Raw genomic sequence first — 72089 nt, 5'->3', positions numbered from 1 at the left:
GGTCACATAAATGCGCATCCAAGTTTAGGAAAGTAATATTATTAAAAAAAAAACGCGCCTAAAGATACTAACACGTTTGCAATTTATGAGGGCCATGAAATTTACTAAATGACACACCTCGAATTCTAAGGATTAAACGACACTTTGGCTGAAAACGAGGGCCAAGATTTCGTTATTTTTTAATTAGTATGGCGCGCCTCGAGCCAAACTATGATATTCATGATTTGCTCCTTGCCTAAGCAATACGTGATTCGTTTAAGCAAATATGGTGCAAGATGTTTCATGCAATAATCTTTATTTGGTCAGAATAAATAGACGGATTCGGACCAACATCTAAACAAAATCGGCACACTGTATATAGTATTGCATAAAATACTTACCCAATCTTAATAAAGCGGCTTGAGAATAAGGGCTTTTTTTTAGTGGAAAAAAAAGCTTTTATTGGGATTAAACTAAGTTATATGTCAAAAAAAAAATAAAAGAAAAATTAATATACAAAATCTTCTAGTAGTTGGTACGTCTTATTTTTGACCCAAAAATAGAAAGAAATGAGACTAGGCTTTTAATCGCCTCTATACAACTTCAATCCTTTCTTTCTTCTTAGTTTTGCTAATCCCCTTTTCACATGAGAACAGATTCTTGTGGTTGCCATGAAAATATATCGGTTTACAATGGTGAGAAGTGAGTTTTGTCTACTGAAATTCATGCTATCAACATTTAAACACTTCTAGAAAATATTAAATCTCATGTACTAGTCAAAAAAAATATATAAGAAAAAGTCATTCTTTTCACCTTGGATGCGGTACTTCAATGCAACAAACAAGCAATATTAGACCAAATGAAATTAAAAGAGGGAGATCCATGGATAGCATGATAAATCCATTAACAAGAAAATGAAATGAAACCATAAACCACAACTTAACTTCACTACAACAATCATACCATCATGAAAATATTCATTCATTTCCAAACCCATAAGATTTAAGCAGAATAACTTGATTGAACAAAACTCTAAAATAACGAGTTCATAGAATAACTACAGCGTCCAACAGTCACAATAAGGAAGAAAGTAGTTACACAAAAACTATGTGATTTAACTTTTAATTACAAACCTCCCTTTTGGGTACAATACATTAATTGAAAACTCAAAAGTACACAGTGATAGTATATTAAAAGAAGAAAGGGTGTAGACTAGCTTTCTCATTCTTAATTCATGACTCAAGTTTACACCTCAAATGATATCCATATGATCAAGATATACCTGGAAAGAGGAAAACAAAGAGGGGAGTGAGATTTAGCAGACTCAGCAGCAGCAAGAATCAGTGTTCAGCAAGCACAAATGAACCCAGGAATGACTAAAGAGGACCAACTTAAAACTCACAATTTAGAACCAATAGTATATCAATGGAACACAATCAACAAAACCACACCAAGCAGGGTCCAATTGCTTGAATGCAAACTAAATTTAGCTCTTCAAATTGATGAAAACAGTTCAAGAAGAATGAATTAAGAGAGATCAGACAATCAAACTTAAACCAACAATACAGTTTTCTACACTTTTATATCATTTCTTCTGGATTCTCAACTTCCTCACTCAGGTTTTCAAAATGTCCAAGGTTGTCCCTCTCTATTGCTCTCCGTCAGATTGTTAAGCTCCCTTGACCTCTCTATTTTTCAGGTTTTTTTTCTTCTTACAATTTCGGATTCTCCTCCCTTTTATTCTGATTTCCAGCTCTCTAAAGTGGGCATTCCATTAGTGCATTTGCCACTAACAACTTATCTTTTCAGTTTTTAATTATTCCACTACCCTAGTGCCTTCTTATTTTACTAGTAATGCCCATTTCAATCCTCTAAAATCAACCAGTGCCTTTCTCGTTACAAGTGTCCACTCCCTTATTAATTAATTAGTTAGTGCAACTTCCATTACCAATCTCCTTTTCCATTTTTTAATTGTCTACTTGCTGAATTAGTGACACACTATCCTAGTGTTGTTATTAAAAATCAGTTGATGAATAGCAAACCATTATGTCCAGCTATAACTAATTCGAGCAAACATATGGGCAAATAGCTAAATGAACAACTTCAAATCCGCGGAGAACAACTACGAAAAAAAAAATCTATAACTGCAGCTTCTTAACTACGTTCAATCCACCAGCATTTGTGCAGTAAGGGTGTAAACTGTCCAGAAAACATATTCTAGGAAAAGACATAAAATCACTCCAACATTTCCTATAACAAGTATTTGGCCAACAACTTAGTTTGAATATCATTGGAATACCAATGGCGCAAGTCTTATCTTTACGGTATCTTACTTGATTTTCCTGAATCAATTAGAACATGAAGATTGCAATTCTACCTTTGCACTATAAGGTAAACGTCCATATTTACAACATGACAGTAAAGTAAGAAGAGGACATTTTCCTTTATAGAGCAACCAAAACCCATGTATTGGCTATACAGATTCAAACTTATGCACAAATCAAACCATATCAACTCAATCATCAAAACCATGTATATGAAATTAAAAGAGATGGGAAAGAATTGAACCTAGTGTTGCCAATTAATGAGAATTTTCAACTTCACAACTTCTGGACGCCAAAATGGCTACAACAAGTGACACAACTGAAATTTGAACCATTGATGCAAAACGGACCTCAAACCGGAAACAACGATTCTGCGAAATGTGACTCCGAGCTTCGACAGCGACTCAAAAACAGCGAATTCAACTCTGACTCAAACAAACTCCATCTCGCCACTAGTGAATGCACAAGCTAGTCTCGCGGCAAGGTTAAAGCAACGTAAAGAATCCATAAAGTAAAGAGAAATGCTAACCCTGCCCCTGTTTCGGTCCGTTTCCTCTATGTGGATTAGAGATGAGAAAATTAGTTCATCTTTTCGCTCTTGTTCTCTCCTTATGTTTACGTGTGTGTGTGCGTGATTTTCAGGCTGAACACGCCGCGAATTTGGTGGCTGTTTGGCGATGGGGCTGGTTGGAGTCGTCTGGTTTGTGGTTGGAGATGGAGGAGGGAGCTGTGGCACCGCTGGTTGAGGTCGTTTGTTGGGTGGGGAAACGAAGAAGACGGGGTTGGGAGGCGTGGAGAGGACGATGGTCTGGGAGGTGTTATTTGGGGGTGGTGGCTCTAATTAGGGTTGAAGAAGATGGGGAAATGAAAAATGAAATGGAGTGGGGGTCGTTTGTCTAGGGGTAGTGGACCGGGTCGGGTTGACCGGTGGGTTGGGGCTGATTTGGGCTTGGGGTGAACTGGGTTGTAATTGGCCCAAATAGGGTCTTTTAATTAAGAAGACTAATTTTTTCTTCTTCTTTTTTTCTTTTCATTTTCTCTTCAATAAAAATGCAAACCTAATTTTAACCTTGATCAAATTATCCTAGAATACTAATCTAAATAATAACTATCACACATAATCAAATACCAATAAACTTACACAATTTTGATATTAAACACTAAAATGCGAAGTACGTTATTTTTGTGATTTTTCATATTTGTAAAACTTACCTAATTAATCATAATTGTACAATTAAATCCAAAATGCAACATATTTTTCATTCTTCATTTATTTAAACACATAAATATGTACGGACATAGGCAAATAATGACATAAAATAAAAATAAAAATTCAACAAAAACGCATACAATAAAACCGACAATGTTTATTATTTTTTTTTGATTTCTTTGGGAGTAGTTCGTATGGGGCAAAAATCACGTGCTCACACTACTATGTTGTGAAAGTGAAGCTACATTGTCTTCTGAACTAGTCCTAACAGCACTAGGTTCCAATAGGTATAAGCCTTCTCTTGCTTCACCAAAAACTTGAGGTCTCTTCATTAAAGGGGCCTGCAACAGACATTACTAGAAGTAAGTGAGATTATACAATGAAACTGCATGCAAAACCTATTAACAGATAACAGATTATATCTGAAACTAGGTACATGTAGGACATTCTCTAAGACAAAATTAGGAAGGACTGTGATTCTTCCTGTATGAATGACTACTACCTTGAAAGAATTGGGAAGATTTATATGTAAGGGAACATGCAGTGGAGTTAATGATATGAAAGCATTTGAATCAAAACACATATGTTCTGAGGCTCCTGAGTTAATAATCCAAGTGCTGGAATTAAAAACAGAAAAACAAGAACCAGTGTATTTGATAATAGTACCAGCAACTGCATTTGCATTAACTTATAAAGATGAGATTCCTGAATCTGCAACCTTAACCTGCTTAATTAGCTGAACTAACTGTGAAAATTGTTCTTTTGAAAGATGCCGATTCATTGCCTCATTATAACTGTTGTTAGTTTCATCTCCTTGTTCTCCTGAAAGCACCCCATTGCTCCTGACTTGGAACTGATTTCCTTTAGCATTGGTAAATTCAAAATCATCCGGGAAACTTATGATTCTATAACAGTCCCCTACAGAGTGTCCTATCTTCTTACAGTAGGTGCAAGAAACATTAGGATTAAATTTGGTCTTCTTTCCTATGGAAGTTGTGTTTCTTTGGGGTATGTTTCCTGTTTTTTGCAAGTTACTTGTTATTCTTTGAGATTGTGGAAAGTTGCTCTGTGCTTGTTTTCCAGATTTTTGTGAATAGTTCCCATGTCCTGAAAAATTATTCTGGTTGGCAACCATGAAGGATGAATAATCAGTAGAAATTAGAGGGTTTGCATAAACCTCTCTCTGATTCTCATCCTAAAGTAAAAGAGAATATGCATGTTTGGTGTTTAGTAATGGATTCATCATTAGAATGTTTCCTCTTGCTTGACTGTAAACATCATTCAATCCCATAAGGAATTGAATTACCCTTTCATCTTCCAAGGACTTCTCCAATTTCTGTTTACCATCACAAACACAAGTGCATATGCATTTTACATCACAGTTTTAGTGAATCTAGTTCATCCCATAAACGTTTTAGTTTGGTGAAATATCCTGCTATGTCACTCGTGGCTTGCACTAATCCAGACAACTTCTTGCGTAGGTGATACAATTTGGCTCCATTCGACTGCCCAAACCTGTGCTCCAAACTTATCCAAAGATCTTTGGCAGACTTTGGATAAATGACACTATCTCCAATATCCTTTGATAGTGAGTTTAATAACCAAGAGATTACCATATCATTGGTTCTACTCCATTGCTGGTAGTCTTTTGAAGTGGGAACAGGAGCAGAACATGTTCCATTAATGAATCCCAGTTTATTCTTTGCTGAGAGAGCAATGAGGTTAGATCTCCTCTAACCTTGGTATCCTCTTCCATCAAAAACCGAATTGACTAGAGTTATACCAGGTGCATCTGAAGAATGAAGAAAATAGGGGTGATTTGGATCAACATTGATACCATTTGTAGGAGCAGATTGAACAACAGGTGTATCTTCAGTATCATGCATAGTGAGATGTGATCTTTAGAGACAGAAAATTGAAGAAAAAGAGGTTGCTTTAGCTGGGATCGAGCTGCTGCTCTGATACCATGAAGGAATAAAAAAACGAGAGATTAGAAGAATTTTCTGTGTGCATTAATTTCTGTACAAGGCAGTGTATTTATACAATACTTAGCTATGTAAAAAAAAAATAGAATCCTATACAGCTGTCTAAAATCTATTTGGTATGAAATAACAAACTAACTAAATTTTATTCTTTCCTATCTTATCTACACGTTTCACAAATTTGGAATCCAATGTGCTATAGCTGTCCAACTTATAATCTGAAGGGTCCTTATTTAATCCATCAGAAATTCATTCAAGGGCTGAGATCAAGCCACGTGTCAAAGCCAAATGTGTAAATACATCTTTTGACTTAGATAACTCTGAAGAGTTCCTTTGTCTTGTCTGAAACCCTCTTCGAATTTCCTTCTTCACCTAAACTCTGTATTTCTTCTCTTGAAGCAATTAAATCATGGGGTTTCTTCTCAACAAAATTTGAGTAACCTTTTCCTTAAAAAATAGTATAAAAATTTATTGACTTTAGTAACGTTAGCAAAAACAAATTGCTGATGTAAGTGGTGATGTATGACGTAAAAATGAGTAAATCCTGAATCTAATTATTTCAAAACATTAAATTTTGATCATATCTCGATTTTAAAACCATTTAATTAGTCAGCCTTGTTTTACAATTGTTGAGCTATAAAAACTAGTTGAAGTATAGAAGTTGTTACAAAGAAATCTAAAATGAGTTCCATTATCATGATTATTAAAACCTTTTTTATTTTACTGATTGCGTTGTGTAACGCTAATGTTCGTCAAATTATAGCTAATGATAATGGTTTACAATACGAGTTTCATATCATTGATGCTCTTCCAGATAATAAAATACCGTTATGGTTTCATTGCGCATCTAAAGATGACGAACTTGGATATCATAAACCTAAAGTGGGCGATGATTTTCATTGGCGATTTCGTATAAATGCTATTGAAAGTACTCTCTTCTTCTGTCATTTCTGGTGGGGTAAAAAACAAAGAGCGTTTGAAGTTTTTAATAGGCATTTGGTTAAATATTGTTCAGGTGATTTTCCTACTCATTTTTGTTACTGGAAAGTACAAGCAGATGGTTTTTACCTTGGTGAAACACTAAGTCAACTACAGAAATGGTATGATTGGTCGTATTAATATTCGAATGTGTAAGAGTATAATATCAATATTGATGTCTTTTTTTTTAAAAAAAAATTAGGTGTTAGTTTATGTTTGACGTAATGGCTTCCTGACCACTTAAACTTGTATCAGTTTGTAAAGCCGATACATGAACTTATATTTTTCCCATTTGAACACTTCAAATTGACGGAATGAATACTAATAAACACTTTCTGCTGAGCGTGTTCGTCAATCGCGCTGACATGAATGTCATGTCACATGTTTGGTCTTTATTATATGACATGTGGATTTGTAGGTCCTATATTATTAAAAAAAATGACGTTACAAATTAGTAACATTATCATCTTCAAAACATAAAAAAAAAGGATCAAAAATTTTACCTCCAATAAGCCATTAGTAGCCAAAGCTTGCAAAGCTATCTCTGCTTCACTCAACTGAAGGCCAGCCTTGCTGGCAACATCCCCAACATCCATTAACATTTTTTCACACAGATCTGGATAAATTGCATTCTGGAGAGAGTGATTACCGAATGAAAGAGTCAGAGGAAGAAGAAGAATCAGTGAAGTTAGGAGTAGAGGTGTAAATTCCTTCGCTGCTGCCGTGGACAACAAATGCATTGCCTTTGCTCGCGAATTTCTCACCATTGTAGTCATTCACCGAAGCTTCTGTGAAATGGAGCAAATCCAACCACTAGGATTACTCCTGAAGCTCCAGCTGACTTCAACCACTGCATTTAACCCTACCAGAAAATAAAAAAATTTACAGGATGGGGATGACAGTTTGCTTGGGAAGATGAGAGAGGTGGGAGGAGAGGGGAAAAGAGCAGGGAAGAGAGAAATATTTTTTTTCTTTTCCTTTTTCTTTCTTATTTATATTATATTCTATTTTAAATATTTTTTTAATAGAAATAAAACTATTCACGCGCTTTGGCAGCGTGATTTGCACACAATTTAGCCATGTCAGCTGTGCCACTTCCATATAGGCTTGGTCAATGGTCAAATGTGTTTATTAATATTCACTCCGTCAAGTTGAAGTGTTCAAATGAGAAAAATAAAAGTTCATATATCGGCTTTACAAACCGATACAAGTTTAAGTGGTCAGGAAACCATTACGCCTTTATGTTTAGATCAAACGCTTATTATCATACCACACCTGATTGGGGGGCAAGTGCACATATAGCCATTTTCAGAGATGTTATTTAGAGATTAGTCAGTATTTATTTTGTCCTGAAATTTTAAACTAAAAATCTTAACTTCATAACATTTTTGTCCTAAAAATTTGAAGTGAAAAACTAAAATTCAGGACGCACTGACTAATTTCTAAATACAGCCCGATAAAGTGGCTACTTGATATCATTTCTACCCTGATTGGGTCCTCCCAAGATAAAGTCCGTCCTTTATGAAGATTTTCTAATAGTAAAGAAAAAGAAATATTTACAAATTGCATCAGTTTAATGGTAGTTTTAACAATAAATGAAGTAAAAGAAGATAAACAAAATGGGGGTTAAAGATTTATAGTCTGTTGAAATTTTTTGTGTTATATAGAAGTTTGATATATATATTTAACGTTTTAAAATTAAAATATCGATATCTAATTTAATCGAACAAAAAATGAAGAGAAAAGGAGATTGATGATGAATCACTTTTTGGTTACAAAAATAAATGATATGTAGTAACTCTAGTGCAATAAAGTAAAAAATGAATGATATAAAAGCTTTTTCTCAACTAATGATCTTATCTCAAATTTTAAAAAGGCAAAAACCATTTTAATATGATATTCGTATGCTCATTTTAATATTTATTTGAGGGTCTATTTTGTTTTTCTAATTGCATGGCGAAGTTTGACTTTTATTTTTTTTGTCGTAGAGCAATTAAGATAAATATCATGAAATGAAAATATGTTCAAAAAATTATTCCTTTAATAAAAATAAATAAGGGGGAGTGTTATAAATATATTATATTATGGATGTTCATTTAGTACTCCGTTGTAAATAATCTTCCTGAAGAAGCTTATCCATATGGGACTCCACCGTAAATATGTTTATCTATTTAGTACTCTATTGGAAATAAGCTTCCTGAAGAAGCTTATCACTTCGGTACCCGGTTATGGATAAACATTACCCTAGGTAGAAGATTATCCATACCGGGTATAATAAGCTTATCCATTCAGTACTCCGTTATGGATAAATATTGCTCTCAGTAGAAGATTATCCATATCTGGTACATTAGCAGCTTACACAATAGCTTGTAGCAGCTTACACAACAGCTTGTAGTGGCAGCTTACACAACAGCTTGTAGTAGCAGCTTACACAGCTACTTCCTTTCTTCTATAAATAGAAGAGATTTCAGTTCATTATGTACATCAGTTTGAGTTCGAATAATATATCAGTTTCTCTCTATACTTGTCTTTACTTTACAGTCTTTATTTTATAACACGTTATCAGCACGAGACTCTGACATCTCGAGCAAATACTTTGAAAGTATTAGAGGTAAGAACTTTCTTTTCCTAAATAATGTTAAATCTTTCTAAACTTGAATTTGTAGCCCTGGATATATCGGGCAAAAGCTACATGTCTTGGGTGTTTGATGCTGAAATTCATCTTGATGCGATGGGTCTGGCAGACACCATCAAGGATAAATATCAGACATCAAACCAAGTCCGTGCCAAAGCAATGATATTCCTACGCCATTACCTTGATGAGGGCCTGAAAATGGAATATCTCACTATTAAAGATCCAGTCATACTGTGGAATAATTTGAAAGATAGATATGACCACCTGAAGATGGTCGTTCTTCCACATGCACATTATGATTGGACTCATCTAAGGCTACAAGATTTTAAATCTATCAGTGAGTATAATTCTGCTATGTTCAGAATTATTTCCCAATTAAAATTATGTGGTGATAATATTACTGATCATGATATGTTGGAGAAAACTTTCACCACTTTTCATGCCTCGAATATGCTCCTGCAGCAGCAATATCGAGAGATGAGATTTAAAAAGTATTCTGAACTTATCTCACGTCTTCTTATAGCAGAGCAACATAATGGGCTATTAATGAAAAATCATGAAAGCCGACCTATTGGTTCTTGTCCATTCCCTGAAGTGAATGAGACGAACTTCCACCAAGCTAAACGTGGAAGAGGTCGTGGCCCCAGTCGTGGTCATGGCCGTGGTCGGGGAAGAAACCCCAATCATGGTAATAATAATGCACCAAAGAATCCTCCTCACCACCAGCAGTGGAAAAGAAAGGAACAAAAGCATGAAGCGGTGCAAACGCCAAATGCAGAAAATGCATGTTATAGATGTGGAGGAAAAGGGCACTGGTCACGTACTTGTCGTACGCCAAAGCACCTGGTTGAGCTTTATCAAGCCTCCCTGAAGAAGACAGAGAAAAATGCTGAAACAAATTTTATTTTTGAAGATAATTTAGACTTCATGCATTTGGATGTAGCTGATTACTTTGCACTCCCAGAAGGAGAAATAAGTCATGTAATCGGTAGTGAATCTGTAGAAATGTAAATATTTTAATTTTTGTTATTTGTAATAGATAGTATGGTTATGTAATTGTTGTACATAAATAAAAGTTATGCTTTGATAATGATGTTTACTATAATATATTTTATTTATGTTATTTTGAAGAATATGGATAACCCTCAAATTATGTTTGGATCAAAGACAAATCATGAAGATATGTGTGTTATTGATAGTGGAACAACTCATGCCATATTCAACGATCAGAAATACTTTTCTTATTTGCATAAGGAAAAAGCAAATGTTTCGACAATTTCTGGTAATATAAGTTTGATTGAAGGCTCCGGAAGAGCCATAATATTTCTGTCTAAGGGAACAAAACTTATTATAGACAATGCATTGTTCTCCTCCAAGTCCCGAAGAAACTTGTTGAGTTTTATAGATATCCGTCGAAATGGGTATCATGTAGAGACAATAGATGAAATGAACAGGGAATATCTTTGTATTACAAAGAATATTTCTGGCCAGAAATGCATTGTAGAAAAGTTACCAACTTTATCTTCTGACTTATACTATTCAAAAATTAGTACAATTGAAGCACACTCTATCGTAAACCAGAAGTTTACGGATTCAAATACTTTTGTGCTTTGGCATGGCCGTTTGGGCCATCCCGGATCAATAATGATGAGACGAATTACTGAAAATTTGAGTGGGCATCCATTAAAAAACTTGAAGATTCTTACAAATGACGAATTTTCTTGTGATGCTTGTTATTAAGGAAAAATGATCACTAGACCATCACCAATGAAGGTTGTTATTGAATCCCCTGCCATTTTAGAGCGTATACATGAGGATATATGTGGACCTATTCACCCACCAAATGGGTTGTTTAGATATTTTATGGTCCTAATAGATGCATCTTCAAGATGGTCTCATGTGTGCCTACTATCATCTCGCAACCTGGCGTTTGCAAAGCTATTAGCCCAAATAATTTGATTAAGAGCACAATTCCCAAATTATCCTATAAAGGCTATTCGCCTTGATAATGCTGGGGAATTCTCATATCAAGCTTTTGATGATTATTGTCTATCTGTTGGGATAAAAGTTGAACATCCTGTAGCTTATGTTCATACTCAAAATGGCCTTGCAGAGTCATTTATTAAATGCCTGCAATTGATAGCAAGACCACTACTTATGAAAATAAAATTGCCCACTACTGCTTGGGGCCATGCTATCTTGCATGCAACATCACTTATCCGTCTCAGACCGACACATTATAATAAATATTCTCCGTCACAATTAGTTTTTGGTCATGAACCAAATATTGCCCATCTACGAATTTTTGGATGTGTTGTATATGTGCCAGTAGCACCACCACAACGTAGTAAGATGAGACCACAAAGAAGGATGAGAATATATGTTGGGTTTGAATCACCCTCTATTATTCCCTATCTTGAACCATTAATAGGAGATTTATTTACTGCTCGATTTGCAAATTGTCGGTTTGATGAAACAAATTTTCCACAATTAGGGGGAGAGAAAAAGGAAATCAAAAGAGAAATTGTGTGGAAAATTTCATTATTATATCACTTTGATCCCCGTACCCCTATATGTAATCAGGAGGTCCAGAAGATCATCCATTTACAGAATATAGCAAATCAAATGCCAGACGCATTTATTGATGTGAAAAGGATAACTAAGTCACATATCCCAGCAGAGAATGTGCCTATCCGAATTGATGTCCCAGTAGGACCATCTACTAGCATGAGATATAGTGAACCTAAAGCACGCCTGAAGCGTGGTATGCCTTTGGGTTCTAAGGATCGAAATCCTCGAAAAAGAAAATCGACAAAATGATCAAAACGATAATATGAAGGGATCTCCTGAAGAGACCCACAATTTGATTCGTTCTGAGATTCCTGAAGAAATTAATGAACCCGAAGCTAATGTGAGTGAGGAACTTTTAATAAGTTCGATCGGTAATGGGATTAATTTAAATCGATCTGAAATAGTGGTGGATAATATTTTTGCATATAATGTTGCACTTAATATTATGCAAGATAGTGAGGATCTTGAACCTCGATCTGTCGAAGAATGTCGACAAAGATCTGATTGGCCAAAATAGCAAGAGGCAATTCAATCGGAATTGAAGTCACTTGCTAAAAGAGAGGTCTTTGGATCAGTAGTCCAAACACCTGCTGGTATAAAACCAATTGGTCATAAATGGGTTTTTATGCGAAAAAGGAATGATAAAAATGAAGTTGAAAGATACAAAGCTCGCCTTGTTGCACAAGGATTCTCACAACGAACTGGAGTCGATTTTGATGAAACATATTTACCTGTTATGAATTCTATAACATTTCGATATCTCATCAGTTTAGCACTACATGAAAAGCTTAAAATACATCTAATGGATGTAGTTATAGCTTATCTGTACAGTTCACTTGATAATGAAATTTATATGAAAATCCCTGAAGGATTTAAAATGCCTGAAGCAAAATCTCAGGAAATGTATTCAATCAGATTACAAAGATCTTTGTACGGTTTAAAGCAATTTGGGCGCATGTGGTATAATCGCCTTAGTGAATATTTGCTGAAAGAAGGTTACATAAATGATGTTATTTGTCCATGTATTTTTATAAAGAAAATGGCATCAGAATTTGTTATACTTGCTGTTTATGTTGATGACATAAATCTTGTTGGAACTCCAGAAGAGCTCCAAAAGGCAATTGAATACCTTAAGAAAGAATTTGAGATGAAAGATCTTGGAAAGACAAAACTTTGTCTTGGTCTGCAAATTAAATATTTAGCAGATGGGATCTTTATCCATCAGTCTGCCTATACAGAAAGGGTCTTAAAACGCTTTTACATGGAAAAAGCGCACCCATTGAGTACACCAATGGTTGTTCGATCACTTGAAGTGAATAAGGATTTGTTCCGACCTCCAGAAGAGGATGAGGAACTCCTTGGTCCCGAAATACCCTATCTCAGTGCAATTGGTGCACTAATGTATCTTGCTAATGCTACAAGGCCTGACATAACATTTTCTGTTAATTTACTAGCAAGATATAGTTCTTCTCCTACACGGAGACATTGGAACGGGATTAAGCATATATTGCGATATTTAAAGGGAACTCTTGATATGGGTTTGTTTTATGCTAACAAAGATAGTGCAGACCTTGTTGGTTATGCAGATGCAGGTTATTTATCTGATCCCCATAAAGCTCGATCTCAAACCGGCTACGTATTTACATATGGAGGTACTATCATATCATGGCGCTCCACAAAGCAATCTATTGTTGCTACTTCTTCAAATCATGCTGAGATAATAGCTATTCATGAAGCAAGTAGGGAATGCGTATGGTTGAGATCAATAATTCATTTTATTCGAGAAAAATGTGGTTTGGAATGTGAGAAAAGACCCACAATTTTATACGAAGACAATGCTGCATGCATAACTCAATTGAAGGGAGGATTTATAAAAGGAGATAGAAAGAAGCACATTTCACCAAAATTATTCTACACACACGATCTTCAGAAAAGTTGAGACATTGATGTGCAACAAATCCGTTCAAGTAATAATCCAGTAGATTTATTCACTAAATCATTACCAACTTCAACATTTGAGAAGATGGTATACAAGATTGGAATGTGGAGACTCAAATATTTGAAACAAGGTTTTCATCAGGGGGAGTAAAATACGCGATGCACTCTTTTTCCCTTACTAAGGTTTTTTCCCATGGGATTTTCCTTATAAAGTTTTTAATGAGGCACCTAGCAATGCGTCTTACTAAATATGTGTACTCTTTTTCCTTCACTGGTATTTTTTCCCACGTGGTTTTTCCTAGTAAGGTTTTAATGAGGCACATTATCTTTTAATGAACATCCAAGGGGGAGTGTTATAAATATATTATATTATGGATGTACATTTAGTACTCCATTGTAAATAATCTTCCTGAAGAAGCTTATCCATATGGGACTCCACCGTAAATATATTTATCTATTTAGTACTCTATTGGAAATAAGCTTCCTGAAGAAGCTTATCACTTCGGTATCCGGTTATGGATAAACATTACCCTAGGTAGAAGATTATCCATACCAGGTATAATAAGCTTATCCATTCAGTACTCCGTTATGTATAAATATTGCTCTCAGTAGAAGATTATCCATATCTGGTACAGTAGCAACTTACACAACAGCTTGTAGCAGCTTACACAGCAGCTTGTAGTAGCAACTTACACAGCAACTTGTAGTAGCAGCTTACTTTCTTCTATAAATAGAAGAGATTTCAGTTCATTATGTACATCAGTTTGAGTTCGAATAATATATCAGTTTCTCTCTATACTTGTCTTTACTTTACGGTCTTTATTTTATAACATTAACTACATAGAACCTCAAAGTCAGTCTCCACTTATCCAAGTGTTAATCTATTTTCAGAGTACAAATTTGCCTGCTCTTAATCCCTAATCGTCCCTTAATCAAGCTTACTAATCCACTGTTATTGTCTAATGGAGGTTAGTGAAGTTCAGATTTTTTTGTTTTGTATTTTATATTTTATATTATTGTGGTGTCTTGGCCAGCTTGTTCACCGTGTGTGTATGTCCTGCTCCACATGTATCTGATAATTAGATGGGTTTAATCCTTGAGATTTAACCTAAACACATTGTATAGTCGAAATTATAAGTTCTTAATTTAATATTAGATAAAGTTTTAGTTGTTCTTTTCCACACAAAGATATATGCGAGGTGAATTCAGGAAATAAATTTTGTGGATTCGGGATGTCACTGAACCCACTAAGTTACTTGATTCAGAATTTAGTATTTGTATATAATGCCAAAATTATTGAATTCGACTAAACGCACACCTTATGCATCCGCTCATGTCGATTCTTACGCCAATTTGGTTCATTATTTGATTTGGTTCAATTTTTTTTATTTAATTTTTCTACATCTTATTTAAAATCAAATACACTTGTATTTAGATTTTGAATGGAGTAACATTTAACTTTTCCTTCCTCATATTAGTGCAATGAACAAGAGAAAGGAAATACAACTTATTAATTCCAAATACCAAATAAACTTTCTTATAGCATCTTTATTACATAATCATAACAATTCTGATTACAAAATCTCAATCAACTGTTACATTAATGAATTGTATAATCCAACATTAAATCCTAAGCATCTTAGTCAAATGCACTTAGTGAGAGATCTAAAAACAAGAAATCACAAAACTTATATAAATATGGAAATTAGTAGGTAAAACTGGTGTTTAATTTTCTCTTTGCTTCTTATCAGATCCCATTCCAAGAGTATTCTTCACACCATCAATTGCACCTTGAGCCATGTGTATCATTTGCTCTCCAGTCTGACGAAAATCAAAAAAATAAATAATAAAATAAACTAATGAGAAACCTACTATTACACACTAAATATGTTAAAAATATTTATATACATTTAAAATGTACGGAATTTTTTGCACTATCAGTATACTTTAATTTGTTATAGTAAGGTGACCTGCTTTATTTTACAAGTTACTAATCCCAATTTTATGAATATTGATCTTCTATAAGGATTAATTAAAGTTATACACAGTGACAATATAGAAGCTTTCGCACCATCTTTGTAATTTAACATGTTAAAACAAGTTATTTGCCATTTATTCTAGGTTAACACTCAACAACAACAACAACAACAATAACGACCCAGTATAATCCCACAAGTGGAGTTTGGGGAGGGTAATATGTACGCAGACCTTACTCCTACCCCGAAGGATAGAGAGGTTGTTTCCAGGAGACCCTCGGCTCAAAAAAAGTAACAGGAGCCGATATATTAGTACCATAAAAATGCATAATAAAATAACAGCAATATAAGAGATATGAAATACAGAATACGAAATACGAAATAGATGGCTGGTATAGTAAAACTAGCAGGTAAAGCCCTGCATCAATAGACGACCAATGACATTCTTAGTCTAACTCCTAACTGGCTAGTCTCACTCTATTGTACTGTAGAAATATTCACAAGTTTCCCCTAACCTACAACCTTAATGCTCGACCTCCATAATTCCCTGTCAAGGGCCATGTCCTCAGTAATCCTATGTCGCGCCATGTCCTGTCTGATCACCTCTCCCCAATACTTCTTAGGTCGCTCTCTACCTCTCCGCGTGCCCATTACAGCCAGTCGCTCACACCTCCTCACCGGTGCATCAGTGCTCCTCCTCTGAATGTGCCCGAACCATCTGAGTCTTACTTCCCGCATCTTGTCGGGGGGCCACGCACACCTTCTCTCGAATATCTTCATTCCTAATCTTATCCATCCTTGTATGCCCGCACATCCACCTCAACATCCTCATCTCTGCTACTTTCATTTTTTGGATGTGTGAATTCTTTACCGGCCAACACTCAGTGCTTGTTAAATAAAGTTACATGCATCCTATAGCATCCGTTCGTTCTTTTTTTCCCAGATAGATGATCAGAACTTCAGCTAAGTTTGAATCCTACTAAGATGTCCACTAGAAATCAGAAATTATTAAAGTGCAATTACCTTTAAAATGACCTAATTGGTATATAAAAATTAAAACTCTTTTAAAAAATAAGCAAACAATTGAATATAAAAACAAACAGAGTTACCTGCTGAAGAAATCCAGAATTTTGGTCCTTGTTTTGTTCAGCTGTCTCACTAGCTCTTTGTGTAGCATTTTCAGCTTTGTCTACAGCAGAATTTGCTATACTCTTGCCTGAATCTACCCACTGCTCTGTGTTGGCCTTTTAATAGGTGAAAATAAATAAATACATTTTTTATCTCTAAAAATAAAAATAAATAAATAACTGAATATCAACAATTAATTGTATTTTGAATAAAGGGAGTACAAAAAATTTGTCCCATGACTTTGATCTAGTGATAAGAGCAGGGCAGCCTGGTGCACAAGGTATTTTGCGTTCACGCAGGATTTGCGAAAGGGTCGCACCCCAAGAGGTGTAATATAGACAATCTACCTTAATGCAAGCATTAATGCCTGCTTCACAATTCGAACCCGTGATTTATAGGTCACATGAAGACAACTTTACCGTTGCTCTATGGCTCCCCTTCGATCTAGTGGTAAGAGCACGACACGTAATGTGTGGGTTGGACGCACATTTTGGGTTCGGATCTAGTTGCAGACAAAAACCTGATGTTTAAATGGAGAAAGATCAAGGAACAAATTCATTATCCATCGAGTTTCGAACCCACCGACGCTAAGTGATTTTTCCTTCAAAACAAGAAGAAAAAAGAGAGAGAGTACAATTCTTTTTTACCTGAGCTTGGCCATGGGATTCACCAGCATTGTATTGAGCACTTGCCATTTTTATTTTTATTTTACCTTAAAAGTACTTATATGGTAATTTTGAAATTTATACTTAACTTGGTTTCTAATATTATGAAAACTTGTATGAGGATGAGATCTATAAATAGAAAGGTTACCGATTTAGTTGATTGATAAAGCATGTGTTGCTGCTTCTGATTCTCCTTCATATGGATATATTTGTTAAGCCTTCCACAGAATATGTTTATCCATGCAAAAAGTTTTTTTTTTTTTTTTTTTTTGTTAATAAATGATCAGATTTCTCTTTTTCTTTGATTTCTCTTATTTTAATGATAAAATAAACCCTATATACCAAAAGGCTGATTTTATATTGGGTTTGATTTGGTGTATATATTTGACAAACCAACATAGTTAATGTGATCTTATTTTAGGTAAATCTTATCGGGGACGGCTTGACATAATATGGGGCGTAAGGCGAAAATAAAAACGAGGCCTTAATTTTTTTTTAATTTTTTCATTCTTATAATTTATCGAAATCTAAAGAAGTTATAATCAGTTTTAATTATTGTAAATGTCTAACCAATTTCTTTAATCTCTCTTGTGTTATTCTGTTGCTTTATTGATTTAGTTTTGAAAAACCTTTTCAACCGAGGCAACTGATATAAAAATTATTAACGGTAATTGAATTAACACTTTTACCTGATTGAGTTTGCTAAATAGAGTATTCTTTTATTTATACAGTTTCTCTTAAAACTTTTAATTTTAAACATAAGTTGAGACAAATAATATTGTAGTAACTATTTTGTTTCAAGAATCATTCAATGTTAAGGACGAACTTAATAGTTACTTATCAAAGTAGCTTGAAAAATATCTACAAAGGCGCTCAAAGAATTTAAAAAATTATTTTAAACTAACATTGTAAGAAAATCGATTTAGGTTGGGACCACTTAAAGACAGGAAACAACCAGTAATTAACTACAATGTAAGATGTGTAAAACTTTTAGCTATAACTATTTTAACCAAGTAATTTAAAAATTCTATTAATAGTGCATAATTATTAAATATTATATATATTATTTATAGATTTTGGGGCCTAAGTATTTTGAGGGCCTAAGGCCATTGCCTTAGTGGCCTAATATCGCAAATACCCCTAATCAACCAATATATATATATATATATATATATACTGCAATTATAATTTTATCTACCATAAATTTTATTTTTAAAGAGTAAAAATATCGATCTAACATTCCAATTTTAGATCTTTATGTTTTCAGAATCCTTAGTGGTATTGACTCTTACCAACTATTTTTTTTTCTTTCTCACACATGTATATTCTTAAATATTTTCTTAGTTGTTTTAAGATAATTGGGTATATTTTTAATATTATCCAAAACTTGATAATAAAAAAATATTATTTCAGCAGGAAAGTAGTTCGAATATAATATAAAAATATATTATTGTGGAGATATTCTTTTCTCAATTCCAATGATTTATGTAGTCCATTTAATATTACTTTTAAATTTTTGATATTGGACATTATGGAGTGGTTGTGTATTACCAATACGGAGGATTCTTATGAAATTAATTTTATTAAATCTTCATACATATTATTAATAAGAATTTAATAGACAAAATTTTATTAATTTTAAAATCTTAAGTATTAAAAAAGTCTAACATAAAAGATATTATAGTCCAAAAAATAAGTTATTACGGTTATGTCCTTTCCCAAATAGTTATCTTGTTTAATATTTCAGGGCTATTTTAGTCTATCATTTTTGTATTCATACTTTTATAATATAATATAGGCTCTCCTTTTTCTAAATGGAATTGGACAATATAATGCATTCTCAAATCAAATCAATAGTAGGACAATATAAAACGTTTTCAAATTAAATTAGTAATAGGAATATTTAAGAAGTATATCCTAAAAGTAATAGAATTACATGGCTAAAAATACGTCTATATTCTGAAAGTAATTATAGCAATAGGAAACCTAACGTATTCTTAGAGATATTAGGTTTACATGCTAACACATAGTATTATATGTCTATATCTAAAAATAATTATACTAACATGCTTCCTAAAGTTAATCATGCAGGATTCCTAACGTGTAATAATATGTCCTAAAACTAATAGAATTATAAGAATTATGTCTGGAATTCCGGTTATGTCCTTTATTGTGAGTTATTATAATTAATATTATAAGATTATTTTTGTAAACCAGCATTGTATTTCACGTGCCATGCACGTGTAGCCCCAACTACTATTGTTAATTTTATATGTAAAAGATAATAAACTTTTAACGCAATACATAATTTAAACTATAAATATTTCTGTTGGGGTAAACTTTCATAAATAAAATTTTTGCCTTTAAAATATCAATTTTTTACCCTTTAAAAAAATTATGTTGGATAAAATTATCATTTAATTATTTTTATAATATTAGGATTTTGAAATCAATGAAATTTTTTTCTATTAAATATTTCTTCATTTGAATTGTGTAGGAAATCCTAATATATAGGACTTGTCAATCAATTAAAAATTTATCTTATATACATTTTCCCCCTGTTTGAACTATATAACATAACTATCTTCATATTAATTTTCCTAATATTTATAACTTTTGAAATCAATTAAAATTTTGTAAATTTACTCTTAGAACTTTCTTAGGACCATGCAGAATCAACAAAGATTTTGTTCGCCTGGATTTTCATAAAAGATTTAATCACTGCAATATGTACCACACAAAAAATATATAATGTCTACTTTGTAACAGATTCTAGCGGATAGATAAAAGGCTTTGCTAAAAGACATTATTTGCGACATAATGTCTAATGTCGTAAATATGAAAATAATTAGTAGTATACTTTAAGTTTAAGATACATACACTATGTACTTTTTTGTCCTATGTGCAAGACCTACCTCTAAATATGTGTGACGACCTGGCCAGTCGTCTCATGAGTCACCGCTCCGTTTCCCCATTTATGCTTCTTATTGCTTTGTTTCGGTTCTATGTGTGATCGGATTGATTGGCTTAGGTTCGGAAATGCTTTGGTAAAGTTTGAGACACTTAGTCTCTTTTGAGGAAGTTTAAGTTGGAAAAGTCAGCCGGATGTTGACTTATATGTTAAAGGGCTCGGATGTGAGTTCCGACGGTTTGGATAGCGTCGGAAGGTGATTTGGGACTTAGGAACGTGATCGGAATGTGTTTTGGAGGTCTGGAGTGGATTTAGGCTTGAATTGACGAAATTGGAATTTTGACGTTTTTCGGTTGATATGTGAGATTTTGATATATGGGTCGGAATGAAATTCCGGGAGTTGTAGTAGGTCCGTTGTATCATTTGGAATGCGTATGCAAAATTTTAGGTCATTCGGACGTGGTTTGGTATACTTTTTTATCAAAAATGTAATTCGGAAGATTTTGGAACCTTAGGCTTGAATCCAATGTGTTTTGGTTGATTCGATGTTGTTTGAGGTGTTTGAAGATTGGTATTAGTTTGGATGGTGGTATGTGACTTGTTTGTGCTTTTGGTTGAGGTCCCAGGGACCTCGGGGTGATTTCGGATGGTTGGGGGAAAGTTTGGAAGTTGGATGTAGCAGCTGAAGCTAAGTCTACTGTCATAACTGTATATGCGGTTGGGAAGGCGCAGGTGCGACCCCTGCAGATGCGGAAGACCAGTTGCAGAAGCAGACGGAGCCAAGGAAGGCAGGAACCGTAGAAGCGTTTGGGGAACCACACCTGCGATGGCACAAGTGCGGGTTATGCATCGTAGATGCGAAAAGTGAAGGGTTAAGTGATGACCGTAGAAGCGGCGCTTGGAACCGCAAAAGCGGTTGCGCAGGAGCGAGTACTGGACCGCAGGTGCGAAAAGCCTGGGCTAGAAAGTATAAAAGAATTCCTTCGCGATTTTTGAATTGTTCTTCACCATTTCAAGTCGGTTTTGGAGCTTTTGATATGTATGAATTCTTGGGGAGATAAGGAATCTATTGATGTAAATTTTATCGAATTTCGAGACATGGGCCCGGGGGTCGGGTTTTGGTTAATTTCGGGATTTATGTTGTAAATTGATTATTTTCGTATGAGCTTCGTTCCCTTAGCATATTTTGATGCCGTGATTCTGATTTTGGTTAGATTTGGAGCATCCGAAGGCCGATTCAAGAGGCATAGACATTGCGGGCTAGAGTTTGGACAGGATAGAGGTGAATAATGATTGTAAATGTTGTCCTAAGGGTATGAAACCCCAGATTTTATATCGTTGTGCTATATTTAGGCAACGCACACGCTAGATGACGAGCGTGGGGTCGTGCACCATTGGGGATTGCGATTTAGTCCACCCCGAATGACTGTTTTATCGCGTATTTGATTGAAAATTGTTTGTTATCATCATGTTTTGGGTTGAATGCCATATTTGGGCCTCGTGCCAACTATTTGAACCCTTAATGGATTTTTACTGATATTTCCTCACTATTTTGATTTTTATATCTGTACTCAGTCATGTTATATTATACCGTTTTCATAACTCATCCATGTTTACTCTGTTTTAACACATTAAATGATATTTCAAATGATTTTTTGGGCTGAGCATCATGTTTTACTGTTGCCCGAGTGGCTTATGAGATTCTGACTGAGTAAGGCCGAGGGCCTTTGTTGTGAGGATACTTTTGGATCGGGCTGCACGCCGCAACAGTGATACACTAATTTATGATTATGAGGTCGAGGGCCTGAGATTGTACGCCACAAGGTGGCTTGATATGAGGCTGGGACCCTATTGATTATGCCATGAGATGGCTTGATATTGCACTTGGGCCATAAAGGGCCCCTCCCGGAGTTTGTACACCCCTAGTGAGCGCGGGTACCCATTGTGATATGAGATATAGCTCGAGGGGCTGGTGTTGTTCCATGTGATTTCCCGAAGGGCTTATTTTGTTGACATTGTGCCCGCGGGGCGGATTTTATGTGTTTATCTTTTCTAGCTGCCTTTCATTTACTTGTTTAACCGTTAAAAAGGTATTTTAAAGAAGCCTATACTGAACTAAGGTGTTTTATGAGATTTCACTGTTTTATTTCACTTTACTGGTTTTACTCTGCCTCTTTATAGCATTTTGTTGTGTTTTTACGTGATTTCTTATCGCCCAGTCTTCATTTATTATTATTACTCACTGATTTGGAGTACTCACTTTACTCCCTGCACCCTGTGTGCAATTCAGGCACTTCAGGTCCTACTAACGAGGGTCGATAGCTTCCAGCAAATTTTCAGAGTCCACTAGGTAGCTGCTCGGCGCTCGCAGCCTAGTGTTTCTCCCTTTTATCATTATTTATTTCCCTTGTACTGGATTTCTGTAATAGATTGTGTAGTCCCTTTTCCATATTTTTATACATATGTTAGATGCTCGTGACTGGTGACACCCCGATGTCGGGCTGTGTTTGGCTTTCCGCGGTTGTTATATTTCACTTTATTGTGGAATTTATCATGTTTTATGACTTAAATAGGAATTATTATCTGTCAATTTAATTGGGTGTTGTGTCGGCTTGCATTGTCTTCACGAGAGGCGCAATCACAACCGGGTCTAGGTTTAGGATCGTGACAAGTTGGTATTAGAGCCTAGGTTACATAGGTCTCACGAGTCATGAGCAGGTTTAGTAGAGTCTCGAAGATCGATACGGAGACGTCTGTATTTATCCTCGAGAGGCTGCAAAACCTTTAGGAAAAACTTTATATTCTTGAAATTCTTGTCGTGTGAATCTGTTGATCCGAGTACTAAACTTTTGTTATTCTATTTCTCACAGATGGTGAGGACACGCGTTACCGGTCAGGATGGACGATCACCAGTACCACCAGCTGTGGACACTAAAGGCCGAGGACACGGTCGTGGTCACGGTAAGGGCAGGGGTATGGCCCGCACAACAGCTAGGGTAGCACTTGCAGATTCACCAGCCACCCCAGTTCAGGATCAGGTCCCAGTTATGGACGCTCCAGTAGCACCAGCTGTGCCCGTTGTGATTCCGGGTCTTCAGGAGGCCTTGGCTCAGATTCTATCAGTATGCACTGGCCTAGCTCAAACGGTTTTAGTTACTATAGCCACAGCTACTTCTCAGGCCGGGGGAGGCACTCAGACTCCCGCCGCTCGCACACCCGAGCATGCAGGGACTTCAGACATTGGGGGCACATCCAGCCCAGCCGGTTGCAGCTGCTCAGGACTATGTAGCTCATGCCATGCCAGAGGACGAGCAACGGAGGTTGGAGAGGTTTGGTAGACTTCAGCCTCCGACTTTCAGTGGTGCAGAGGGCGAGGATGCCTAGGGTTTCTTGGACAAGTGCCAGCGAATTCTTCGCACAACGGATATTCTAGAGACCAGCGGGGTCGCTTTCACTATTTTTCAGTTTTCTGGAGTTTCCTTCACTTGGTGGGAGGCTTATGAGAGGTGTAGGCCTGTTGGTGCAACACCCCTTACCTGGCAGCAGTTCTCCATTCTCTTTTTGGAGAAGTATATGCCGCAGTCTTGCAGAGAGGAGCTGCGCAGGCAGTTCGAGTGGTTTCGTCAGGGAGAGATGACTGTGACGCAGTATGAGATGAGGTTTTCAGAGTTAGCTCGTCATGCTATTTGGTTGGTTCCGACAGAAATAGAGAGGATTAGGAGGTTTGTTGATGGCCTTATTTATCAACTTCGTATTCTCGTGACTAAGGAGAGGGTGTCTGGTGCTACTTTTGAGGAGGTTGTAGACATTGATCGTGATATTGAGTCAGTTCGTTGCCAGGAGCGAGATGAGAGGAAGGCCAAGAGGCCTCGAGGATCTGGTAGTTATGGTGGTCCTCCTTTGAGAGGTCAGTTTCAGCACGGCAGAGGCTGTCCATTCAGGCATGCTCAGCCAGCTCGCCAGGTTATCGTGGGGCGTTATCGGGTCATGGTTCTCACAGTTCTCATCAGGGCCAGTCATCATTTAGTTCCCTTCCAACTCAAAGTTCGTCCCGTGCTACATCAATTTAGGGCTCTTCTATGCCAGGTGCATCTGCTAGTCATTCCGGTGCTAGGGGTTCCCTTCAGTCCCCATCTCCAGCACTTGGGAGTTGTTATGAGTGTGGAGAGATGGGTCATATGTGGAGGCAGTATCCTCATCATCTTGCGGGTTCATCTCAGCAGAGGAGTTAGCCATCGGCTTCAGCACCAGTTACTTCACCACCACCCACCAGCCAGCTAGGGGTGGAGGTTAGTTAGCTAGGGGTCGCCCTAGAGGGGGAGGTCGATCAGGTGGCGGTCAGGCCCGTTTCTATGCACTTCCAGCTAGACCCAATGTTATTGCTTTCGATGCTGTTATTACAGGTATTGTCTTAGTCTGCCACAGAGATGCCTATGTATTATTTGATCCCGGTTCTACTTATTCTTATGTGTCATCATACTTTGCTCGTTATTTGGATACGCCCTGTGAGTCTCTTATTTTACCCGTTCATGTATCTACTCTGGTGGGCGATACTGTTGTTGTAGACCATGTGTACCAGTCGTGTGTGGTGACTATTGGGGGTTTGGAGACTCGAGTGGATCTTTTGTTGTTATGTATGGTGGATTTCGATGTTATGTTGGGCATGGATTGGCTATCTCCGTGTCGTGCTATATTGGGCTGTCATGCTAGGATAGTGACATTGGCTATGCCGGGTGATTATGTTCCTAGTAGGGTAATTTCATTCTTGAAGGCCCCGCGTATGGTTGGGAAGGGTTGTCTTTCGTATTTAACCTTTGTGAGGGATGTCGAGGCAGAGACTCCCAGTATTGATTTTGTTCCATCTGTGAGGAATTTTCCCGATGTGTTTCCTGCAGACTTACCGGGCATGTCGCCGGACATGGATATTAATTTTGGTATTGATCTGGTGCCGGGTACTCAGCCTATTTCTATTCCGCCGTATCGTATGGCACCAGTGGAGTTGAAGGAGTTAAAAGAGCAGTTTTAGAAACTCCTCGATAAGGGGTTCATTCGGCCTAGTGTGTCGCTTTGGGGTGTGTCGGTTCTATTTGTGAAGAAGAAAGATGGCACTGTGAGGATGTGCATTGATTATAAGCAGTTAAACAAAGTAACAGTTAAGAACAAGTATCCTTTGCCTCGAATTGATGATTTGTTTGACCAGTTTTAGGGAGCGAGAGTGTTCTCCCAGATTGATCTCCGTTCAGGTTATCACCAGTTGAAGATCAGGGACTCAGATATTCTTAAGACGACTTTCAGGACCCGATATGGTCATTATGAGTTCTTGGTGATGTCTTTTGGGCTGACCAATGCCCCAGCATCATTCATGCATTTGATGAATAGTATGTTTCGGCCTTATCTTGATTTGTTCGTCATATTTTTCATTGATAATATTTTGGTGTATTCGCGTAGTCAGGAGGAGAACGAGGAGTATTTGAGAGTTTTGTTGCAGAGATTGAGGGAGGAGAAGCTTTATGCAAAATTCTCCAAGTGTGAGTTTTGGCTCAGTTCAGTGGCTTTCTTGGGGCACGTAGTATCCAGAGAGGGTATTCAGGTTGATCCAAAGAAGATAGAGGCAGTTCAGAGTTGGCCCAGACCGTCCTCAGCCATAGAGATTCGCAACTTTCTTAGTTTGACAAGTTATTACCGCCGGTTTGTTCAGGGATTCTCATCTATCGCATCGCCTTTGACCAAGCTGACTCAAAAGGGTGATCTATTTAGGTGGTCGGATGAGTGTGAGGAGAGCTTTTAGAAGCTCAAGACTGCCTTGACCACATCTCTAGTGTTAGTTTTGCCATCAACTTCAGGTTCATATACCGTATATTGTGATGCTTCGAGAGTTGGTATTGGGTGTGTATTGATACAGGAGGGTAGAGTTATTGCTTATGCTTCTCGTCAGTTGAATCCCCATGAAAAGAACTACCCTGTTCATGATTTGGAGTTAGATGCCATAGTTCACGCGTTGAAGATTTGGAGGCATTATTTGTATGGTGTGTCTTGTGAGGTGTTTACTGATCATCGTAGCCTCTAGCACTTGTTCAAGCAGAATGATCTTAATTTGAGGCATCGGAGATGGTTGGAGTTGCTAAAGGATTATGATATTACCATATTGTACTATACGGGAAAGGCCAATGTGGTGGCCGATGCTTTGAGTCGGAAGGGGGTGAGTATGGGGAGTTTGGCATATATTCCAGTTGGGGAGAGACCTCTTGCAGTTGATGTTCAGGCCTTGGCCAATCGGTTCGTGAAGTTAGATATTTCAGAGCCCAGTCGGGTATTGGCTTGTGTGATTTCTCGGTCTTTCTTATATGATCGCATCAGAGAGCGCCAATATGATGATCCCCATTTGCTTGTCCTTAAGGACAGAGTTCAGCACTATGATGCCAGAGATGTGACTATTGGTGATGATGGGGTGTTGAGGATGCAGGGCCAGATATGTGTGCCCCATGTAGATGGGTTTCGGGAGTTGATTCTAGATGAGGCCCATAACTCGCGGTATTCCATTCATCCGGGTGCCGTGAAGATGTATCAGGATCTGAGATAACATTATTGGTGGAGGAGAATGAAGAAGGACATTGTGGGATTTGTGGCTCGGTGTCTCAATTGCCAGCAGGTAAACTATGAGCATCAGAGATCGGGTGGTTTACTTCAGCAGATGGATATTCCAGAGTGGAAGTGGGAGCGGATCACCATGGACTTTGTAGTTGGGCTCCCACGGACTTTGAAGAAGTTTGATACTATTTGGGTGATTATGGATCGGCTGACTAAGTCCGCGCACTTCATTCCTGTGTGTACTACCTATTCTTCAGAGCGGTTGGCAGAGATCTATATCTGGAAGATTGTTCGTTTGCATGGTGTTCCAGTTTCCATCATTTCGGATAGGGTACTCAGTTTACTTCGCATGCAGTGAGATTTGGGTACTCAGGTTGAGTTGAGCATATCTTTTCACCCTCAGAAGGACGGACAGTCCGAGCGCACTATTCAGATATTAGAGTACATGTTGTGTGCTTGTGTCATTGATTTCGGAGGGTCATGGGATCAGTTTCTACCGCTCGCAGAGTTTGCTTATAGCAATAGCTAGTAGTCGAGTATTCAGATGGCTCCATATGTGGCTTTGTATGGGAGGCGGTGTGAATCTCCAGTTGGTTGGTTTAAGCCGGGTGAGGCTAGGCTATTGGGGACAAACTTGGTGCAGGATGCTTTAAAAAGGTGAAGGTAATTCAGGAGAGGCTTCGTACAACGCAGTCGAGACAAAAGAGTTATGCTGACAAGAAGGTTCGAGATGTGTCCTACATGGTTGGTGAAAAGGTTATGTTGAAGGTTTCACCCATGAAGGGTGTTATGTGATTTGGGAAGAAGGATAAATTGAGTCCTCGGTTCATTGGGCCTTTTGAAGTGCTTCAGAGGATTGGGGGAGGTGTCTTATGAGCTTGCCTTGCCACTCAGCTTGTCGAGTGTGCATCCGGTATTTCATGTCTCTATGCTCCAGAAGCATATTGGGGATCCGTCTTATGTTTTGGATTTCAACTCGGTCCAGTTAGATGGCGATTTGACTTATGATGTGGAGCCAACAGTTATTTTGGAGCATCAGGTTCGAAAGTTGAGAACAAAGGATATAGCTTCAGTGAAAGTGTAGTTGAGAGGTCGGCCCGTGGAGAAGGCTACCTGGGAGACCGAGCGGGAGATGCAGAGCAGATATCCTTACCTGTTTGAGGCTTCAGGTATGTTTCTTGACTCGTTCGAGGACGGACATTTGTTTAAGAGGGGGAGGATGTGACGACCCAGCCAGTCGTCTCATGAGTCACCGCTCTATTTCCCCATTTCTGCTTCTTATTTCTTTGTTTATCGGTTCTATGTGTGATCGGGTTGGTTGGCTCGGGTTCGGAAAGGTTTTGATAAGGTTTGAGACACTTAATCTTTTTTGAGAAAGCTTAAGTTGGAAAAGTCAACCGGATGTTGACTATGTGTTAAAGGGCTCGGATGTGAGTTCCGATGGTTCAGATAGCTTCAGGAGGTGATTTGTGACTTAGGAGCGTGATAAGAATGTGTTTTGGAGGTCCGAAGTGGATTTAGGCTTGAATTGGCGAAATTGAAATTTTGGCAATTTTCCGGTTGATAGGTGAGATTTTGATATAGGGGTCGGAATGGAATTCCGGTAGTTGTAGTAGGTCCGTTTTGTCATTTGGGATGTGTGTGCAAAATTTCAAGTCATTCGGTCGTGGTTTGGTAGACTTTTTGATCAAAAGCATAATTCGGAAGATTTTAGAACCTTAGGCTTGAATCCGATGTGTTTTGGTTGATTCGATGTTGTTTGAGGTGTTTTGAAGATTGGTATAAGTTTGGTTGGTGGTATGTGACTTGTTTGTGCTTTTGGTTGAGGTCCCAGGGGCCTCAGGGTGATTTTGGATGGTTGGCGGAAAGTTTGGAAGTTAGATATAGCAGCTGAAGCTAAGTCTGCTGCCATAACTGCATCTGCGGTTGGGAGACCGCAGGTGCGACCCCCGCAGATGCGGAAGTCCAGTTGCAGAAGCGGAAGGAACCAAGGAAGGCAGGAACCGCATAAGCGGTTGGGGAACCGCACCTGCGATGGCGCAGATGTGGGTTGTGCATCGCAGATGCGAAAAGTGAAGGGTTAAGTGATGACCGCAGAAGCGACGCTTGAGACCGCAGAAGCGGTTGCGCAGGAGCGAGTACTGGACCATAGGTGCGAAATGCCTGGGCCAGAATGTATAAAAGAATTCCTTTGCGATTTTTGAGTTGTTCTTCACCATTTCAAGTCGGTTTTGGAGCTTTTTGGGAGCTTTTTAAGAGGGATTCAAGGGATAACGTCTGGAGGTAAGATTTTTGAACCTAATAATTGATCCTATGGTATTATTTCACTGATTTGACCTAAGATTAATGGAAATTAAGGGTTAAAAATTGGGGATTAGGGCTTGGTAATGGAGACCTTGACTTGAGGATTTAAGGGACCATTTGTAGTCAAATTTCGGGACTTTTGATATGTATGAACTCGTGGGGAGATAAGGAATCTATTAATGTAAATTTTATCGAATTTCGAGACGTGGGCCCGGAGTCGAGTTTTGGTTAATTTCGGGATTTATATTAGAAATTGATTGTTTTCGCATGAGCTTCGTTCCCTTAGCATATTTTGACGCCGCGATTCTGATTTCGGTTAGATTTGGAGCATCCGGAGGCCGATTCGAGAGGCAAAGGCATCGCAGGCTAGAGTTTGGACCGGATAGAGGTGAGTAATAATTGTAAATGTTCTCCTAAGGGTATGAAACCCCGAATTTCACATTGTTGTGCTATATTGAGGTAATGCACACACTAGAAGACGAGCGTGGGGTCGTGCACCGTTGGGGATTGCGACTTAATCCATACCGAATGACTGTTTTACCGCGTATTTAATTGAAAACTGTTTGTTATCATCATGTTTTTGGCTGAATGCCATATTTGGGCCTCGTTCCAACTATTTGGACCCTTAGGGGATTTTTACTGCTATTTCCTTACTGTTTTGATTTTTATATTTGTACTAAGTCATGCTATATTATACAATTTTCATAACTCATCTATGTTTACTCTGTTTTAACACATAAATGATATTTCAAATAATATTTTGGGCTGAGCATCATGTTTTACTGTTGCCCGAATGACTTATGAGATTTTGACTTAGTAAGGCCGAGGGCCTGTGTTGTGAGGATACTTGTGGGTCGGGCTGCACGCCGCAACAGTAATACATTGATTTATGATTATGAGGCCGAGGGCCTGAGATTGTACGCCACAAGATGGCTTGATATGAGGCCGAGAGCCTATTGATTATGCCACGAGATGGCTTGATATTGCGCTTGAGCCGTAAGGGGCCCCTCCCGGAGTCTGTACACCTTCAGTGAGCGCGAATACCTATTGTGATATAGGATATAGCCCGAGGGGCTGGTGTTGTTCCATGTTTTTGTCCGAGGGGATGATTCTGTTGACATTGTGCCCGAAGGGCGGATTTTATGTGTTTATCTTTCCTAGCTGCCTTTCATTTACTTGTTTATTTGTTAAAAAGGTATTTTGAAGAAGCTTATACTGAACTAAGGTGTTTTATGAGATTTCACTGTTTTATTGCACTTTACAGCATGTTGTTGTGTTTTTACGTGATTTCTTATCGCTCAGTCTTCATTTATTATTATTACTCACTGAGTTGGAGTACTCACTTTACTCCTTGCACCCTGTGTACAGATTCAGGCGTTTCAGGTCCTGCTAGGGAGAGTCGATAGCTTCCAGCAGATTTTCGGAGTCCACTAGGTAGCTGCTTGGCGCTTGCAGCCCAACGTTTCTCCCTCTTATCATTATTTCTTTCCCTTGTACTGGATTTCTGTAATAGACTGTGTAGTCCCTTTTCTGTATTCCTAGACTTATGTTAGATGCTTGTGACTGGTGACACCCCGATGTCGGATTGTGTATGGTTTTCCACGGTTGTTATATTTTACATTACGAAAAAGGGCCAAAACTGCCCCTAGACTATTGGAGTTGGTAAAATAATACCCCCGCCCACCTATTTTGCAAAAATTACCCTCTCCGTTATCTTTTCGGCTCAAGACTGCCCTTACGACTAACAACCCTGTTAGGTAAAAAAAATTTAATTAATTTTCACATGTCATCGTCCCATTGGCCTAACTTAAAATTCACCTAAATTAAAATAACGAAAAAGGGTCAAACCTGCCCCTAAACTATTGGAGTTGGTACAATAATACCCCCCGTCTCAAAAAATCTCTACCCCCTCCACTCCCCTCCCCCTAGCGTGTGTGCGTTCATGTTCTTCTTCTTCTTCTCATCCTTTTTTTGACCGTGTACTCTATTTGAATAATCACCACAAACACCATTAAAGTTTTATTTCAAACAACCAAAATTTTTAGTCGCCAATACTTTATGTCATACAACTTTCACGTGAATATATGAATACTAACAGAGTGTCAATGGTAATGGTCACTGAACATTTGCAATATTTTTCGTTGTATATTTCCTGACAACTCCGCATCCAGTTTCGATTATACCAGAGTTTTATTTGATCTCTGCTCGAACCTCGACTTTTTTCTTCTACAGTAGCTTACCATAATCTGAACATCCGATCATGTCCATAAATTAAGTTATTGTACGAGGGTGCTCTTCAAGTTATATCAACACCGCTAATTTTAAAAAAGGGACGGTTAAATCAAAAGGAATATTTGGATCCTATGACTGAGAATATGACTTATTGGAGAATGTGACTGTAATAAACACTTGATTGAGCTAATTGTATGAAGCAGTGAAGTGTAGTAAGAAAAATTGATATGAATGGTATTTCTATGATGGAAAAATAGGAGTATTGATGTGTACATTTAATAGAGAAAGAAATAGGAAGAGGAAGGTGATTAACTATAAGAGACAGTTTTGTTTGCTTAGGAAAAAATGGGTGTATGAGAGTTCTAGATGCTGGAATATTTTTGAAAAGAAAGAGGAGAAAGAAACGAAATAGGGAGAGGAAGAAGGATAGACTATGAAAAAGTATTTTTGTTTATGGGTCTTAGAATGTGGGTGATTTATTTTAATTTAGGTGAGTTTTAAGCTAAGCCAATTGGACGATGACACGTGAAAATTATTTAAGTTTTTTTTACCTAACATGGCTGTTAGTCGTAAGGGAAATTTTGAGCCAAAAAGATAACGGTGAGGGTAATTTTTGCAAAATAGGTGGATGGAGGGTATTATTGTACCAACCCCAATAGTCCAGGGACATTTTTGACCCTTTTTCGTTTACTTTATTGTGGAATTTATCCTGTTTTATGACTTAATTAGGAATTATTATTTGTCAATTTAATTGGGTGTTGTGTCAGCTGGCCTTGTCTTCACGAGAGGCGTCATTACGACCGGGTCTGGATTTAGAGTCGCGACAATATGAAAATAATCCATTAGCTTAATTAGTTTTGTTCAACTATATCTCCTAGGTTTTTCGTCTAACTCATTCATGATACATATTATTTCACAATTTACTTTGGAAACCTACGTATTAGTTTTAGAAAAAATGTTTACCTTACGATTTTCCCTATTCGAAGGAATACTACACATGGAAGTAAATACAGATTGTAATCAACCCAGTAGCACGGCTATTCAAACTAAGATTCTTTAAGTGGTCTCCTCTACAAACGTTATTTAGAAATCTTAATTGAACTCAAAGTCTAGATATTAGGCAAAAGTTTAGTTATTACAATTTTATCCAATATGAAATAGATATTTTAAGGCTATTTTGGTAAACCGACACTATATTCATGGTTTTATAATTATATATATTAGTTATACAATACGCGCGTTGCGCGTGTGTCCCGTCACAACAAGTATATATTTTTTAAAAATCACATAAATACTTTGTTAGCTGATTATATTTTAGTTGTAAAATAAGTTTAAGAAAAAAGTATGAGTTCCTGAAAATGATAATTATTGATTCTGTTTAGCAACTGAATAAATGAAGAATAATGGTAATAGAAGTCCTCAATCATCTTAGTCAATATTTTCAACTTAAGATTTATTCATTACAATAATTTCACAAGTTCTCGTGTTTCTTTATATTTTCATTAGGAGCACATAAACTCTCGACAATTTAAGAGTTTTTCTTTTTTGAATTTTTTTGACAAATATATATTCTTAAGTTCATTCTAAAAAACACACAAGATATTCATCTACCCGACAAATGGTCTTTTATTTTGTTCTCACAAGCAAAATGTGAATTATTCTATTTCTTTAGTTAATAAGAAATACTGCAAAAATTATAAAACAACTAAAAATATAAATAATTTTTGAGTTTTTGTCCAAACAGGCCCATGTTCAATCAAGGTTCACAATTAAGAATACCACAATAAAGATGTACTTATTGATACGTGAATATAAAATTTAATTATTAATATAAATACGTGAATGTAAAATTTAACTACTAATATAAACGCGTGAATGCAAAATTCAACTACCATAAAAAAATTGCTCAAAGAAGAACCTAAAAATTCTTAGTTTTATAGTTGCTACTCGAACTACTCGAATAACGTAAAGTTTGATGATGAAAACATAGAATTGTCACTTCTTTTATAAAAGAAAATTGGGTATATAATTTGAAACAGGAAATGATTTATATAAAGTAAAATAATGTATAGTTTAATGATTTATCAGAAAATAAAGACTCCAAAACCAAAAAGAAAATTAGTTTTTACCTAATATTATTTGAAGAAGTAATTTGTTAAAAGTTTATAAACTAAAAAATTTCTTACGATACTTTCCTTGAAAGTGAATAAAATTTTCCTAATTTAGTAGAAAGACGAAACTTTTTTAGTTTTATTGAATAATGAAAACTTTCCTAGTTTTAGTTAAAAGTGTTTGAACTTTTAGATCTAAAAGAAATTCAAAAATAGAAGTTTTAAGTATTAGATTAATAATTAAATAATTGTTCCTAAATAACAGAAAATTAATTAAATGATTATTCCTAAATATAGTAAAATAAACAAAATGACTATTTTATCCCCTGCAAACTCTATTTGAAAAGGATAAAAAAGACGAACGATATTTCGTAAGGGCCTTCGTGCTTTTAATATATATATATATATATATATATATATATATATATATATATATATATATATAGGTTTTCCGCCTAGTGTTTGACATCGGTTTGAAAACCGACTAATTAGGATTCACTCATTTTCATTTCATTTCCTTTTCTTCCCCGATTTCTAGTCAAAGCATCAGACTTGTATTTTACTCCACTATTAACTTTAGAATTTTCATTTTATATAAATGGAGCTGTCACTAATTAAATATTGATGTGAAATTTGGTGCATGAATCTTAGATACAATAAGTCAATAACGTAGTTGGCTGGAAAATTTATCTACCGACCAAAAATTTATCTACTTCAAATAATTTTACGGAGTATCGGCTATTTTCCATCAGTACAGGTACCGAATAACTCTATCCACCAACAGCTCGTTTGAATGGTTGTTATATGTATCTCATAATGTATCGTATTGTATTGTACTATATTGCATTATGTTGTTTTGATGAATAAAATATTTGGATAGATTGTATCGTTTGCCAACATTTCATGATGTGATGCACCAGTAATATGAAGAATAAAATTGCAATATTATAAAGAAAAAAAAAAGGATAGAAATAGAATTATTACGTAAAAATGTAGGATAAAGGATAAAATAAGTTTATTTAATAAGAGAGAAAGACAAGATGAGAGAACAAAGCAAGGTAATAACGCGATCACACCAAATCGGACGTTACATAATGTAGCACTTTTTGTCATTTTATGTAACGACGGATTTAACGATATGATTCAATAAAATTTAAGTAACAATGCTAAACAAATATTATATTTAAAATAACAATACGATACAATACAAGCTGTGGGAGAAGTGCACGGTTAGCCACTAATGACATATATATTTACTTTTAAGTCACTTTTTAAAATATCTTTAGTCTTTAGTCACTGCTTTAATAAACTTTAACTGCCCGGACGAAAATACCCTTCTGCTCATGTCCTTAACTTTTGAACTTAACTTCAGGACTACTTGTCCTTAACTTTTGAACTTGTAACTCTAAGTTCAGGACTTCACGACTACATGTCCTTAACTTTTAAACTTAACTTCAGGACTTCACGACTACATGTCCTTAACTTTTGAACTTGTAACCGTAAGTTCAGGACTTATTGTCCTTAATTTTTGAGTTTGTTAGTCTAAGTTCAAGACCAAGTATCCTTAACTTTTGAACTTATAATTCTAAGTTCAGGACTAAGTGTCCTTAATTTTTGTAATTGGATGCACCAAACCGATTCTGCGGAACACCATCCTCACTGACTTTTACTGCTTTCATAGTATCATGTCTTTCGTATACAATTACTAAATCTCCATCTTTAATGCAGCGTTTAAAGGATAATTTATTTGCTGGATTTATCATGTCTTCTCTTTCTCTAACCTCTCTCCGCCTATACTAACTATGGTTTACTTCTCCCTTTCGATATTCTTCTCACTTCAACTGGAACTTCCAGAATATTATCGTGCATTTCTTCTAAATGCGCTATTTCAGGTTTGAAAAGAGTTGATTGTAACGATGCTAAAGCAAGGCGAGATGACGACTATTTCGAATTACAGGTACCTTATTTTCTTTCTTTTCTTCTGGTTTTGCATTTGTTCGGATTTTGATGATGCCAAAACTCTCTGCAGATAATTAAGATATGCAATGGGAAGACATTACAAGTGGTTGCAGCAGCAAAAGGTTTCTACACATTGGGGAAGCCACTTATGCGAAGCCATTGCTTGGTTGATCTTCTGCAACAGCTCAGCCAAGCTTTTGCTAATGCAAGAAAACGAAATTGAAACTAGGATATCTCCTGGAAAGAAAACGAAAAACGAGTGGGTATCGAACTTGAGAGAGAAGCGAGGGTTTGGGAAGAAAAGCAATGGAAGAAAGGGTAAAAATGTCTTTTCATATTAATTTTAATAGAGTAATGACTATTTTTGCTCAACATTAGAATTGCTGGATAAAAAATAAATACAACCTTAAATAGTAGCTACCCCACGCCATTTCTACTACAAGCTGTAGGGCTTTGATAGATGGGGAAAAAACATAATTTTACTTGTTTTTTTTATTGTTCAAGAGAAAGTCGATATTTTTCTGGATATCAAAAACATACCATGTGAGTGAAGCATTGGCATGGCAAACCTAGGTATTTTCCTCTATGCTAGCATTGGAAAATAAAGGAGAGTACGTACAATATTATTCAGGAATATCTTCAAAATATGATATCCCAATCTTTCAAGATTGCACTATAATACATTTCATACATATACAAGCGGCAGAAGTATACAGCTGAGAATATGCTCATTGCATGAGGGCAACTGCAGTTTCTTGCACTAGAGGCTGAGTAACATGCACAAAATGCTCAGCCTCCCGTTCCACTTGTTCCCGACAATGGTGCACATCTTTTCCGTTATTCATTTTCTTCACAAATGCGATAAACCTTTTCCAGTTGTCGGGATGGAAGAGGTCTGGATTCATCCTCAGATAAGTAAATGCACACATTTGTCTATTGTCGGATTGGCTGTCGATATTCAATGAGGAAGCTTGGAGGATCTGCTCATGTGCAAACTCATCGTATCGGGGCAAAGCATTCTCGCCAGCTAGTGGAACTTGAGCTTCCCGTGTTGCTAATGCTACTTGTCTAACCAACTTCTCAGGTGCACATCGTGCATCCTGTGGCTGCTCATGATCTCGCATCTCAATACATGTGAAGTTGAAAATAGCATCGTGTCGAGCAAGCATCTGAGCAATTGGAAGGTAACCATCTCGGAAACGGGTGTTGTAGTACCCTGCTGTGAGTTCAGGGGCATGGGACCGGGTTCCATAGTGCCAATGAATGCCTGCTACCTTAACTGATATCTTGACGCCCTTGTTCTCAAATATAGCTTTGGTGGACTGCAATATTCTCTCACCATGGTCCAAGAGCATTTGAGAATACCATGTGAGGAAGAACTGACCATATGGACAATCCCAACCACCACTTTCTTTCTTGAAAAAGGTTGTATCTTCTGGCCAGTTGTTATACTCGCCTGCATCCGTCGGACCAGTGTAACCCCACTCAGGCTTGCCAGCTTCTTCTGCTGCAACCTTTAAGCTGCTGAGCATATACTACAAAACATAAGATATGTGAGAACAGTTCATCAAAGATATGACATTCAAAAGTTTTTTTCAAGAAATACAGAACAAAATGGAAACAAAAGAAGATTGATGTATACCTTGTCATAACACTGAAAAGCTCCGATACCGGGAAATTTCCATATTCCATCTTTTTCAGGGTAGGATGGATAACGTAGCTCTCCAGCTGGACCCATGCCAACTTGAATTTCCTAGAGTACATAAACCGGTTAAAAAAGCTTGAGCTTCCACACACTTGGATAAGCAATTTCATTCAGCATAGCTTAAGGTTAAAAAATGTGAAAACTTACCACAATAGTGTCCCCTAGCAGATTCTCAAATCTATCTCTAAATGCTCTCATGAAGTCGGAGTAACATTCAACAGGAGTCCTCCCTTTAAGGACAGGAAGAGTATCACAACCAAGCGAGATATATTCATGATTCCTCCTTCCCCATTGATCCGTATATGCAAGGTCAGGATCCTTGTCAATCTCTTCAACGACCCACCCTGGAAGAGGGATCCTAGAATATAAAAACTGACTATTAAGAAGACAAGAAACGAATAATAGATGATCACTAAATAGGTGGAGATATTGCATTCTCCAGTTATCACCGGATCTTAGAAGTTAATCAACAATAAAGTGGTTAACAATGTGACCATGAATTCTTTGTGGATCTACATGTTCAGAAGAGCTCTTTATACACATACACTCGGCAAGACAGGATTACAACAAACAGTTTCAAACAACTACTAATATTAGCAGTCATCAAATCACTGATCAACATACTCTTCCAACTCAAACACTTCATCACATTCAATATTTCTATACACTGCAAATAACTCTGCTGTGTTGATAGCCAAAATATCAATGACTTTTGATGACTTCATGTTTTCCAAGAGGCCAAGTTAACCAAATTCAGCCTGCTGATACATGTTTATCAGAAAAGATTTGTTCAGACTCTTTTTTCAAAAAAGCACAGATCTTGACGAAGCAACATAGAAACCAATTCGTACTTGGCTTGCTTATTCCATCCTTGTAACATAATGTAACTACCCCTTTAATTCTAAAGCAAAATAGACATACAAATGAAACAGAAATATTGTTACATGTTTCCAGGAATGTTTAATTAAACACAAAAACAATGATGTCATGTTTACTGATACCCTAACAAGCCCCCATCAGGACCTAAAGGAGTTGCTAAATGTTGTTAGTGCCTAATATCCGAAGGAGTGCACCAACTAAAATTGATCGGAAGTTCTTAGATTATGAGGATACTTGAACAATTCTAGGTTTTAAACCCCCATTTAAGTTTAAGGACAAGATTGACATGTTTAAGTTTAAATTGTATGATTATGCAACTTTTTGCTTGTCTTCACCTGTTCCCCTATTCCCCTTCCTCAGATCCTATAAATCAGCTATCGAAAAGTACTCCTACTTAAAAAGTAATTATATATATTTACATTATACTATACACTACACTATTAAATGCTTACTAATAGTTATAGAAAGAGCAAAAAGAAAAAAAGTAAATTAGCTTCTTTAACTAATTCCAGCTTGAATCCTACATGAAGTAATGTAAGTTGAAAAACAGCTTCAAAATATACAGTATCTTCAAGAGAAGATTACTAGAGAAATAACAATTCGAATTATCTTCAAGAGATCACTAAAGAAATACTAACGATTTGAAAGAATTTAAGTTATATACACTAATCGTGTACAAATCTTTTTATACTATCATGAATTTTAACTTGTAATAGCAGGTATAAAACTTAAACTCATTCAAAATAGTATAGTTATTATGCTACTCACGAACAAGAGTCACCGACGTTTCCGCCACACTGATGAAACGACATCACAGCCTGAACTTTAAGCCCTTGCTTTTTCGCCATTTCCAAAAGCTCCGTATAACCACCCCAATTGTACTCTCCCGGCGCGTCCCGCTCCACCAATCCCCACCACACGTCCATCATTATCCCTTCAACTCCAGCACTCTTCAACGCCTGTAAACTCGCCTTCATCGCCTTCTTACGATTCACCGTATTATCCATTTTCACACTGTCCAACGGCATCATCACATATACCGGCACTCCTTTCCCAAGTTTGTCCTCCTTCTCCACCTCCGCCGTCTCCGCTAAAGCATCACGCGCCTCCGTTAGCGCGTGACACGTCACCGGACTCAAAGGTGGTGATGTTAGCACTTTATCTGCTTCAGTTCCTGAATTTTGCATCGATACTCGGAGATTTGTAACCGAAGCTCTCCGTAATGCTGATGTAGTAAGTGTTGTTTTTGCCGGAGCTTCGCCGGAAACACTTTCAGTTTCCGATGATATGGCCGTTCCTGATAATGCTCCGATTTGATGAGGCAAACTCATTGCCATAAGTAAAATATATGATAAATTGAAAGAATATAAGAGCAAATTTTGAGTCTTTTTCAGTATTTTTTCTGTGTTTTACAGTTGAGTTTCGAGATACAAGAATAACGAAGGTGGACTATTTATAGTGATAAAGAAGTACGGATAATAAGATTTAGTCAACATAATTATCTTAAACTGGGTTTTGCCACGTGTAATTTAGAAACGTGAGAATAAAATTTAGAATTTAGTTATTTAACATTTGAAGTCCTCTGAAAATTAATACTCACCCGGTCCAAAATAAGTGATTTTTTGAATGTTTTCGCATAAATTAAGAAATTCACCTTTTAACATTAATGAGCAATGAAATTGACCATATTAACCTTTACTATCTCACATGAACACTCCTAACACATACTCCAACACTATTTACTCCAAGGACAATATAAAAAAAAAATAATTAATTATTCTTGAAATCTGAAAAAATCACTTATTTTGGACCACAAAAAGAAGGCTTAAAAATCACTTATTTTGGACCGGAGGGAGTAACGTAAAAGGAACAACATATATAATCTCTTAATTTCATTTTTATCTATTCCACTTTTTATATTTAAATAAATAATTGCTTTACTTTAACCAGTCTCGTAAGGTTTTTGTCTATGATAGTTAGTGACAATGTTGTGTGTTACTATTTCACTTTTCAGCGCAGGAACTATTTACGAGCTATCGCTTTTGCTTTGCATCTTTCTTCTGATTTTCATGTTGTTCCTGTTTTTTATATGATTTCTTTGCTGATACTAATATTGTCTCATTTTTGACTTTTTGTTTTCTTGAGCCGAGCGTCTTTCGGAAACAGCCTCTCTATCCCTTCGGGGTAGGGTAAGGTCTGCGTACACACTACCTTCCTCGGAATTTTGCTGGGTTGTTGTTATTGTTGTTGCTTTACTTTTACATTTGTACTTACGCTTAATATAAATGCTACATACAAATTTATATTAATCGGTCCAATAATTTTATACAACAAATGCCAAAACAAGTAAAAATAACCCAATTAATAAATCCACAAGAGCTCACGCTGAGATAAAATCAGTGAAAACTCACTCAAATTGATATATGAAACAATATTAAAATATACCTCTAACAAATTTGAAATATTATACTACAATATATCAAGTCTTTCTTAAAAGTCTAGGTTCAAGATTTTATCTGTTCTCCAACTTTAGTTTATTATCTCATTTTAATGACATTTTTATTTTTGGTAATATTGAGTAAATATTATAAGTTGATATAGCTTTAGCTTTACAGAAGTTAGATTTCAATTTCTAGAGCTAATTAATTCTTCACCTTAATAATTATTCTGTAATTTTTGACTTATGAGTAGTTGAACATTTCTAATGAGTCTTTTATCGTAAATTTAAATTAATCAGGACTTCAATTTAAATATATCAAATATGGAGGGTAAAACAAAATACTAACGAATATCCATTCACTAAATTCCTTTTTTCATATATTTTTTTCTTTTCCATATAAGTTTTTCCACAATTGGATTTTTTTTTTTTTTTTAAAAAGTTAGATAGTGACTTCACGCGCCTTCGAGGATTTATCCGCAAATATATTACTGTCCGACGCCGGAAAAATCCAAATCCGAAGCGTCTAAATATTACAGCCAGCCCTGTTAACGTCTCCTTCTTCCTCTTCTCATTTCTCCAATTTTTCTCTTCCCATTTTGCCCTTCTGCAAGATCTCAACACCCTCACCGTCCTTTTCCATTTTCCCGGGAAATTCATCAAAATTCGAGGATATTTTCAAAAATTGAAGTCGCACTTCAATTTTCTTCTATATATATCAATCTGAATTTTCCGATAAAATTTGTTTAAGTTCACTGAAATGCGGTGAAATCATGAGATCGTCTGTCTTGCCGGAGAATTCAAGCAGTGCGCCGTCAACTTCGCGGAATTCACCTCCTTCTGCGACGGCGCCTCGAAACTCCAATTGTAAACACAGGTCTATCTCTAAAACCCTAATTTTTATCTCAATTTTGCATCTTTAGTTACTTACTTATTCACAGATCTGAAAACTTTGGTTTTTCTTCATTAACCATCTCTAATGTCTGGAATTGAACTCCTTATAAAAAATGTCTGGAATTGAACTAAGATTTGATGATTGATCTGAAGCGGCAGATGACGGCATGTTGTTAAAGTGTGTGCTTTTCGATGATTGCCGATGTTTTCATCTTGTAGTTTCAACAACTATAATAACAACAGAAACAACTACTATACCTCAATCCAATACTAGTAGTTTCTATCTCCATTTCGACACGTCTTAATCCAACATTCAATAATTTAGGTCCTCTAATACTGGTAAACCAACAACCAACAACGACCCAGTAAAATCCCACAAGTGGAGTTTGGGAGGGTATTGTATATGCAAACCTTACCTTTAACCCGATGGGTAGAGAGGTTGTTTCCGATAGACCCTCGATTCAAGAAGACGAAAAGAGACAATATATCAGTACCATCAACAAAACCATATAAATAATGACAACATCACAAGAACCAGTAAGTAGATGGAAAACAAAAATAATAACCAGTAAACAGAAGAGTAGTGAACACAACATTGACCACTAGCAGTCTAAGACAAAATCCTATCAACCTAGCCTCATTCTGGTACGAGTTAGAAATATGCTCAACTACCTCCTAACCTACAACCTTAATGCTCGACCTCCACAGTTTCCTATCGAGTGGGTCTAATACTGGTAATTCTCTATATTTTTTGCTGACATACAAATCTGTAACTCCTAGTGAACAGTGGACCTAAAGAAGCTTACCAGCGTAACCAAGTCTTAATCTTCGCACCCAAGGGTGTGCTCAATGAAGTTGGAGGAGAAGTATGAGGTCTCAGTTTCAAATTCTTGCGGAGGATAAAAACACTAGGTGATAAGTTTTTATCCTCCTAAGCCTTGGTAACTCTCAGATTCAAATTCTTGCGGAGGATAAAAACACAGGGTGATAAGTTTTCGTCTGCCTAAGCCTTGGTGGAAAGAGTTACCAAGAAAGTGCCGGATTGAATAGTCGAGGTGTGCACAAGCTGGCTCGGATACCAACAACAACAACATACCCAATAATATCCCACACTGTGGGGTCTGGGGAGGGTAGTGTGTACGCAGACCTTACCCCTACCTTGTAGGTTGTTTCCAATAGACCCTCGGGTCAGGAAAAGCTGGCTCGGACACCATCTTCATAAAGAAAGAAGTCTTAATCTTTATCTTGTACTTTTAGATATTGCTTCAAATGGTGCTATCGACTTGGATTTTGCAATTCTAACATTCTATAGGTAATTTATAGTTCATTTCCTTGTCCCAAATGAAAGTAATGATTATAGTTATAAGCTGCCTCATTGACCTATAGGTATTTTGTGAGCATACTCAATGAGGGTGCTATCTGATTTTATTTTGGTTGCTGATTTGGTTTATTTTTCTACCTGCTACAGTAATGTCTTTCAGCTCTTAACAAGAAGGGAGGTATCTCCTCGAACTAAACGCGCTTCCAGAAAATTTTGGGGTGAGAACACTAAATGTACTCTTGACTCCTGTGGATTAAAACGCGAAGTGGCAAGTGATGCTAGACGGGGACTAATATCATGGTAACTTCATAATCTCTGCTCTCCCTTTTTTTCCCTGTAATGTTTGATAGAATCTTGCCACTTTTTTTTCTCTGTCAGTCTCATTTAAATATTGCAGGGTAGAGGCAGAGTCACTGCAACATTTATCGGCCAAGTATTGTCCACTGTTGCCTCCTCCAAGGTCTACCATTGCAGCAGCATTCAGTCCTGATGGGAGGACACTTGCTTCTACTCAGTAAGTCTCTCTTAGATTACATAGACATGTACAATATGTGATATGGTATGCACTTATGCTAGTTTTTTATCCATCTGTTTAATATAATTGTAGTTATTATCTTAATTGTCTAGCTCTCTGCATCTTGCAAACTTACCTATTAACTAAGCATATTTGGATATATGCTAAATTGTAGTGTAGCTATTTGTGAATTCTCCCTCCTTATAGATAAGACAGACAACAATTTTACTTGTTTCCGGTTGGATTAAACTTAGAATTTTGCTACTTTGGTAAGTTTACAAACATATAATTTCTTTTCCATGGTGGCAGTGGAGATCACACGGTGAAAATAATTGACTACCAAACTGGGAAGTGCTTAAAGGTTTTGAGTGGACACCGCAGGACACCTTGGGTGGTAAGGCTGTCTTTCTTTGCTGAATGTTTTGGCATAACACCTTTGTTCCTGGATCTTACATTCTGGTTCACATCTGTAGGTTCGTTTCCATCCATTGTACCCTGAAATACTGGCAAGTGGAAGTTTGGACCACGAAGTTCGGTTGTGGGATGCAAAAACTGCCGAGTGTATAGGATCGCGAGATTTTTGTAATACCCTGTAATATCTCAGTAGTTAAAGAAGAAAATGTGCGCACAGAGGGGATCCAGGATTTGAAGTATATGGGTTCCTAGAAAGATCTCAAGTTAATATACTACAATAGTAACTGGGTTCACAGACAGATGGTTATAGATCAGCCTCTGTGTGCACTTTACTCTTTTCTTTTGATTATAACTGGTGAAATATTCATCTCCTACAGATCGTCCCATCGCATCCATAGCGTTCCATGCCCAAGGGGAAGTTCTAGCCGTTGCTTCAGGCCACAAGGTAAAGATTCTGGCCTGAGAACATTCTCTTGAGTGATATATTCCAAGCTCTGGTAATGGGTGCTGATTTTGCAATCGATGACAGCTTTATATATGGCATTACAACAGAAGAGGAGAGGCTTCTACACCAGCAATTGTACTGAAGACACGGCGTTCTCTTCGTGCTGTCCATTTCCACCCACATGCTGCCCCATTTCTTTTGACAGCTGAGGTATTACTGTGTTTGGTGACTTGAAGTGTGAATTTTGGTTGTTTTAGACGCCATTAACCCTTTATTTTGTAGGTCAATGATCTGGATTCATCAGATTCTTCAATGACACGTGCTACTTCTCCGGGTAACTTGCAGTACCCTCCCCCTACTGTGTATTTGACTGATGCTCATTCCACTTATCAATCTGCTTCAGCAAATGAACTGCCTATCATGTCTCTACCTTTCCTGATCTGGCCGTCAATTGCAAGAGGTGATCCCAGAATGCCTGTGCAGCAAACTGATATAGATATGGGAACCGACAATGTACAGCACAGAACAGATACTTCATCATCTGTCCGCCTTCTCACATATTCAACTCCGTCTGGCCAGTATGAACTTTTATTGTCCCCTGTTGAGCAAAGTGCATCTCCTGCGCAAGAAGCTCATACTGGTTCTTCTGTTGGGGAAAACGAGAATATAGGTACTCAACCTTTAGTTGATCCTATGGAGACTGATGTGCAACCAGAAGAAAGAAACAATCAGTTTTTCCCTTTTAGTGACCCAGCATACTGGGAATTGCCTTTTTTGCAAGGATGGTTGATTGGCCAAAGCCAGGCTGCCCAACAAGCAACTCATCCAAACCTTAGTGGTACTACCACTAATCCATCAACTTATGGTGAACTGGAAAATCCTTCTGCTGTTCCCTTGGTAATTTCAAGCAATAATCATCCAAGGTCCGGAAGATCTGGTTCTCGGCAACGTTCTTCACGCTCTCGAGCGATTCCCGTTGCTGGTGCTGGTGCTGCTTCGCTTAACGTTATGCATGATGAGAGTGATTCTCAAACTTCTATTGGTCGCATCCAGTCGGAGATAGCTACTTCGCTGGCTGCAGCAGCGGCTGCTGAATTGCCTTGCACTGTGAAACTCAGAATATGGCCTCATGATGTTAAGGTTCCATGTGCACCCCTTCATGCTGAAAGATGTCGCTTAACAATACCACATGCTGTACTTTGCAGGTGGGAATGATATCTACTGTTTCAAATCTTTGGCTTGGAAGCTTGATATGGATAAGCTTTTACAGACACTGAGCTATTAAGCTGTCATGATGAACTAGCTTGGACAATATTTCTATTAGAGTAGTTGATGATTAGCCTCTTAGCAGTTAGCCCTATACTTCAGAAAATTTCCTGCCTTTGAGAGTTCCTAATTTTTATGTCAGAACTCAGATATGGTTTTAGATGAACTTTTCTGAATGCTTACTGTGAGGTATTATTTTCAGTGAAATGGGAGCCCATTTTTCACCATGTGGGAGATTTTTAGCAGCTTGTGTTGCATGTATTCTGCCAAACGTGGATGCTGATCCTGGTTTTCATGGCCATCTTCATCATGATACTATGGCAGCTGGAACTTCTCCAACCAGACATCCAGTTGCTGCCCACCAGGTTATGTATGAGCTACGGATATATTCCCTGGAGGAGGCAACGTAAATACCCAATCACAGTAGCTTCTATTTTTCTTTTATTCCTTTTTCTTTTTTTTTTGTGTATTTTATCCCCATTCTCTATTTCGTTTCCTGCTATGGTTGTTGGTTACTTGATACTCTTTCTCCTTGTGTAGGTTTGGTTCAGTGCTTGCATCTCGAGCAATTAGAGCTGCTCATTGTTTAACTTCAATTCAGGTAAATGCTTTGTTTGTGTTATTTACATACATGGCTTTGTAAGATCAAGCTTGTTTTCTGGTAGAGAAGGAACATTCTTTATGATATTAAACTCTGGATCTTTTTCTTTCTCTTTGCCTTTTTTTGACTGAGGAAATAAAACTCTAGATCTAATAGTTTTGATCATTTTGTTTTAGAACTTGTAGGAACTGGAAAAATATTACATCTATATGGAAGAGAAAAGTAGCGAATGAAAATCTAAAATGAGATTGAGCACGTGATTATGATAAGATCTGTTAGTCTAGAGATGGCACAGGATGTTGATCTCTCGTTGAGAACTGACATCTGCTCTTTATGTGAAAGTTGCCTTATCTAGTGGTAGATTGACTCTTTCTTGTCTTCCATAGTTTCGAATGTCACAGTATTTTACTGTGTAGCCGGTCCTCCTCTCCTGACAAAAAGTTACACGCAAATTACAAGCCTTTCTATGAAATGTATCTATTTTTTATGTGGTACCAGAAGTGACAAAGGAGAAAGAAGGGAGAAAAAGTGGACAAAGATAGAGAGAATTAGGAGATAGGAGACGTTAATTCATAAAGTGTTATTCATCTGGTCAAGTCTTTATTGAGTTTCATGACATTGTTATATTGTAGATTTCTTTACATCTACGGACAGTATTCTGACTCGTATAATCGAGCTTGCATAGCACTTTACATATACCCATCAATAGAATAGAAGTTCTGATCCATATTACTCCATACCAGTACCTGGCGAGATATTACCAATAGTAGTCAACAAACAATATGCAAAAATTGAATTTGGCATGACGTCAAGATGGATCTCACAAGTTGTTTAATTCTTCTTTTTTTGAAATTAGTCAAGCATTGACACATAACTTCTCCAAAAGAAAAAAAGGAGTCAATCATTAACACATTATAATTAACTTTGTATTTTTTGGACTATGCTCTGTTGCTTACTGATCTGAGACATTGATTGGGGCTCCACATCCATTGTAATTGCAGTTTTCTCCAGCTTCAGAGCATCTGTTACTTGCTTATGGGCGTCGCCATAGTTCACTACTTAAAAGTGTTGTTATTGATGGAGACACAACTATACCCATTTACACGATTCTTGAGGTGAGAGCCATCTTATGCCGGGCTTAAAAAATTATTAGAATACTACTTTCATGGCTTTTTATAGCTACATCATGTAAACACTTATTGATACTTTGTCTTAATTTATGTTGCACATTTTCTCTTTGGGCATCTAAATATGTTTGATGTACTTATCATAATATTTTTAATAACCTGTCGAAATTTCAAGAAATTAAAGTTCCTTGATATAGTGTTTTATCTATGAAACAAATTTTTACAAGTCTTTTCTTATATTTGAAACAGAAGGAACATGTACCGCACACGCAAAAAGTAAGAAAATCCCACATGAATGTTCTACCCTAACAGACAATAAAGAATCCATGCATGAGATTTGAATGATTTGAAAATTGTATTGATAATTAATCTTTATGGAACTTCTGACGCATTTATTTGTGTTAGGTCGCAGTCCCGGATATGTAAATGCTCAAGATATCATCTTTTGCCTCCTTATGTAGAACTCATTGAAAACACAGCATATCGCTAGTTTAATGAAACCAATTGATTTCTGTACTTAGATCTACTAGCCTTATATAATGAAAAAATGGGCTGGAGTCAGTACATAATCTTAATACAACTGTTAAACAATGCTACTTTGTTTATCCCGTTTTGTGGCAATATACTAGAACGTTGGTGCACTTGTATAATTACAATGTTGACAAGGGTTGAGCTTACCCATTGGCTTGGCATGCTTGTTGCAGGTTTTTAGATTCATGTTAAAATGGATGATAACATGAAGCAGGAAACACATGTAGCTTGTGTCTTGTGCTTTGTATGTCTTAATCCTTTGAGGCCTTGGTTGTGGGCCTGCTATATCAGCCAGGGAACTTGAGATTGTTCTACAGCATTAACTAGCTGTATAAGAGAATTGAGCCTTGTTGCTCAAACTAGTAAAAGTCTGAACTTTATATTAACCTTTTGTTGCATGACCTCTCTGTCTGGTCTAGTGGGATGTGATTGGAAGGATAGGAAGTAGACGGGCACTGATGTATGATGAGTGAATGTACTAAAGCAGGATGAGCTAGACCTAAAACTACTTGGAGGAAAGTCGTAGCTCAAGACTTAGAATTTCTCTAAATTAATACGAATTTGATTAAGAACATAACATAATGGAAGCAAATGATCGATTAATGTGATATCAACTACTTGGAATTAGTGCCGAGTTGTTTTTTTTAAACTTAACCTAGCAGGGATCGTCTTAGATTAGTTAGAGACTTGTGTGTCTGTGTAGAGATAAGTGTAATCTAGAGAACGTCTAATTGCTTTAAAAGATAAAATATTTAGTTATGGTATACAATATGTCCACATAATAGATTAATGTATTGATCTAATGTACCCCAACAAGTTCAATTGACTAATCCCTATCAAAGTACCATGAACAACTTAATTAATGCAAATCAGCCCTTCTTCCTTGCTTATGAGTAAGCATTTTTTGTGATTTCATTAGGCATCTGCTTCAAAGAGCTAAGTCGAATACAACTACGCCATGCAAATAAAATAAGCCCTTAAAGGTGAAAGCTGAGAAGTGAAGAAAAACCCTAGAAGTTGAAGAAACCCAGTGGCACTTCAGTTAAATTGGGGAAACTTAGTATTAAATTGATCTCTTGAAATTGGACGCCTGTGTGCTGGCAGCTTTAGGAGAGGTTTTCCCCTTCTATTTTTGCATATTCTGTTTCTTCTAGTTTTCAACTTGTACGTTTTCGAATCAGGTCTATAGAGTTTCTGATATGGAACTTGTGAGAGTTCTGCCCAGTGCGGAGGATGAGGTTAATGTCGCTTGCTTCCATCCTTCGGTAGGTGGTGGCCTTGTCTATGGAACCAAGGTAAACAATGACTTTTTATGTTTCTTGGTCCTAAAGATAAATCTATTCTCGTCTCTAAATTCTCATCATGATTTATTTTCCTTAAATTTTGCAGGAAGGGAAGTTGAGGATTCTCCAATATGACAATTCAAATGGTTTGGGTCGCACGATATCCTGTTCTCCTGTCGAAAACATTGTCGAGGTATTATAAGACCCAAGTTGAATTTGTAATTACATTTTTCGAGTCTTATTGGTCATGACTTTAGTAGGAGTAGAGGGTTTTTAACCAGCAATTGGTTTTTTAGACAGTGATTGTCAGTTGATAGATCAAGTTTTGTTTTTGATTGCCTAGGATAAGTTAAATCGCTAATTTACTAATAAAAATGCATAGTATGGTTATTTCCTAGAAATTTTGTAAGGGTCTAAAGTTCTTTTTGAGAATGCAAATAGCGTTGTTCAGTTTAGCTCCAAATTTCCAGTAACTGTTTTCTTCTGAAGAAGTTTGGGTATTTAGCTTGCCAATTTCTATTCCAGTGTCTTTGTATTGCCTCAAACCTTTATGGAAGATGTGTTTGTGATCAATCACTGGCCATATCAATTAGACTTATTCTTATGCTTTATTAAACTGAAAATCATAGTTAACTTCTAATGAAGACTGCTTGTTAAATATTCATCCATGGCCATCTTTCTGGTTGATTGGGACCACTGAGTGACTGATAGGAAAAAGGCATTTGTAGGTGAGAACACTGTTAGGAGAAAAGAAAAGACTTTAAGTAAAACATACATTTCTACAGCCAATAAAGGTAAGTCAAGTAGGGCTGTTCATTCGGATCGGATATCCGAAATCCGAACCGATCCATTCAATTTCGGATTGTGTTTATTAAAATTTCGGATTTCGGATTGGATTCGGATTGGTATATTTTAATCCGATCCGATCCAAAATCCGAAATTATTAGGGCATGTATAAATGCTACACTTTAATTTCGGATAGTCAGTACTTACTTTACATCTTCCTCCAAAAGAGAGGAAACTGAAGAGCACAGAACTAACTTTGCATTCCTTGGATGGGGGGAAAAACAAAAGCCATTTTTATGCATGCCCCCTCGTCGGTGGTCCTCGCGCAATAGAGGTTCTAGTGACTCCATATGATGACCACCTTTCCTCCGTATGCCTTGAGAAAATAAGCCAAAGTCATGATGCGGTACAATGAAATTGAAGTGAATATTGTTAGTATGGGATAACTTATATCTATTACTCACATCGCTATCTTGTAAATTTAATGCAGGTCCCAACATATGCTTTAGAAGGCTAGTAACTTTGATGATAGGAAAAGGTGATAGGTATATTTCATTTGTCAACAATTCTTGTCTCCTAAAATTTGTTTTGTGGTGTATGTTGAGATATGGACACTTTCTTCTTTCCTGCAAGTCCTATATCTTTTGCGATTGGAAATATTCAATAGGCTTTTAGAGTACTGTCAGATGGTGCTTTTGCCGTGTTCTTTTGTGCTGCCATTGGGTTTGGGGGGGGGGGGTGCGTTAAAACAAGTAGTGCATGAAGATGAGTCTCTATTGATGATGAAAGTCGGATAAAATGGCATAGAGACCATGAACTTGGAGAAAACCAGTTCAAGTATAATGCTGTCCCGGCGTACTGACAATGTAATTTTAATTTGTAATTGTTTTCACTGTGAATAGTAATCTTGTTGTAAAATTAAAAAAGACAGCTCCTTGGTTAGCTTCATGAAGCTGTGGCAAACGGGTGAAAGGGAAATAGGCCTCGTGTCTTATTAGGGCTCTTTATCCGTCTGTCTTTGTTTTGATTTTTCTTTGGGATAATGACACTCCGTATTTCATATGCTTTGTGTTCTCTTTGGTAAAACATCTTCAGTTTTGTGAAGATTGTGAGCTGGATTTCCTGTGAATATCAAGCAAACAAGCAAGTATAGTTTTCCCAGAGTATCACTAGTAGGTCATACTAATGCTTTGAATCACTTCACGGTGTTGGATTTTAATGATCATCTCAGCCAAATTTTGAAGCACTCAATTGCTCTTACTTTGCGTGTGGTTAAAGTGCATAGATAGGAGTCATCACTTCACGTGGCTAAGTTAATTGAAATGCCACAAAGATGCATCTCGATTCTGCATTTATTGCACTTTATTCCAGGCTGTTATTTGTATTTGTTCAAGTTGTATCATCAAGATGGTGTCTTGCGCCTTAGTGTCTTTTTGTTTTCATCCAATTTTGAAGTTCTTTAGAGTTTCCCAGCTTATTTCTAGTACTTCAAAACGATTATGCTGACAAGTATTACTGCTCAGGGTCTCATAACAAGATACTAGTTCGGGCCATGGCTAGTGGCTGCAAAGTTGAGTGCTTTTTCTGGTGATGATGAAACCTTCACGTTTTAATGCAGTACACAGAATATGAAAGAGGTTTATACTTGAGCTTGTCTGACCTACCCATTACAGATTAAACTTGTGGCACCGTCAGGGACCGGAAGCCGGAAGGCTCATAGAACATCTCCGCTTGAACTACTATCCGTGTGGCTGCTGGACCCTGGGGTTCTCTGTCTATGTACTAACCTGACGGAAGGAAGTGCTGGTGGGGAATCGAGGGACCGTTTCTGCAAATTCTCTGAAGATGACTTCAGATGTACTATAGGAGTTGGATTTTAGATGAATTGAATTTCTTACAAATTAAGCAGAAAAAAGGAAAAGAAGAAAGGTCGTGACATACATCTTTGAATGTTTTTAAGGGTCATCTTTTTTACTCTTGAAGTACAGGGGTAATTTGTACAAGTTTTTACCGTTATACATTGTCTGGGTGTTTAAATGAACGCTTTCTAATATGGTTAATTTCAGTTGCCTTTATACTGATATTTTGGGTGTTTGAACTGCAGTTTCCAAGTGTATGGTTTTTGCTGCCCGTTGCATGAGTTTTAAGCTCTGCATGCAATCAATGGTTCCCTATCTTTGTAGACTGGGCCTTTTCTTGATACATATTTCATTGTTTTTTTTTTTTTTTTTTTTATAAATTGGATGAACGGCTGAAATATATTTGGATTTGAAGTGGATATATATATTAGTCTTTGGGTACGCGCTTTGCGCGTGTACCCTGTCTCATTAAATTAAATTTTAAAAAAATCACATTAGTATTTTATTAAAAGGTTCTTTGAGGTATATGACACAACTTAAATAGAAAAAGTGACTCCTAAAAATAATGATTGTTAGAGCATATTTAGATAACTCGATAATAGCAAGAAGCTTAATCTCATAGAAGCCCTCAATCATGTGAGTCACTATATACTCAACTTAAATATTACCCAGTTTTATAATTACATTATTTTAATTTTTGAATACATATCCTTGAGATTTAAGAGTTTTTTTTTCTGAATTTTTATTGAAAAGCTATATATTCTTAAGTTCATTCTACAAGATACAATCCGGTTAACAACTAACAAAAGAGAATCATATTTATTTTTTCCCGTGATTCAAATAAAAATTGTAAATATTTTTTATCAATAAAAAATACTCTTGTAATTATTTTCAAATGATTATAAAATAATGAATCGCTATCGCAAAATTAGAATATATTAACTATATTTTGATTAATCTACCCTTACCTTTTTTGAAGATCGAACATTCTTTCTCAGCATATAACTATATATCCGGGTGCATTCTAATTCGGTCTTTTATGATTATAATAGAATTTTTTGTAGTTGATTTTGAAAGGACTACATTAATAATAAAAGTTATGCTTCAGTCCTAAATTTGTTAGTTTTTCCACCAAAAAATATTAGTCAATGCTAAACCGAAACAAAGAAAAGAACCTAAACCTAAATAAAGGAAATCTGTATTCTTAAAAAAAGGGCAATTTTCTGGTTTTCCTCCGCAAAAAGAAAATAATAGTGAATCCTAAACTAAACAAAGAAAAGACATGGCAATTTTTGTTTTTTCCAAACAAGAAAAACTTAGTGAATCGTATACCTAAACAAAAGAAAAGAATACCTAAACAAAGTAAGACGTAGCATTAATTAGTAACCTTAATTGACAAAAAAATCCTAAATTTTATAATGAATTCTAAACCTAATTAAGAATAAGTTGTACAAGTCAACAAACGGCAGTTTTTGGTTTTCTAATGCAGAAAAATAATTAGTATTTACAATTACAATTACAATTTTATCCACCATAAAATATACTTATGAAGGGTAAAAAAGTCGGTCAACATTTCAATAGAGGCTTCGTGCTTTTAATATAGTATAGATATAGATATAGATATATGTATGTATGTATGTATGTATGTATTTATTCATTTATTTATTTATTTATAAGTTCTCCAGAAACACTAGGAGTTGGAAATAGAAACCTAGAAAGTAATGGATTAGGAAACTGCTATATATAATCCGTCTTTGCATTAAAACTTTTGTGCTGTCAAAAAAATTCTCCGTTAGAAGCGAGGCTAATTGACCCTATCAAGAGTAAAATTCATGGGGAAAAGGAAGCCGTATTCACACGGTAAATCACTACATATACATGATGATTTTCCTGAATTTGGTCGACGGATTAGGATTGACCTAAAAATTGGTGGATTCATTGGATACGACCATGTGAGGAATATTAATCATGACATACATTGTTTTTTGAAATTTTGGGGTCGTAAGAATACTCCGCACGCAGTGGTAGAGTCAGGATTTTCGCTAAGGGGTTCAAAAAAGAAAAAATATTACTCCCTCCGTTTTTTATGTGAATCTGTTTGGACTGGGCACAGAGTTTAAGACAAAATGAAGACTTTTTGAATTTGTGGTCCTAAACAAGTCAAAAAGGGGTCTAGAGTATTTGTGCGGTTATAAAAGCTTCTCATTAAGGGTAAAATTGAAAGTTTAAGCTAAATTGCTTCCAAATTTAGAAAAGGGTCATTTTTTGGCCAAAAATAAATAAGTTCACATAAACTGAACGGATGGAGTATAAAATAAAAAGAAATTGTAGCTAGTGGGAATTGAACCAGTAACCTACTAAAGGTTTTGAACCCCCTTGACCACTAAGCTATGCTTTTGGGCAATATCAAGGGGATTCAAAATATAATAGTCTAAGTCATCTTCATGAATTCAGGCTACAATCCGAATCGCCTAAAATTTTTAGGCGCCATAAAGAATTACCTAATGAATAATAATCATGGCTTCGACATGATGGTTTCTCATATTTTTGACATTTTAGGACCAAAAAATTAGAATTCGGGTAGATCTCTAAATTTACGTATGCTATAGTCCAAGCCATTAGCATGAATCCGGACTATCAGACTGAATCGCAGAAAATTTAAGGGGCCATAAAAAATGACCTAATAAATAATAGTCATGGCTTCGACACGCCTATTCCTTGTTTTTTGCCATTTCGGGCCGATTTCCAAATTTCCGTGTGTAATGGTCCACGCCATCTACATGATTACGGCCTAGCGGATCCGAATCACGTAAAGTTTTGCGAGGCCATAAAAATGACCTAATGAACATTTGTCAAACTAGAATTCGGGCCGAATGTCAAATTTTCGTTTGCACTACGTGAATCCGGGCTACCGAATACTGTGAGCACGTGATTTTTGCCCTATATGAGAATTACTCCCAAAATATTCAAAATAAAACAATTTTCCTTTGTGTGCAATGTTGGAATTTTCGTGGCACTTTTGGATAATTATTTGTATTTTTGCCTGTGCATGTTAATGTGTTAAATTAATAATAAAAAAATATATATAAAAATATGTCGCATTTGCATTTGATATTTAATTAAGTTTGTTTTACAAAATGAAAAAAATCATAAACATAATGAACGATGCATTTTTAGCATTTAACGTCCAAATTGTGCAAATTTATCGTTAATTGCTATTTAAATATGCGATAATTGTCGCTAGGAATTAATTAGTATTTTTGATAAGTCAATTTAGTTTATAACTTAATTTAGAATTTTTAATTTTATTAATTAGGAAGTAAAAGAAAGGAGAGCAAAAAATACAAAGGAAATCGGAATTGGGCCTCTTCTTCAATTTTGAACCACAGGCCCAACTATACCCAACCTTCCCCTACGACCCGGTCCATTTCAAACCGGGTCGACCCAATCCATAAACCAAAAGATCCAACACCCCTATCTCCCTATCTTTCATTTCACAAAAAAAAAAAAACCTAAACCTAATTAAGCTCCAAGCTACCCGCCCCCCTCCCTCATCTTCTTCTCCAAAAGCCTAGTAGCCATGGCTGCCCCCCCTCGTTGCTTCACCACCATCACCTCCGGCAACCATGGCTGCCTACCGCTGCTTCGTCATCTTCTTCGACACGCAGCGAACCAGTCCAAAACGAGCTTCACCTCCGGCGACTATGGCTGCCTCCCCCGCGACTGCCTTCGAACCAACACCTCCCCCTCGTTGCCTCACCACTGTCACGTCCAGCAGCTCGACCAGTCCATCGTCGACGACCATCCTCGCACCATGGATGACCCAACTCTCCAGTCGCTTCTGCTGCTTCTGCCACGCTGCCATGGACAACCACCAAACGACACACCTGAACAGACGACCACCAGCTCCTCCATCGACGGACTGCCCAGCATGTTCAGCAGTAGCAACTGCTACTGCTTCACCACGTCCATGGCTGCTCTACTGCTTTGTCTTCTTCATCGCACATCACCCTCACGTATCGTCCTCACTAGACGAGATCTTCCAGTCATGAGTCGTCCGTTCATGGTCGTCTTCGTCGTCGAATTATTTTGGTGCGATAATGGTCTCCGGGCAGATTTGTTTTCGTTCGAGTTCATCATCGTTCCGATCCGGTACACGACTGTAATACTAGTTATTGCAAGCTGAAAATGTGAAAGCATGAATACATATGAAGAATGGAACTTTGAAATTTTAATTTAGCTTTTTCCTTGTTTCTTTTACTAATTGTATTTAGGCTATTTCAGGTATTATTATTTTATAAATTTCTATCGCTTTGCATAACTAGACATCTTATAGTGATGTACTAAATAGTACTTTATTTTAGTTCGGTTATTAGATAGTATATGTTTAAGCATGCTCCTTACCGTCAAACTGTTTAATAATTGGAATAAGAGAAAAATAACATAAGTTGGTCTTTAGTGAATCGGCTTGGCAAACGGGTTAATTCACAAGCTATGAAGGTTTTAATATTGTCAACAGTAGGTTAATCATGAACGGGTAGCTAAATTTATTTAAGGCGTGATTTGAGTTCAAACAAGACTAGATAATGTCTAAGTTTAGTAAACTTTCTAATGAGCTTTAGTAATTATGGTTAAATCTAGTTTCAAATGGTTGTAAATAATTAATTCCAATAGTTTTTTTATATAACAATGTGAGCTTCAATCTAGCTATATTTGGTTATTTTTGAATATTAGTTGTCGAATTTCTTATTTTATTTATAATTTCGAATTTTCCTTTTTTTTAGTAAAATTCTTTCCATTAATATTTGTCTTAATCTAGCAATTAGTATGTTACGTTTTCTTATTTGAAAGCTCCTAATTAAGTAGGATTTTCTTTCTTTATTTTAGAGACTAATTTTAATAGAAAAAATGTAGTCATTTTAGGATTGTCCATTTAAAAATAAATGAGATGAGCCTCGCCTAGTAAAACGTATAGATTGCGGGGCCCTCACAAATGTATGTATTAATTACTTAGAACTCGGAATCGGCCGCTTAGCGAAATTCACGGCTTTTTCCAAAAATAACCACACGCTAGTCGTTTTAGGCACGCATTTTAATAATCTTACCTTCTTAAACTCGGGTGTGCATTTCATGCGACCCAAATCCAAATCCCAAAATATTGAATAAAATGTGTTCTGGATTGCGGGTGCATTTTATGTGACGCAATCCAAAGACAGGTTTTAAACGATGTTCACATTCTTAAAAAATAATAATATAATAATAAAAAAAAAATTAATAATAATAAAAGCGGCTAAAAGTTAAAATCTGCACATAAGTTCATAATAGTATAAAACTAGATATTTAAGCCAAATATGACAGTGGAGCGACCGTGCTAGAACCACGGAACTTGGGAATGCCTAACACCTTCTCCCAGGTTAACAGAATTCCTTATCCGGATTTCTGGTTCACGGACTGTTAACAGAGTCATTCTTTTCCTCGATTCGGGATTAAATCGGTGACTTGGGACACCATAAATCTCCCAAGTGGCGACTCTGAATTAAATAAACAAATTCCGTTTCGATTGTCCTTTAATTGGAAAAACTCACTCTGCGCCCTTGTGGCGCGGGTAAAAAGGAGGTGTGACAGCTCTGGCGACTCTGCTGGGGACGAATCCCAGAACCACTGGTTCAGGGTTAGAAATCGAGCTTAGAATAAATTGTTGTGTTTAGCTTTATCTGATTTTGTTACATGATCTGTGTTTAATGTGCTAACTAACTGCTTTTACCGCTTTGATATTTTGTGAACTGTATATAAACTGTGTCGAAACCCATCTCCTCTCTGAGTCTTCTAAATCATGAAGAAGGGTGCACTTCGTGTGACTTCTTTTCTGTTTAGAGTCAATCCCATTTTTAGAACGAGGTTCGGATAAGTTACAATGCCGGGTTGAGCTTCTGTATCCCCGGTACGCTGCCCCCCCTCGGCTCGAGTTGTCCGCTCAGGTAAGCCAGGTCTAAAACAAACACCCAGGTTCTGAACCTAGAATAACTCAACTTCATGCCGGATCCCTAGTAGGAACGCTTATCTGCATCATGTGCATTTCTTACTTAGGGGACTCAACACAGTGGTTGGGTCCGTCTAGGAATAGCAACCTGAAACAGAAAAGACCATCCTGATGCATCCTACTTATGCTCTGTGCATTTATTTGTTTCGAACCCGCATGTTGACCGGCTTCTGAATCTAGGGGAATGTTAGAAAATTTGGAAAAAAAAAATTGAGAAAAATAGCAAGTGGAGAGTTAGATGATTAATTTAGAAAAACCAGTGTCTAAGTACTGTCTGAACTCTGCCAAAATTTTGAAAAAAAATTAGTTTACTTTTAAAAATTGTTTGTTTACCCAAAAAGCAGAAAGTGTGTAGGAAAGAGTCCTTTATTTTAGTTTGCTTTGTTTTCAAAAAAAAAAACGGAAAGGAAAAATAGTTTCTTTTGCTATAAAAGAAAAAGGAAAAAATATGTTTGTTTTCAAAAATTAGTTAGTTTATTTGCCGGAACTAGGTCAGTTTGATTCTCATCGGATGTGAGATACATAGGTAACCCTCATCGGGTCCAACTTCCCCTTTTTACAAAAGATAACCCGAAAATGTCGAAAAATGTTATTAAATGGAAAAGAAGTTTTGTTTTATATTTGAGTCAAATATAGGTTTTCTTTTTTGTCTAAATCACCTTAATAAATGTGCAGGATGAGCACGACCGAAAATAAACCCTTCACGGCCCTTAAAGAGATCCCTCTGCAGCTCCACATATGGTGGAATGATTTAGAAGCCGATAGCAGAAAGGCAGTGATAAAAATTTTGGGTGGCCTCGTTGGTTTATTGGATGTTGAGCCGAAAGTGGATGTTATTGAGGCGCTGGTACCTTTTTGGGATCCTGCACACAACATATTCCGGTTTTCTGATTTTGAACTTACACCCACTTTGCAGGAAATGGCGGGTTATGCGGGTCTCAGCCCAAATTTCAGAACTCTTTATCCTTTGGCACCAAGGCCGGTAACGCCACACAAATTCTTGGACTTGTTAAGTATCAGCCGGAATGCCCAGGAAGAGAAGTTAGCAGCCGGGTATTGCGCATTTCAGTTTTTGTATCGGTGCTATGGTAACCCTCGAGGCTTCGAAGAGCCCAAACTTGGTTTGACTCACGCGGGAAACAAAGACAAATGGGAGGCCAGACGGGTTCTAGCTTTCATGGTAGCTTTCATGGGAGTTGTGGTTTGCCCTCGGGAAGATGGTCACATAGAGATCGGCCTTGCTGGGATGTTGGATGTTGCGACCAAACGAGTCAACAACACAGTAGTTCCTTTAATCGTAGCTGAAATCTATCGAGCTTTAACTATATGCCGAGAGGGAGGGAAGTTGTTTCAAGGTTGCAACCTGTTGCTGCAATTGTGGATGCAGGAACACCTTTGCCATCGAGTTGGGTACATGAATTATGGACTGACGGGATTGAGCTGTATTGAAGAATTTGGGACTCGGATAACAGGCATTGAGTTCCCCGAAGGAACAGAGGCTTGGCTATCGCTTTTGAGATCATTAACTGCTGACAAAATCGAGTGGACCCTAGGGTGGCTTCCTGATACAAAAGCTATATATACTTCAGCTGAAGTTCCCTATATCCTCTTAATGGGAGTTCGAAGCATCCAACCTTATGCCCCTTGCAGGGTTTTGCGTCAACTGGGAAGGTTTCAAACTGTGCACAATGTCGAAAATCTAAGCAAGCAAATGATTGAACTAGGCCCAAAAGATGTCTTTTTTGAAGGAAAAATCCGTGAAATCTGGAATCGGTGTAGGTTCCTCGAGCCTAAAACCAGAGTGCGAGATCGGGCTAAGGGTAAGGTAGACCCTAAGTACAATGCTTGGTTTGGAAAAAGGTTCTTGATTCCGCAGAGGCCCTCCAAAAGGCCCCACGTCCAAGATTTCACTGAATCATCTCAAGCACAATGGGATTGGCTGGCAAGAGAAGAAGGTTATCGAGCGGAAATTGGTAAGTTGAAGCAACAGGTTGAAAGTCTGAAATTCGATAACGGCGTGCAAATTGATGCGGATCAGGGTGAAAAGAATAGATTGACCCGGGAAAACGAAACACTTAGGGCCCAAACCCGGAAATCTAAAATGGTCATTGATAAACGACCGAGGAGTCGATCAGATGATCAATTGATAAAAGGGCTAAAAAATGAAGTTAGGGAATATCGGGATAGGTTAGAAAGATTTGAAAATGTCAGGGCAGAACTCAAAGCACAGGGGGCTACGAGGGCAGATGAACGTCGCCAATACTTAGATCGATTGAAATGGGACCACAAGAAAATTATTGTCAAACTGAAGGAAAAGGTGGATACCCTCGAGGGTAAAGCAGTTGAGCAGGCGAGGGATTTTGAAATAGAAAGTAGACACTGTTACGATCTGTTAGCCCAAATGGAGATAGAAGTGCAGCAGCTGCGGAATCAGCACCTGCAGGATTCTCAGGCGTTAAAAGCATGCAGTAATCAGATAAACCGCCTGCTTGTAGAAAAGAAGCAAGTAATGGACAGGATTAGATCCATTGCTCGCGCCATTTTCAGAAGATGTCGGGCTTGTGAAGACATGACCCCTACTACTTTTGTCTCAGCAGTGCTAATCTATGTAAAGCGGACCATGAATGAATTAGAGCAACTCCAAAAGGATTTGGAACCGAGGCCCGCAGCGAGGCCGAGCGATGCCCCGCGGGCACCCATATTTGAAGCTTTAGAGTATGCGTAGTTCGTGTTTGTATTTCTCTATTTTTTAACTTGTGGTTTGTCTGTCCGTTGTCTTTTCGCGCCAAAGTATTTCTGTAGTATTGGAACTTGTATTTAACCTTAGTTTGCGTTTGTTATTTTCTTTCTGCAAAAAGGGTTTTAGTTTGTAATAGTTTGTTTTAAGTAATGAAAAATTGAAAATTTTTCTTGCACGAACTACGCCTGGTCTGATTCGTGAGGGGTCACGATACGTAGGCAATCTCTGCAGGATTCGACCGTAATTAAAAAAAAGAAAAAAGAGAGAGAAAAGGAGAAAAGAGAGGTCTATGAAACACTCGAAAGAGGCACAAATAAAATAAGACGGGATGATGAATGCGGTCAGAGCAAAAGCATATTAGAAATGGTTAACTTACTAAGAACATTGCATCCCCCCAACGTGTAATTACAATATCTGTTAAGACTCTAACACTGACAAGTTTGTTGTTTTGCCAATCTATACCAGTTAGTTTGTTAAAGCGTACTGGCACCGTACCATTATCAAACAAGATCAAAAGGGCCCATACCAGAAAGCATGACTGGCTCAGATAACAGTGTTGAGTCGGAAAAGACGACAAATCAGATGTTGAAAAAGGCCATGGAAAAAATGGAAAAGATGAGGCTGGAAATGAATGAAATGCAGATAGCCTTAGCTAGAGCCCAAAAGGGGCATGAACTACCCATTACACCTACACTCTTACCAGGACACACGCCGAAATACCCCTCTACCAGCCCTTCAATGAGTTTCCCAAGCCATCACTACTATCAGGGAAGAGAGGCCTATGATCCCCAAGCTCCACCACCCAATCAGAATCCTCCTCCACCAAATGTGCCCGTCTTTGCGGCGCCTGCCCCAGCCCCATTGCACAGATCATCTAGTGATCCATTGTTTCAGGCTCACGATACACAATATTACCCCCTAAACTCACACTCAAAGCGCCCGAGCCACATACCTATAATCCCCACTTTGAGGTCCCTACGGAGATTGAAAAGCCGGCTAAGAGCCCAGAGTAGGACGAGGTGATGCGAAAATTTAAAAGCCTGGAGCAGTCCTTCAGGAACATGCACGGGTTAGGCAACCAGGTCAGCGTGGCTTACAAGGATCTATGCCCTTTCCCTAACGTCCAATTACCAGTAGGGTTCAAGATGCCCAAATTCGATTTATACGAAGGGCATGGCGATCCTATGGCACATCTACAGGGTTTTGTAGCAACATGAGGGGAGCGGGGGTCAAAGATGAGCTACTGATAGCTTACTTTGGCCAGAGTTTGAGCGGGTCGGCACTGGAGTGGTATACAAGACAAGATCCGAGCAGGTGGTACACCTGGGATGATCTGGCACAGGCTTTCGCAGGACACTTCCAATACAACCTTGAGATAGTCCCAGACCGTATCACATTGCTAAATCTTGAGAAGAAATTCGGGGAGAGCTTCCGGGAATTTGGGTTCCGATGGAGAGAACAGGCAGCCAGAGTTGATCCTCCAATGAGAGAGGGAGAAATGGTAGATTACTTTCTACAAACTCTAGAGCCAACTTACTTCGGTCATTTGGTGACGTCAGTTGGGAAATCCTTCAATGAAGTGGTGAAAATGGGAGATATGATAGAAGAGAGACTCAAGTCCAATAAGATCCTGAGTTACTCGACAATTAAGGCAACAACTCAGGTCATTCAGAGCGGCACGGGAGGTGCGCTCGGAATGAAAAGGAGAGAAGAGGTCACGACAATAGAGGCAAGCAATTGGTCCAGATCTAGAGGTCCTTCCCCTCGTTACCAATCCAGACCCCATCATCCAAACTACCCACACATTCCAAATTACCCTCCACAACCCTACTACCCACTACAAGAACAACACTTCTCCATCCATCAAGCCCAGACATATACCCAACCTCCGGCTCGCCCACAATGGCGCGCGCCAGCTCCCCACAATACATAACCACCTCCACATAATACCTACCCACCACCACAAAACACCTATCCACCTCCAAGAGCCTACATGAACCCTCCAGCGACGGGCTTCAGGGGAAATCCGTCTTCTAGAAATGAAAGACTGCAGAGGCAAAGAACCTTTACTGAGTTGGAAGAAACCTATACTGCCTTGTTCCACAAATTAAGGCAGTTGGGTTTATTAAATCCTATTGAGCCTAGGTTGCCAAATCCCTTACCCAAAATATGGATCACTCGGTAAGATGTGAATATTGTTCGGGAGCTCCCGGACATGATACTGAGAAATGTTGGAGGCTGAAACATGCGATACAAGATCTTATTGATACCAACAAGATCAAGGTATAGGCACCAGAGGCACCCAACATTAACCAGAACCCATTGCCATCGCACCACGAAGCCCACATGATCGATCTTGTGCACGAAGGAGGGGAGCCAAAGAAACCCTCACAGACAGTGATGATGATCCGTGCCACTCCGAAAGAAAAATTTACCGGTGGGGAAGCAGAGGTACAGTTGAAGGGGGAAGATGTCAAGCCAGTGGTGATATTAGGGAAGAATCCATCCACCGCTACAAAGAAACCAGATCCAGCCAAGTTGGTAGTATCGGGAGCATCATCTGCACCCATAGTTGTTGTGAAAGGGGTCTACATGGAACCGGTCATCATAAAGCCGGTAGTCCAATTGCCAGTGATTGATAGCAAGCCTGTGCCTTGGAAGTATGAAAAGGCAGTGGTAATATACAAGGGAAAGCAAGTGGAGGAGGATAGTTGTGAGGCGCAGGGACTGACTCGATCGGGACGGTGTTTTACTCCCGTGGAGTTGAGAAGGTCCAACCCAACAGTAACAAAGAAACCCGTGTCAGAAGAAGAGGCAGAGGAATTTCTAAAAAAGATGAAAGTGCAGGATTATTCCGTTGTCGAACAATTGAAGAAAACACCGGCCAAGATCTCGTTGTTATCACTATAGATCCATTCGGACGAGCATCGCCGGGCCCTGATGAAGATACTAAATGAATCTCATGTTCCCAAAAAAATTTCAGTGAACCACCTTGAAACGATTGCCAACAAAATTTTTGAGGTAAACAGGGTAACGTTCTCTGATGACAACTTGCCATTGGAGGGCACGGAACATAATAAAGCTCTCTACTTGACTGTCAAATGTGAAGATTCGGCAGTTACTCGGGCATTGGTGGATAACGGTTCAAGTGCCAATATTTGTCCATTATCCACACTGAACCAGTTAAAGATTGACCATGACAGAATCCACAAGAACAGCGTTTGTGTGCGAGGGTTTGACGAAAGTGGAACAGACACCGTGGGGGATACTATACTCGAGTTGACCATCGACCCGGTCGAGTTTACTATGGAGTTCCAGGTATTGGATGTCGCGGTATCTTATAACCTTTTGTTGGGATGACCGTGGATCCACGCGGCCAAAGCAGTGCCATCCACATTGCATCAAATGGTCAAGTTTGAACGGGACAGACATGATGTCGTACTGCATGGGGAAGACACTGCGTGCACCATGGGAGGTGCCATTGTGCCATTCATAAAACCCAACGATGACAAACGTCCCTGGGTTTATCAGATTTTTGATGCAGTGTCAGCAAACAAGATTCCCTAGGGTAAAAGCATTCCACACCCAGGATAGCTTCCGCAACCGTCATGATAGTTTCGGAGATGCTAAGTAATGGGTTCGTGCCAGGAAAAGGTCTGGGAGCTGAGCTCCAGGGAATTGTTCAACCTGTCTCTTTGCCCAAGAATTTAGAGACTTTCGGATTGGGATTCAAACCAACTGCAGTAGATATAAAGCGAGCTCGGAAAATGAAGAAGAAAGTTTGGGTTCTTCCCAAGCCAGTTCCGCGTCTCTCTAGATCTTTTGTTAGAGCAGGTGTCACAAGGTCGTCAGTACCGAAAATTTGTGGACCGTTGATTGGGCCAGATGGAGATTTGGATGAGGGCTTAGAAAGAATGTTCGCAGATGTCAACACAATAGAAGCTGGAGAGGGTTCTAGTAAGGCAGACATACAGTTTATGGGGCCTAGGGCCAATGTCAACAATTGGACAGCTACTCCTCTTCCTACTCGGAGGGAGTCCTGGTAGTTGGCTCTGATTTTCCTTTTGTTTTCTGGATTATTCCAAGGTTGTAATCCAGATTCCTTTTTATTTCTATTACTGCTCAACAAAGTGTGAAACCTTGTTATCCCATAATTCAATAAAACGAAAAAGTTTCTTCTTTATTCCTTATTTTATATGTTATGTTTTAATTTTGTTTCCTTCGTTTCTTTTTCTGAACAGTTCTTTTCATACTGGTTCTAACGACATGACATGCACAATGGATCTTCAACCTATTCTAAAAGATCAATCTGATTTCGAACTAACTATACAAGAGGTCAATTATGATAATGAATCGGAATACGATGAGGATGAAGCCTTCGAGGAGATAAACAGGGAGTTAAGCCAGTTTGAAGAAAAATCCAAGCCCAACTTAAATAACATAGAAGCCATCAATTTAGGGGATGTAGGCGATATCAGGGAAACTAAAATAAGCATCCACGTTGCACCAAATATCAGGGAGGAATTGATCAAAGCACTTATTGAATTCAAAGATGTTTTTGCATGGTCATATGATGACATGCCGGGGTTAAGCACGGATTTAGTAGTTCATAAATTAACTACCGACCCGGTATGCCCTCCCGTCAAGTAGAAATTGAGGAAGTTCAAAACGGATATGAGTGTGAAGATTAAAGAAGAAGTAACCAAGTAGCTGCAAGCAAAGGTTATTCGTGTCACTCGATATCCTGATTGGTTGGCTAATGTGGTGTCGGTGCTGAAGAAAGATGGGAAGATCAGGGTGTGTGTCGATTACCGTAATCTGAACAGGGCGAGTCCAAAGGACAACTTTCCTTTACCCAACATCCATATCTTGATCGACAATTGTACCGGACATGAGATTGGATCTTTTGTAGATTGCTATACTGGGTATCATCAGATTCTGATGGATGAGGAAGATGCGGAAAAGACGGCATTCATTATGCCATGAGGAACTTATTGCTACCGGGTAATGCCATTTGGTTTGAAAAATGCTGGGGCAACATACATGAGAGCGATGACCACTGTGTTTCATGACATGATCCACAAAGAAATTTAGGTGTACGTGGACGATGTGATCATAAAATCCAAGCATCAGGAAAATCACGTAGCAGACTTAAAGAAGTTTTTTCAAAGACTTCGAAGGTATGATATTAAGCTCAACCCGGCCAAATGTGCATTTGGTGTTCCATTTGGGAAGCTTTTGGGATTCATCGTCAGTCGGCGAGGTATTGAGTTGGACCCGTCAAAGATCAAATCTATCCAAGATTTGTCACCGCCGAAGAACAAGACAGAAGTAATGAGTCTGTTGGGAAGGTTGAACTACATCACTAGATTTATTGCTCAACTCACAGCAACTTGTGAACCCATCTTTCGACTACTGAAGAAAGATGCTACGATAGAATGGACGACAGAATGTCAGGAGGCATTTGACCAGATCAAAGGATATTTATCAAATCCACCTGTGTTGGTTCCACCTGAGCCGGGGAGACCATTAATCCTTTATCTAATGGTCCTGGAGAATTCGTTTGGCTGCGTGTTGGGGCAACACGACATCACAGGAAGGAAAGAGCAAGCCATCTATTATCTCAGCAAGAAGTTCACAGTCTATGAGGTTAAGTACACTCAACTTGAGAAGACATGTTGTGCTCTAACCTGGGTAGCACAGAAGTTTAAGCATTATCTGTCGTCATATACTACTTACCTTATTTCACGCCTGGATCCATTGAAGTATATTTTTCAGAAGCCTATGCCCACAGGAAGATTGGCAAAATGGCAGATATTACTCATAGAGTTCGACATTGTCTATGTGACAAGGACGACCATGAAAGCCCAAGCATTGGCCGATCACTTGGCTGAGAATCCTATTGATGAAGAATACGTGCCTTTGAGGACGTATTTTCCAGATGAAGAAGTGATGCATATAGAGGAGTTAGAACCGACTGAGGAACCAGGGTGGAAGCTTTTCTTCGATAGGGCTGCGAATGCGAAAGGAGTTGGAATAGGAGCGGTACTTATTTCTGAAACAGGACATCACTATCATGTTACAGCTCATCTACGTTTCTATTATACCAACAACATGGCTGAGTATGAGGCATGCATTCTAGGCTTACGTTTAGCTGCGGACATGGATGTCCAGGACTTCTTGGTCTTGGGAGACTCGGATCTTCTGGTACATCAGATCCAGGGTGAATGGGAAATACGGGATTTAAAGCTTATACCATATCGGCAATGCTTGCACGACCTGAGCAAGCGATTTCGATCAGTGGAGTTCAGACACATCCCAAGAATTCACAATGAGGTTGTCGATGCTTTGGCAACTTTAGCATCAATGTTGCACCATCCAGACAAGATCTATGTTGACCCGTTGCATATTCAGGTTCGTGATCAACATGCTTATTGCAACATTATAGAGGAAGAAATGGATGGCGAACCATGGTTTTATGATGTCAAGGAATACCTCAGGATGGGGATATATCCGGAGCAGGCAACCGGAGAACAAAAGAGAGCCATTAGACGATTGGCAAATGGATTTTTCCTCAGTGGAGGAGTATTGTACAAAAGAACCCCAGATATGGGATTATTGAGATGTATAGACGCGGGTCAAGCCACGGTAGTGATGACAGAGATACATGCGGGAGTCTGTGGGCCCCATATGAGCGGATATGTATTGGCAAAGAAGATTCTGCGAGCAGGATATTATTGGCTCACCATGGAGCATGATTGTATCAGTTTCGTGCGAAAATACCATCAGTGTCAGATACACGGAGATATGATTCATTCTCCACCAACGGAATTTCACACAATGTCAACACCATGGCCATTTGTGGCATGGGGCATGGATGTCATTGGGCCTATTGAGCCGGCAACTTCAAACGGTCACAGGTTCATTATGGTAACCATCGATTATTTCACCAAATAGGTGGAGGCTAAGACTTTCAAGTCAGTGACCAAAAAGGCGGTGGTGGATTTTGTCCATTCGCATATCATCTGTAGATTTGGGATCCCGAAAGTGATCATCATGGACAACGGTGCTAATCTTAACAGCAGTTTGATGAAAGGAGTATGTCAACAGTTCAAGATTACACATCGTAATTCCACCCCGTATCGTCCCAAGGCGAATGGTGCAGTTGAGGCAGCCAACAAGAACATAAAAAAGATTTTGAGGAAGATGATAGAAGGGTCTAGACAGTGGCATGAAAAGCTACCGTTTGCATTGTTGGGTTATCGCACTACTATTCGTACATCAGTAGGTGCCACTCCTTATTCGTTGGTATACGGAACTGAAGCAGTGATACCAGCAGAAGTTGAAATTTCATCCCTTTGGATTGTCGCTGAGGCCGGTATTGATGATGATGAATGGGTCAAAGCCCGATTGGAGCAGTTGAGCTTAATTGATGAAAAATGATTGGCAGCAGTATGCCATGGCCAGTTATATCAGAAGAGAATGGCAAGAGCATACAATAAGAAGGTGCGCCCTAGGAAATTTGAAGTAGGACAACAAGTATTGAAACGGATCCTCCCACATCAGATTGAGGCAAAAGGAAAGTTCGCCACGAATTGGCAAGGGTCGTATGCTGTGACAAGAGTATTATCAAACGGCGCTTTACGTCTGACAGATGTCGAAGGAAGATGCATCGACATAGCTATCAATTCTGATGCAGTCAAGAGATATTATGTGTAATTTCTTTTGTTGTTTATTTGTTTGTTTGTACTTGGTACTTATCGGATAATGAAATGACGGAGGCAATTCTATATTCTATCCAAATACTTTTAACCTTTGCTTTACCCCTTTGAGCCTTACTTATCCTTTTATACCCCTCTCTTGGAATTATTAATGAAAAAGAAAAATGTAAAAGAGAAAAGAAGGAAAATAATAACAAAAAAAGGAAGGTCGCAAGAAAAACAAAGGAATCAAGTGAACTACGTTCGACCTGATTCCTCAAAGAGGATACGTAGGCACCTCACGACTCGGTCATAATGTAACAAAAATCAAAAATTCCCCAAGCAAGAAAACTGGGGCAGAAGTTATGTTTTTAAATTTTGAAAAAAAAAGGGTTTGATTCCAAGAGTTGTAATGTTTTACCCATCAAAGTTATTTTGAATTTTTTATATCCTTTTATTTTAAGCCCCACATAAAACCCATATTGATGTCCAAAAAAGACCTCCCAATCAGTATCTGAGAGGTGCCAAGACAGGCAAATGAAAGCCGAGAATAACACGCCGGTCCCCGACCGAATGAGGATCATGAGCTGAAAGAATTGATAGCCATAAGAATTCCCAGCAAAGATAATCTTACCAGCAACATTCCAATCCCCAGTTGAGAAAATAAGATGAGAGAGTCTTATCGGTGAAAACCTTCACAGGCACCATAAGACGACGTAGGCTGAGAGAAGCAAAATGATAGAGTCTTATCGGTGAAAACCATCACAGGCACCATAAGGCGACGTAAGCTGAGAGAAGCAAAATGAGAGAGACTTATCGGTGAAAACCTTCACAGGCTCCATAAGACGACGTAAGCTGAGAGAAGCAAAATGAGAGAGTCTTATCGGTGAAAACCTTCACAGGCACCATAAGGCGACGGGAACTGAGAGAAATGAGAGATTCTTATTAGTGAAAACCCCGCGAAGGGCATTATGAGGCGACAAGATAGATTGGCGGAAAGGATCCGCATTTTGCGAAGTGGTGGGCACCTATTCATCCCCAGCAAGTGAAGACATCAGAAAGATTGATCGACACAAATAGACTGGGTTGATGAATCCGGAATGCACGACATGATAGTTGGAATCGGTTATACCACCCAGATAAGTTCATTTCTTTTCTTTTCCCCAGCATTTGTTCAGAAAGATTTTCTCTTTTTCCATCTTTTTATTTCTTTATTTAAAAGACTTTTTCCAGAAATTTATTTTTGAGAAAGGTCTTTCAGAGCTTACTACCAGTTGCCAAATGGTACAACACAAAATGTGAAGAGGACAGACCAGAGACAAGGCAATAAGACAAAAGACTTTGATTGCAAGGCCGAATAATATTGGTCTAAAATGGCAAGGAAAGTACGGGGAAGAACCGGAAAAACAACATGTTGAGGAAATTGTGGGCCAAGTTCCAAGAGGATCCCCAGCAGACCCCGACCGATTGTCGACCAAGTTCCGAGGTGGTCGGACAATACAGAATGGGAAAGGAAGAAAGGAAAATCCATCTTCAGCAAAATGACCCCCAACAAGTTTTGAGACACAAAACGGGGAAGAGATAAATGGAAAAGCCATCCTCAGCAGAATGTTATCCCTAGCAATAACGTCATCCCCAACAAGTTTTGGGAACGTCAAACAGGAATAAGGGGAAGGGAACAATCATCCCCCATCAGGAGTGACATGACTACTCGCCATATTTTAATAACTAACTAAATTTTCTTTGATTTGAATAGGAAAAATAAAGTGTTGATGATGACCGAAAGACACGCCATAAGAAAGATCGCCAGAACTGGGGCAAAAAATTTTCTACCACAGATGGAAATTTTCTCGGAGATTCGAGGAAACAAATTCAAGTTATTATTTAGCAATTAGGCGCCCACCTGTATAACAAGGGAATACATTTCATGTCTTTAGCAATTAGGCGCCCACCTATATAACAAGAGAATACATTTCATGTCTTTACCAATTAGGCGTCCACCTGTATAACAAGGGAATACATTTCATGTCTTTACCAATTAGGCGCCCACCTGTATAACAAGGGAATACATTTCATGTATTTACCATTAGGAGCTCACCTGTATAACAAGGGAATACATTTCATGTCTTCACCATTAGGCACCCACCTGTATAACAAGGGAATACTTTTCATGTCTTTAGTAATTAGGCGCCTACCTGTATAACAAGGGAATATTTTTCAATCTTTACCAATTAGGCGCCCACCTGTATAACAAGGGAATACTTTCATGTCTCTAGCAATTAGGCGCCCGCCTGTATAACAAGGGAATGCATTTTATGTCTTTAGTAATTAGGCGCCCACCTGTCATGTCTTTAGCAATTAGGCGCCCACCTGTATAACAAGGGAATATATTTCATGTCTTTACCATAGGCGCCCACCTGTATAACAAGGGAATATATTTCATGTCTTTACCATTAGGCGTCCACCTGTATAACAAGGGAATACTTTCATGTCTTAGCATTAGGCGCCCACCTGTATAACAAGGAAATACATTTCATGTCTTTACCATTAGGCGCCCACCTGTATAACAAGGGAATACATTTCATGTCTTTACCATTAGGCACCCACTTGTATAACAAGGGAATACATTTCATGTCTTTACCAATTAGGCGTCCACCTGTATAACAAGGGAATACATTTCATGTCTTTACCAATTAGGCGCCCACCTGTATAACAAGGGAATACATTTTATGTCTTTACCATTAGGCGCTCACCTGTATAACAAGGGAATGCATTTCATGTCTTTACCAATTAGGCGCCCACCTGTATAACAAGGGAATACATTTCATATCTTTACCATTAGGCGCCCACCTGTATAACAAGGAAATACATTTCATGTCTTTAGCAATTAGGCGCCCACCTGTATAACAAGGGAATACATTTCATGTCTTTACCATTAGGCGTATAACAAGGGAATACATTTCATGTCTTTAGCAATTAGGCGCCCACCTGTATAACAAGGGAATACATTTCATGTCTTTAACAATTAGGCGCCCACCTGTATAACGAGGGAATATTTTACAGTCTTTACATTTGAGGTCTTGAAATCCGTAACCCACTAGAAGGCAGAAGGTTACAACAAAAGATCCACAGCATAATGCAGGAAGCTGCATCCTCAAGCGGACAGAACAAAAAGATGCAAACTGGTGTTCAGGAAATCAAGAGGCCGGTGTCATCCCCGTCAGTTCTCGGAAGAAAGAAGCACCGGAATAGACCCAAGCCGACAAGAAAGCAAGGCATCAAGAACAAATGGAATATAGATGAGATCTTGTAATTCGTAGTCTAGCCTAGCTTCTTGATTTTTCTTTTAATCATGGTGTAATAAGGAGATCGGTAAGTAGTTAACAACATGCATCAGCAGTAACAACAAAATTGCAGTCCTATGGTAGTCCCAGTTACCAAAACATCCCGAACAACATTAACTTGATTCCCCTTTAGCCAGGAATATGTAGGAAACCTTCTAAGTAGAGGTTCGATTAAATCTTTCAAAAATGCTTCACACGGAGTACCCAAACGGGCAAAAAATCGCTCGTATCCGCTCACTTTATCTTTGCACGAAAACTCTTTGTGTTTTCGGGCAAAGAGGGGCAGCTGTGAGCACGTGATTTTTGCCCTATATGAGAATTACTCCCAAAAAATTCAAAATAAAACAATTTTCCTTTATGTGCAATGTTGGAATTTTTGTAGCACTTTTGGATAATTATTTGTATTTTTGCCTGTGCATGTTAATGTGTTAAATTAATAATCAAAAATATATATATAAAAATATGTCGCATTTGCATTTGATATTTAATTAAGTTTGTTTTACAAAATGAAAAAAATCATAAAAATAATGTACGCTGCATTTTTAGCATTTAACGTCCAAATTGTGCAAATTTATCGTTAATTGCTATTTAAATGTGCGATAATTGTCGCTAGGAATTAATTAGTATTTTTGATAAGTCAATTTAGTTTATAACTTAATTTAGAATTTTTAGTTTTATTAATTAGGAAGTAAAAGAAAAGAGAGCAAAAAAT

General features: G+C 37.8%; 3 protein-coding genes and 1 long non-coding RNA gene across 12 annotated transcripts; 1 reads left to right on the top strand and 3 right to left on the bottom strand.

The window, feature by feature from the left end:
- Positions 1-999: 999 nt before the first annotated feature.
- LOC107782775 (uncharacterized) lies at positions 1000-3172 on the bottom strand. Its single transcript, XR_001647320.2, has 2 exons — positions 2548-3172; positions 1000-1261 (listed from the first exon to the last, which is right to left on the bottom strand). It is a non-coding gene; the product is annotated as an uncharacterized LOC107782775 (long non-coding RNA).
- Positions 3173-15109: 11937 nt separating this feature from the next.
- On the bottom strand, positions 15110-17498 carry LOC107782770 (late embryogenesis abundant protein 1-like). The gene is made up of 3 exons (XM_016603708.2): positions 17369-17498; positions 16703-16837; positions 15110-15438 (listed from the first exon to the last, which is right to left on the bottom strand). Exons 1-3 carry the CDS (start codon positions 17414-17416, stop codon positions 15343-15345), a joined length of 279 nt encoding a protein of 92 aa, XP_016459194.1. The 5' UTR covers positions 17417-17498; the 3' UTR covers positions 15110-15342.
- Positions 17499-36046: 18548 nt separating this feature from the next.
- LOC107782776 (beta-amylase 1, chloroplastic) lies at positions 36047-39494 on the bottom strand. The gene is made up of 4 exons (XM_016603713.2): positions 38844-39494; positions 37344-37554; positions 37134-37244; positions 36047-37026 (listed from the first exon to the last, which is right to left on the bottom strand). Exons 1-4 carry the CDS (start codon positions 39410-39412, stop codon positions 36220-36222), a joined length of 1698 nt encoding a protein of 565 aa, XP_016459199.2. The 5' UTR covers positions 39413-39494; the 3' UTR covers positions 36047-36219.
- A 1521-nt stretch (positions 39495-41015) lies between these two features.
- LOC107782769 (uncharacterized) lies at positions 41016-51775 on the top strand. 9 transcript variants are annotated; one of them, XR_012696868.1, is made up of 16 exons: positions 41016-41389; positions 42875-43027; positions 43125-43241; positions 43551-43635; positions 43715-43823; positions 44033-44100; positions 44185-44310; positions 44383-44434; positions 44504-45305; positions 45569-45772; positions 45907-45967; positions 46969-47082; positions 48545-48920; positions 49015-49101; positions 50185-50239; positions 51218-51775. XR_012696868.1 is itself a non-coding variant. In XM_075225756.1 (16 exons), the coding sequence occupies exons 1-15, from the start codon at positions 41286-41288 to the stop codon at positions 50209-50211; spliced, it is 2223 nt and encodes a 740-aa protein (XP_075081857.1). In that variant the 5' UTR covers positions 41016-41285; the 3' UTR covers positions 50212-50232; positions 51218-51775. The 9 variants fall into 9 exon arrangements, 6 of the variants coding, with proteins under 6 accessions (XP_075081857.1, XP_075081856.1, XP_075081858.1 ...); XM_075225756.1 differs by having other exon boundaries at positions 48807-48920; positions 50185-50232; XM_075225755.1 differs by having other exon boundaries at positions 48807-48920.
- The last annotated feature ends 20314 nt before the right edge of the window (positions 51776-72089 follow it).

The sequence above is a fragment of the Nicotiana tabacum genome, chromosome 11 (assembly GCF_000715075.1).
Source record: "Nicotiana tabacum cultivar K326 chromosome 11, ASM71507v2, whole genome shotgun sequence".
In the NCBI taxonomy this organism is placed as follows: Eukaryota; Viridiplantae; Streptophyta; class Magnoliopsida; order Solanales; family Solanaceae; genus Nicotiana; species Nicotiana tabacum.
Note: the sequence above shows the minus strand (reverse complement) of the source record. Positions and strands in the feature narration are given on the sequence as shown.

Bases quoted from the DNA above. Each gene is read 5' to 3' on its own strand.
- LOC107782770 (XM_016603708.2), bottom strand. From the start codon at position 17,416: ATGGCAAGTGCTCAATACAATGCTGGTGAATCCCATGGCCAAGCTCAG. The intron at 16,838-17,368 runs GTAAAAAAGAAT...ACCTATTAAAAG, and splicing joins AATCCCATGGCCAAGCTCAG to GCCAACACAGAGCAGTGGGT. The intron at 15,439-16,702 runs GTAACTCTGTTT...GATTTTCGTCAG, and splicing joins ATTCTGGATTTCTTCAGCAG to ACTGGAGAGCAAATGATACA.
- LOC107782776 (XM_016603713.2), bottom strand. From the start codon at position 39,412: ATGGCAATGAGTTTGCCTCATCAAATCGGAGCATTATCAGGAACGGCC. The intron at 37,245-37,343 runs GTAAGTTTTCAC...TATGTACTCTAG, and splicing joins TGCTAGGGGACACTATTGTG to GAAATTCAAGTTGGCATGGG. The intron at 37,027-37,133 runs GTATACATCAAT...TATGTTTTGTAG, and splicing joins CTTTTCAGTGTTATGACAAG to TATATGCTCAGCAGCTTAAA.
- LOC107782769 (XM_075225753.1), top strand. From the start codon at position 41,286: ATGAGATCGTCTGTCTTGCCGGAGAATTCAAGCAGTGCGCCGTCAACT. The intron at 45,306-45,568 runs GTGGGAATGATA...TATTATTTTCAG, and splicing joins CCACATGCTGTACTTTGCAG to TGAAATGGGAGCCCATTTTT. The intron at 47,083-48,806 runs GTGAGAGCCATC...TTTTCGAATCAG, and splicing joins CCATTTACACGATTCTTGAG to GTCTATAGAGTTTCTGATAT.